At 39.0% G+C, this 72,089-nt stretch overlaps 2 protein-coding genes and 2 long non-coding RNA genes across 5 annotated transcripts; 2 read left to right on the top strand and 2 right to left on the bottom strand.

Annotated features, from left to right (window-relative positions):
- Positions 1–8,437: 8,437 nt before the first annotated feature.
- LOC145790320 (uncharacterized) lies at positions 8,438–11,923 on the bottom strand. The gene is made up of 5 exons (XR_014329003.1): positions 11,752–11,923; positions 11,573–11,650; positions 11,371–11,464; positions 8,798–8,829; positions 8,438–8,666 (listed from the first exon to the last, which is right to left on the bottom strand). It is a non-coding gene; the product is annotated as an uncharacterized LOC145790320 (long non-coding RNA).
- Positions 11,924–12,344: 421 nt separating this feature from the next.
- LOC145791111 (uncharacterized) lies at positions 12,345–19,016 on the bottom strand. 2 transcript variants are annotated; one of them, XR_014330778.1, is made up of 5 exons: positions 18,589–19,016; positions 18,258–18,296; positions 16,705–16,827; positions 15,527–15,673; positions 12,345–12,986 (listed from the first exon to the last, which is right to left on the bottom strand). It is a non-coding gene; the product is annotated as an uncharacterized LOC145791111 (long non-coding RNA). The 2 variants fall into 2 exon arrangements; XR_014330777.1 differs by lacking the exon at positions 12,345–12,986 and having other exon boundaries at positions 15,106–15,673; positions 18,589–18,949.
- Positions 19,017–23,421: 4,405 nt separating this feature from the next.
- On the top strand, positions 23,422–50,529 carry LOC145791994 (phosphate transporter PHO1 homolog 3-like). The gene is made up of 5 exons (XM_082872464.1): positions 23,422–23,425; positions 24,302–24,450; positions 35,078–35,220; positions 49,284–49,447; positions 50,309–50,529. Exons 1-5 carry the CDS (start codon positions 23,422–23,424, stop codon positions 50,527–50,529), a joined length of 681 nt encoding a protein of 226 aa, XP_082728590.1.
- Positions 26,118–34,036, top strand: LOC145790388 (uncharacterized). Its single transcript, XM_082868119.1, has 5 exons — positions 26,118–26,616; positions 27,332–27,444; positions 32,575–32,618; positions 33,790–33,861; positions 33,946–34,036. Exons 1-5 carry the CDS (start codon positions 26,475–26,477, stop codon positions 34,034–34,036), a joined length of 462 nt encoding a protein of 153 aa, XP_082724245.1. The 5' UTR covers positions 26,118–26,474.
- Positions 50,530–72,089: the final 21,560 nt, after the last annotated feature.

Genomic DNA, 72,089 nt, shown 5'->3' with positions numbered 1-72,089 from the left:
CGTCGTCGGTCAGATGGCGGGGGACTTCGACGCCAAGGAAGACACAATGCGAGCTTACAGGGATATGGCAGTCTCCCTTGTTCGCCTTTTCAATACCTTCCACATCAGGCACATACCTCGGGCAGAAAACTCCAAAGCAGATGAGATGGCTCAGCTGGCCTCTGCTGACCATCCTAATCTCAGCCATGATGTCCGTCTCGAATACCTACACCACCCGGCCATTTCACCCGACCTGCAAGCTGTACAGTTCATCCAAAACGAACCCATCCCTTGGGCATCCGACATTCTCCTATTCTTGACCACAGGGGCATTCCCAGATGACCAACAGCAGGCAGCCAAAGTCCGATCCCGAGCATCCAATTACATCATTGTCGATGGTATATTGTACAAGCGCGGTTTTTCCCGGTCATATCTACGGTGCCTCAATCCGGCTCAAGCAACTTATGTAATGCAGGAGATCCATGAGGGAATTTGTGGTAATCATTCAGGCGGCAGGTCCCTTGCCCACAAGATACTCCGTACTGGGTATTTTTGGCCAACTCTTAATCAGGATGCGACCGATTTCGTGCTCAAATGCGATAAATGTCAACGTTTCGCCAACATCCTCCATGCTCCTCCTACAGAGTTAATCACACTCTGCAGCCCTTATCCGTTTGCCAAATGGGGGATCGACTTGGTTGGTCCACTTCCCACCGGTCGAGGCCAGACCAAGTTCGCGATTGTCGCCATTGATTACTTCACCAAGTGGGTCGAGGCCGAACCCCTTGCCACAATCACCGAGCGGAACACCACCAGGTTTATCTGGCAATCGATCGTTTGCCGATTTGGCATCCCTCAAGCCATCATCTCCGACAACAGCAAACAATTCGATAACGCGAAGTACAAAAAAATTTATGCAGATCTCCAGATTCAACCATGCTTCTCTTCCCCCCGGTCATCCCCAAGAAAATGGCCAAGTTGAGGTCACCAACCATTCTCTTCTGAAAATCATCAAAACTAAGCTCGAAGCTGCTAAAGGCCTTTGGGTTGAGGAACTACCAAATGTACTCTGGGCTTACCGAACCACTGCTCGCACTCCCACTGGGGAAACCCCTTTTCGCTTAACATATGGCGCTGAGACGGTTATTCCGGTAAAAGTCAATCTGCCCACCCCCAGGGTTTTACATCCGGATCTCGCCTCAACCGAAGAGCTCCATCGAACAGACCTGGACCTCATCGAAGAGCTCAGAGAGATTGCTGCTGTCAGATTGGCTTCGTACCAGCAGAAAATGAGAACACACTACAACCACAGAGTTCGACCACGAGAGTTCTCTGTAGGGGACCTTGTCTTGAGAGAAGCGACTCTTGCCACAAAGAATCCAACCAAGGGCAAACTGGCAGCCAAATGGGAGGGACCCTACGTTGTGAAAGCCCGACCACGACCAGGCACTTACCGACTTCAAGACATGGACGGCCGAGACCTCCCCCATCCTTGGAATACGGAACATTTGAAGCGTTACTATCAATGAGTTCATACTTTTGTATTGTCCACATTGTTGTATTTTCCTCTTTAATACATAATGCAAATTCCGACCGAAGTTCTCAGCTTTTATAATTCAACTGTCTGTATGCCGCTCCCATGACACTTTCACTTGCAGCATTCAAAGCCTCATCCAGACCGAGCGCTAAAAGCCTCAGCCAGACTGAGCACTCAAAGCCTCAGCCAGACTGAGCACTCAAAGCCTCGGCTAGACCGAGCACTCAAAGCCTCAGCCAGACTGAGCACCCAAAGCCTCAGCCAGACTGAGCACTTCAAAGCCTCAGCCAGACTGAGCACTCAAAGCCTCAGCCAGACTGAGCACTCAAAGCCTCGGCCAGACCGAGCACTCAAAGCCTCGGCCAGACCGAGCACTCAAAGCCTCGGCCAGACCGAGCACTCAAAACCTCCGCCAGACTGAGCACTCAAAGCCTCGGCCAGACCGAGCACTCAAAGCCTCGGCCAGACTGAGCAATCAAAGCCTCGGCCAGACCGAGCACTAAAAGCCTCGGCTAGACCGAGCACTCAAAGCCTCAGCCAGACTGAGCACCCAAAGCCTCAGCCTCGGCCAGACTGAGCACTTCAAAGCTTCAGCCAAACTGAGCACTTCAGAAGCCTCAACCAGACTGAGCATTCAAAGCCTCAGCCAAACTGAGCACTCAAAGTCTCAGCCAGACTGAGCACGCAAAGCCTCGGCCAGACCGAGCACTTCAAAGCCTCAGCCAGACTGAGCACTCAAAGCCTCAGCCAGACTGAGCACTTAAAGCCTCGGCCAGACCGAGCACTCAAAGCCTCAGCCAGATTGAGCACTCAAAGCCTCAGCCAGACTGAGCACTTCAGAAGCCTCAGCCAGACCAAGCACTCAAAGCCTCAGCCAGACCGAGCACCCAAAGCCATAGCCAGATGGAGCACTTCAAAGCCTCAGCCAGACGGAGCACTCAAAGCCTCAGCCAGACTGAGCACTCAAAGCCTCGGCCAGACCGAGCACTCAAAGCCTCAGCCAGACTGAACACTCAAAGCCTCGGCCAGACCGAGCACTCAAGGCCTCGACCAGACTGAGCACTTCAAAGCTTTAGCCAGACTGAGCACTTCAGAAGCCTCAGCGAGCCTGAGCACTCAAAGCCTCAGCCAGACTGAGTACTTTAGAAGCCTCAGCCAGACTGAGCACTTCAAAGCCTCAGCCAGAACTGAGCACTCCATGCTGAGATCATCCTATCCACGAAATTTCGTAAAGCAGGACCACGTTTTTAACACTCAGTCATATTTTGAAACTTATTCACAATTCCAGGACCACGTTTTTACTTAGTTAGATTCCAAAGGTGTTCTCACGTATTTCATTTACTAATCAGATTATCTCCCACCCCACCCAGCTTGTTTCTCCAATCTCTTCTCTACAAGTTTACAATTAACCGTTTAGTTATGATTTGCAACCTACTTTTCTGTCCTCATCCATGGATTCTTCATCCGTACTTATTAAACTGGAAGTACTAACCCCATTCGAATATTATGTTCTACAATTTCATAATCCAATTTTTCAATAAACCACTATCATCCTTTCAATTTTCATACAAATCCAATCTCACTCTGTAGGGAGGAACTTTTAACTTAACTTTGCACGAAATTTTTATTGCACAATTTTTATGACCAGTTTTTATGACAAGACTTCATTCATTTTTGACAATACAGGCTAACACAGTCAACTGACAACATAAATGAAATTTTATTCATTTACAATGTGTACACAAGTTCATTACAATAAAACCAAAAAAAAAAAAAAAACAAAACAAACACAGAGAGGGGGCTCTTCATCTCCCTTGGTTATTCCTCCTCGCTGGATACAAGCTCTTCTTCTTCAATGCCCTTGTCCAGGGGGGTCTGGGCCACATCATCTTCACCAATCGTTACACTACTCAGGTCCAAGTCTGGGAACAACTCTTCAGTTCTACGTTTGAACATCTTCCAACCGTTGTCCCAGAACTCAGCCATTTCGTGCTTGTAGAAGTCTGACTGCTGGAAGCTCTCAATAACTTCTGCCTCCGTCCTACCTCCAACAGTCGTCCTTGATGGGCCCACTCCCCCAGATTCTTGCCCAGCCAAGTCCTTGGCGACTGCGGCATCTACTGCCATCTGAAATTCGAGAGACCCTTTGTATTGCTCCACTGCTGCGACGCACAGATCGGGGTAGGCCGCCCTCTCAGAAGCCGCCTTCGCCCTCTCTTCGTCCAGCTCTCTCTGCAGGGCCACCTTTCAGCAGCCGCCGTTGCCTTTTTCTCTTCCATTCCCTTCCTCAGACTCTCCATCTCCGCCATCGCCTTCGCCTTCTCTACTTCCAACTCCCTCACAAGCCTCTCCTTCTCCTCCTCTGCTTTAGCGCGCTCATCTTCCAACTCCTTCAACAGATCTCCAATTCTGGCATCTGCCTTATCTTTTTGCCTGACCAGCTCTTCATTGCTACTCATGGCCTCTTCATGCCGCTCGACCGCAACGACGCAGGCTCTTTCAGACTCCTCCAACTTTTTCTGTTCGCCAGCCAGTTGGAACTCGAGCGACACGACCTTACGGCATGTGTCCTCCAGCTCCAACCTGACTGCTTGCAGCTCAGCATGGGTAGTCTTCCAGTCGGCACTCTCCTTCTTCAACTTGGCCAACTGGGCCTTGGCCTCTTCAGCTTTTAGCTTGGCAGCCCCTGCTTTCCTTAAAAGGGCCCCTGCCAAGGTGGTTACCTCCATTTGGGCGGAGCATAACCCCCTTAGTAGGTCAGCCTCATTGAATCCGGATGCGGAGTGCATGGCTGTCTCCTCCACAATCTTCACCAAGCGGTCTGCCCCCGCCCTGGCTGGGCCTTCTTCTCCCTCCAACCTTCCAGCTACCGCGCGAGCGTGATAGATTGCCGTGGCCAGACGGACCCCTCCTTCCTGGGGTGCAGGGCCCCTTTGGGTCTGCTCCCTCCCGCTCGGCTCAGCCTCAGTCAACCTAACTCCTACTTGCATTGTTGGGGCAGTCTCCACAACCTCCAGTGTTGGGGTGACCCCCACCATCTCTGGGGTATCCTTGGCCACAGGGGCCTCCACCTCAGCTGGTGCTACCTTAGCCATATTGGCCCCAGACTCATCTGCAGCTCCCTCTGCGGCACTCCTCTTCTTTTTCTTCTTCTTCTTTAGAGCCTCTCCCTCATTTTCTGGCCTGCTCTTTTACAGGATCTACTGGGGGTGGTCGTGGCTCAAAACTGCTTAAGTCCTTCCCCCCTAGCAGCCTTGGGCGCGGTCGGATCCTCTCCCGCGTGATCGGTTGAGGCGGTCGGTCTCCTCGCGCTTCCTTCAACTTCGTGGCTTTGACAAGTATGGCCTGATCCTCTGCTTCCTGAACTTTTCTTCTCGCCTCCAATTCTGCTCGGTCGAGGTCCCCACCCCTCGGCTGCGGTCCCAACCCTGCCTCAAACAATGCGGACGGCTGAACAAGTTCGTCCCATTTGGCCTTCTCTCTCTCCCTCTACTCCTTCACCCTCTCTTCCGCCGCTGCCCCCAGTCTTGGCTCCATCGACCTAATGGGCACCTTCCAGATGGTGCGCACTCCCAGTCCCCCATTGGCAGACACGTAGAACCATTGTGGCCGCCACCCCTTGATCGATGTCGGCAGCCCCGCCACCAAGCCCCTCCCCATCACTGCCTGTAGGGTAACCCACGTCTCTTGCTGCCCCGAAGCCTTATAACAGGAAAAGAACTCGTCTACCGCCATGGCTTCCCCTCCATTCGCCTTGGGCCACGCGCTAGCACATGCTAGCAGAATCTTCCATGCATTGGGCATCAATTGCCCCGGTGCTACCTCCAGACGGTTCAGTACGTCAACCACCACTTGGGGCAGTGGTAACCTCAGCCCACCTTTTAGTGCCTCCTCGTAAAGGGAAAACTCCCCTGGCCTGGCATCAGACGGCCTTTCCCTTGATGCTGGCAGCAATAACTCCACCTCAGCCGGAATCTGGTATTTTTCCCTGATAGCCTCCAAATCTGCCGCAGTAATTGTGGATTTGTCAGCCTTAGTGTGCCACTGATCCGGCTCTACCTGGCTTATTGGCCTTGGAGCCACTATCAGGGCCGACGCCTGCGATTGTCCCACCGGTTCCCCCACCCCCACCATTCGTGTCTCCGTCCTATATCGCGCTGCTAGCTCCTCTGCATCATCGTCTCCTAGGGGGTCCACCCTCACATTCACCACTTCTTCTTGTGCCATTTCTAGGGTTTGCTTACGAATCACTTCTGACGCAGGAGCAAGGAAGTTGAGAAAATGTTGCAAAGGTGTGTCGTGCGCAATGTAGGAATTAACACTTGGGTATTTTGAGTTTTTGTAAAAAGGTGAAACAAATTATACCAAAAACCCACGGTTTACCCGTATTCCATGGATCCAAATTAATTTTTGCCCGTTTAAAAACCTTTCAAATCAACCGCCAAAACCGCCTTTTCAAAACCCCCCCTCGTGACCTATCGTTTCATTTCTGCTCCAACGCTTCACTTCCCCCACGATATTGCCACGTGTATGGCCACGATGCACTGTTCCCTCCCCTTACCCTGTCCTTTCCATTGCGCATCATCACATGGCACGCCCCCCTTTTTTGAGCCCCGCGCCGTCCTGGTCGGCACGCCCCCCGCTCGGCCCCCCTCACCCCCCCCGCTCGGCCACCCTTGCGGTTGGCACGCCTCACGGTCGACCCCTCCCGCTCGGCCACCCTCACGGTCAGCTCCCCCCGCTCGGCCACCCTTGCTGTCGGCACGCCTCATGGTCGACCCCTCCCGCTCGGCCACCCTTGTGGTCGGCACGCCTCGCGGTCGGTACGCCTAACGGTTGGCCTCTCCGTTCGGTTCGTACTTCTCTTCCTTATTACTATTCCCTTCGTTGGACTAAAGCTACACTCGAAAATGGGGGACTACTGACATGGATAGGCCCATAAGGCTTACAGTCCACAGCAAACAACCCCAAACCCATCGCTTGGGACCCATAGCATAACCCGACTGGCAAAGCCCAGGACAACTGGAGGCCATCTGGGCATGGAGGGCCAATGACATTCGGGCACATGGCAGGTGAAACACAGGCCACATCAGCAGACAAAGATCTGCAGAGTTATTGCCACAACACATCACCATTAATGCAGCCCATCACAGCATTTATTACGACAACACCTCCCCGTCGGAACAGAGCCCCCTCACCCTGAACAAGGTAAGCTACGGCACAGGCTTTCGGCGGAGGGGGGCACGTCGCAAGGGACAGTGAAATGATTACCAAAGGATATAAGCAAGAATCGAAGACAAGAGGAAAGTGAAGCTTTTCTATCTCTCTCTCTCTCTCTCTCTATATTTCCTTCTTCCTCTACTAATTTGCTCGCCGGAGGGTTCACTGGGGGACTACCCCGTTCCCCTTTGGACTTGCTTGCAGGTCATCTAGTGGAATCATCCGCCTGGATCGGAACTTGAAGAGCTTGGACCAGCCCGACCCATCCACCTAGGACGAACTGCATCATCACTATTAATTCATCCAAAAATGCTTCAAAGCTCGAATTTCAAGGCTCGAGTGGTTTGAATTTAAAATGACATCATTTTGAATTTTTTTTTTCCCTCTCTTTTATCTGTGAAACTGAAAGAGTGAGGAAGAAAGAAAGAGAGAGAAGAGAGAGGAAGAGAGAAGAGGAAGGGGAACAAAGAGACCCACTAACGCCATCCTCCACAGATGTGTATACACAAATAGATCTGTTCTATGTATTTCTCTCTCTCTCTCTCTCTCTCTCTCTCTCTCTTTGTTCTGTGTATCTCTCTCTTTGATTGGTTTTGATTTGTGGGTTTAATATTAATCTCTCTGAGTTTGATTTTTGGTTTTGATTTGTAGGTTTGCTTTTTGGTTTTCATTTTTGGGTTTGATTTGTATTGGTTTTGATTTTTAATTTTTGGATTTGAATCTCTCTTCTCTATCTCTTTCCTCTCCTCTCCTCTTCTTTCTTCTCCTTCTGCAATTTTTCCACGATATTAGTTAAAACCGTTCTTTGACCCACCGTAGATATCTTTATCAAATAAAATTCAGCAAAAACACGAAGGACATAAATCATCCACACTTATTTCTCATTATTATAGGACTAATATATTACAAATTCAGAACATACATTTAAAATTTTATTCAAAAATATTAATGCATAATTTAAATTCATTTTGTTCATAAATCTTATAAAATATCTATTAAATCTCCACCACACATTTAAAATCAATGTAAAAATTCTTGTTATTTTTTCTGGGATTATAGCTTTAGTTTCACTACAAGAATTAACACTTTTGGCAACAAAAAAATTGGTCGCTAAAAGTCAATTTTTGGTCGGCAAAAGTTATCCGCGACCAATTTTTTTGGTCGCTACTTTGGTCGCCAATTGAGGGTCGGCAAAAGTAATTCGCGACCAAAATTGTGGTTGGTCGGCAAAAGTTGGATTTCGCGACTAAATTTTTGGTCGCTAAATATTTAATTACCGCGACTAATTTATTTTGTCGCCAAAACACTTTGGTCGCGAAAAGTGATATTTTCCCGACCAAAAAGTTTGGTCGCCAATCGTGACATTCCGCGACCAAAAAGTTTGGTCGTCAATTGTGACATTCCACGACCAAAAAAGATTTTGGTCGCCATTTGTTACTTTTCGCGACCAAAACTTTTGGTCGGCAAAAGTGAGTTTCCACGACCAAGAACTGTTTTGGTCAGCAATAGATGTATTTTTTGCGACCAAAAATCTTGGTCGGCAATTGTCATTTTTTGCGAAAAAAAATAATTTATTTGTCGCGACTAATAAATTGGTCGCCAAAGCAGTAAAACAATACACCTGTAATTCCTAATAATTCATTCAATCCATAATAAACCTACAATTTTAAAGCATCCTTCAAATTAACTGAATCCTTAACATTCGACACAATACATAATTCAATAACATTCGACACAATACAACTATTCTAAGTTTTCATTCACAAGTCACATCCATCTAGCATAACAAATTGAAACAATACATAATTCAGATTTACAGCATCAGGAAAATTGCTTAATCCACTAAGTTGCCTTGATAGCCAATCAAAAAATCCTTGCGCCCTTCTGTGCCATGCTTCGCATCCATCAAAGCAGTAGTGATGTAAGGCACCTAATAAAGAAACAGAATTGGAAAATTTATCAGAGAAGCATGATAGTGGCAGCAACACTGGATTGCAAACCCGTATCTTTGCAAAAATCAATTAAATCCTATAAACATGTACATCGTATTGAGACAACTACCTGGCATAATAAAACTGTACCTATTGCTGTACCTACAAATTTCAGTACACGATGATTAATAAGCTAACAACCATAACAAATACAGGCATAGTTAACTATCAAAGCTCCATTGATTCAGTTCACTTTTATATATGATTTTTTAATAAAGTTGGTAAAGTTTATTTTAACGAATAATACCACAGATTAATTAAAACATGAATGATTCTGATGGTCTTAGCTTTAGATTAAACTTTGGGTTGTAGATGAGCAGCTTGAGCAGACATTCAATCAGCACTGATGATCAAGGCCCCTAATCTAAGTAATCACACACAAAAGATTAACGTGTACCAAAAAAAAATATAAATTTGCAATTCACATAAATAAGGTGGCATAACATTTGTGCCTCCTTTCCGTTCTCTTTCCCAAGACATCAAGGGAAAGCATATTCATCCATTCTGCTACCCTACCTACCAGATATGATATGAATGAATACATCTGACGAGTTTTCCTTAAAAATAATAATAGAGATAAAACAAACTTCTCTCTAGTGGATGCATATTTGTGGACAGGGAGTGAGTTTAGGTACTACAATGCAAAAGTGAAGTGGATGCATATTTGTGCACCAAAGGCTGAAGAGGGCTTGGGATTCAGAAATTTGAGAGAGTGGAATAAGGCCACTATGCTAAGACAACCTTTGTGGGCTTTAAGTAAGAAAGCTGATTCTTTGTCGGTTAAGTGGGTCCATACTTGTGTAATTAAGGGTAAGTGTCTTCCTACTGAGGCATCTTGGACTGTCAGGAAGTTTTTTGAACTAAGAGCTGTGGGGCAGCCTTTGATCAATATATCATTGGTGATGGGACTGTTACATTTCCGCGATTTGATAATTGGCATCCCTTGGGTCCTTTGAATAAGAAATATGGGGAAAGGGTTGCTTTTCATATGGGCATGGCTGTGAATAGCAGAGTTTCCTCTTATCATTAATTTTGGGAATTGGAAGTGGCCTAGAGGTAGAAGAGTGGTTATTACTGAGATTAAAGGTAATACCCCTGCTAGCTTCGTATCGAATCCTAATAGGCCTGACTCAGTGTTTTGGCTACCCTCTAGTAATGGTGAATATACTGTGGCTTCAGCTTGGCAAGCAATTCAAATGGTATTCCCTATCGTCCCTTGACATAAATTGGCATGGTTTCCTCAAAATGTTGCTAAGTGGAGCTTTGTGCAATTGGTTGCTGTTCTGAGATTGAGGCTAATACCCTGCTAGCTTTGTATTGAATCCTAATAGGCCTGACTCCGTGTTTTGGCTACCCTCTAGTAATGGTGAATAGCTTGGCAAGCAATTCAAACACAATACCCTATCGTCCCTTGACATAAATTGGCATGGTTGCCTCAAAATGTTCCTAAGTGGAGCTTTGTGTAATGGGTTGCTGTTCAGTGAGGACTGGCTACAATGGATAGAATGTTTAAGTGGGGGATTGTTTCTGAAAACAAGTGTATTGTGCAATGGGTTTGATCACGATCATTTATTTTTTTGTTAATATTTTTCAGCATATACTTGGACTGTTCTTTTGAGGAGAATTCTTCCTGGTAGAAGAAATGCCTGACTTTTGCTGAAGAGTGTGGAGGTAAGGCTATTACAGATTATGTTTACAGGTTGACCCTTGCTGGTACTATGTATCATGTTTGGAAGGGAAAGGAGTCAAGAAAATAGAAATGGGTGATATTAGAGCTAATCTTAGCTCATTAAGGAATGTAAAATTTTGTCCTAGTGCTAGAAACAGGAGTTGTGTCATGTGAAGTTTGTTTTATTTCAAACCATCCCCAGCCCTTCCCATCAATGTTACAGGAAAGTAAGCATTTTTTAGGTCACTAGATAGGAAAATACTGACATATATGCTTGCACAAAAATATATTTACCGGCATCCATGTACTTTTTGACAAAGTATACTTACCGACATATAAACTCTTTGCCTCTTTTGTTCGTTCCTTTCTTTTAACTTCATTTCTTTTTATTTCTGTTACCTCTCTCTATATATATATATTTTCTAAATATTCTTTTCCTATCAAAATCAATGGAGATAAAGCTTTAGTAGTAAATTTTAAATTAAGCATTAAACTAAATTAAAGATTGCTAATGCATTGTTAGTCTTATATCATTGAATTCCAAGTTATTTTATTCAAAACTTGTAATGTATTTCATGTGTCTAAGCGATATGCACATGTTCCCCAAGTGCTTAAAGCATGTTGTCTAAAATATTTTAAAAAATAGTAGAACATGTTTGGAGGTGTTTCTGGCAAAGGTCAAGAAGTTTCCCATGAGTGTCGTGTTGTGTCGGTGTCCGACACGACATGCCACCTTATAAACTTTTAATTTAAGCACACCTCACACTTTAAAAGCTTTAGTTATTTCAAAATGATTCCATCAATAACCCTACGACGTAAATATCCAATAATGCGGAGACATTCTGGCAACTGCAATACATAAGGGTTTATGCAAAATAAATAAATGAAACTTCAGAAATCATAGTTCTAGATGAATCGTGTCAAACCAGCTGCACATCATCAGCATATTATTTCATAAGATTTGGCCTAAGTACCTGAATGTTTGATTGCAGTTTTTGGAGAAGCTGAGAAAGAAGAGATTGGGTGGTCTGCTTAACTTCCGCAGCAAGTGCTTGAATAACAGGCAGCCTTGAAGGCAAACAAGATAGGAAGGGGGAGCAAAATGAAAAAAAAAAATAGAAAATCTCAGTAAGCTGCCTTTAGCCTAAACAGCAAAATAAGATGAGTAAAACTAACTTTGGATGCATTGTTGAAAGTTTGCAAACAAAGGCTTCTAAATCCAGAGCTTCATCGTAATTTCCATTTCTCACACATCTGCAGGGAGATGACAGTCAAGTGTTCTTTCTATATTAAGAAACACATCCAAAATACAAAATATAAACAGCATGGACTTTTAGCGCCAATAGGGTTCACACCTGGCCGGAAAGCATTTCCTTCAATATACCTGTGACAACATTTAATCAATTAGCATTTCACCTAGTGTTGGGTAATTGCAATTTGCTTGTACTGATTGAAGACAGAAACTCACATTTCTTTCAAGAAAGTGTGCTTATAGAAGGTCACAACTGCTTAAAAACAGCAGCCTTTTATGATATATCTCAAGATTTTATTACTGAAAAAATAAGGTCACAACTGACAATATAATATCAATTTTGAAAGATTAAAACTATTTTGTGAATATTAAATGCTTTCAATTTTTTATTTTTTTATTTTGCAGTTATCATCAAACTAGAGGAAAAGGCAAGCACTAAACCACCAAAAAACTAATAGAAATACATAAAGTTCAAAATCAATTCACTCCACTAAACCACCAAAAAATCATATAAAAATACATAAGAAAAGCAAATTCAACAGGAAAGTATGTAAATACATAAAAATGAATTATATCATACCTTTCAAGGTAGTCTTGGAAGAAGGGGAGAGAAGAATCGGAGAGGATTGAGGAATTGGACTTGCAATCATCGATGAATTGCTTTAACTGGTTCAAGTTTGGATCAGAGAGGAGATTGCAAAGAGGTCAAATCATTCAATATAGAGGAGCGTGTAGAGATCAGTTAGGGTTTGAGATCAACTTGATTAACAAAATCTATAATTGTGATCTATAGCCCCTGTTGGTTAAAGAGAAAATATTAGGTTAGATGAACCTAATACAACCAAGATATGCCTAGTTCTGGACAGTTCAGTGTTTTGGTAAACTCTGCATTACTCTTTTTTTTCTATTTTTTTTTTCTTTTCCCCTTTCCCTCCACTTTCCCGGTAACCAAATAGTAAGTATTTAAAGCATTTAGTAATTTATGAATAAGTAACTTCTTCCAAGCCCTTTCATAAAATTGATCTAAAAACTTTCCATTAATCCTTTTTTTGTTTTTTGTTTTTTTTGGTTAGTGAGATTTTATTACCAAAAACAGATAAGTACATCAACAAGGCAGGCATACCTTCCAAATACCTCTCAGGACATTGCACCACTGGAACCCCAAAAAGCTACTTCAAGTGATCCCTCCAATCAGCATCATTTGGACTAAAAGAGAACTGATTTCTCATAATTAATCAGCTAACCAGAGGCTTGTTCATATGCAGATATAATTTTTTTTGTTTTTAATTTTGAAATTAAGTCCCTCCATAGTATCCCTCCCAAAAACCAAGTTATCATCTGCATAAAAAAATATGATGAGATACACTACGATTTCCCTGAGCAACCTAAAGACCATGTATCACATCCTCTTCTACACCTCTGGAAAGCATAATAGATGAAAAGACGATCTCCCTACTTAACACATCTTGAGGGATGAATACAATCCTTTGTTTCACCATTAATAAGAACTAAGTATGCAAGGAGGAGAGTGTTGATAAGTTCTCTGAAACTCAATTTAGAGATCCATTCTTGCAATGATCTTACCTTTGGAATCTTCTATAACTCTTATCTATGCCAAAATTGAGAATTCTTCTATGAATTGGTCAATTGGAAGTTAAGAAGACACTAGTTACTCTCATTGCCTCAATTTTCCTATGCTCCCTAATTCAAATTTACAACCATTTAAGTCACAGGATGAGACAGTTGAGAAAATCTTCTATGTTCCATGTGAACAAACTCAAAAGTCACCACTATCACTTTCCAAAGGTGATGTTTGCTTACGGTTACATTTTAGGAGGGGTAACCTAACCTGGAAATGGTGAATTTTATGAATCAATTTAAAGTTTGGTATGTACCCCTGTCCAAATACATGATCCTATTATTTGTCACTGTGTAAACAAAGTAAGTTAATTATGAGCTGTGATTTCCTTTTATTTTCAGTTACACTTTCTAAGAAAGAGTTGTATTTAACAATAAATAAAGATAAATTACACTAGTTAGCATTGGCTTTTGTCAGAAAAGAAAAAAAGAAAAAATTACTCGTGTTCTCATTTTTGGGAACACAAGCAGCAGATAGATTAGGGCAGTGACAACGAAATATACTAGAATTTTTTTGTTCAATAGTTTTGACAAGCAAAGAGAGTCAGGAGAAATAGTGGATGAGGTTCTTAAAATTACATAAAGAGAACAAGGGAACATGACTTAACATATTCAAAATGCAACATAGAGGAATTTGATGGAGAATAATGATTGTTCAGGCTGAAGAGGTTCTTTGTCCAAGTGTTTTCTGAAACCAAACAATACACGGGGAAGCAAAATACTATAGTAGTCCCCCCAAAAAACAAAGAAAACAGAAAATTGCATTATAAGTAGAAGAGATTTCTGAAACTAATGAAGAAGATAAGACTTGTTTTATGCATTATAGTTTTACAATGCTAGTAAGTCGTCCTACTGCTAAATCGAACCAGGATATATAGCTCATTCCGGATCTCTGGTATTCAGCTCAAGTACTTTTCTATGGACAAACATAAGACAATTGCAATGAATATTTTGAACACTTCCACATTTCAGTGGCAGTCTCAAGAAGCTCTAAAAGTGTAATACAATATCTAATTTCTTTTATAGAATTGTACCAACTAACGATATATTGGATGATCTGTTGACTGCTGATAAAGAAGAAGAAAAAAAAGGAAAGAAAACAGGGTTTCCATGAATAGCATGCACTTTTTCACATCAAAACAAATAGAGTTGAGGATAATGCTACTAAGACCATAAATTTAATTTCTAACTATCATTGTTTCTGCAACTAAATAGAACAGGCTTGAAGATTTCATAGTTTGCACCACCACGACAGTTTAGATCTCATAACAGACCAGGAAATTCTTGTTGAAGGACCTGAGTCATTATATTGATTTCCAATTCTGCTGTGCTAAGTGATCTTGTCACTTCAAATATTGATGAAGGAATTTACTGCTTTATCAATTTATTTTATTTTGTGATGAAAGATACAAACTCACATTCAAAGTCCACTATTTGATGAACCACAAACCAAAATTTTTAAACATTTCTGTATATTGCAATTTTCTCAAACTATGATTCATATTCAATTTTCTCAGACCATTCCCACGGCTACCTATGTTTCAATTGATCTTAATGATGTTCAGATAAAGAAAGCACAATCACAAAAGATAAGTAATTGACTAAACCCGATACCTCCACATGCAAAGGCATGTATATCACCTGGGCACTCTGATTCTGATTACACTACGCAATACTCGAATGGTGGGGTACCATATATATAGGTAAATTGTATAATTTTATATTTTTTTGAATCCATAATTAAATATAATATGAGTCATATGTAAATATTTTATCAGTTATCATTAAAATAATATAAATAAAGTGCATATAATACACCCTTTTAAGGGTGTCTATATTAGAATTTTCCCACCCACAACAAATTCATCAATAAAAACTAAAATATACAGGAAGACTATAGTACTGTTTGCTACATGCCATGGAGAAAAATTATTTATTAAATTAAAATATGTGAAGAAACTGTAAATTTACTTTTCCTCTGTCCCTCTCTCTTTCTCTCTCAATATTGTCTTGTTTCCACCAACAACAAACCAACTAAAAAGCATTAAATTTTTTCCATACACTAAATAGAAGAGGCAATTCCCACAGAAAGCACTCAAGAGCAAATATAAAGATCAAAGTTCTATGGAGAGGATTCAGCATATTTATTCCAAACCAAACCAAACCAATTCGGCATATTTATGGCAAAAGAAAAAAGTAACTTAAAATATATAGCAAATTTAGCACAGAGTCTTGCTTACCTATGTGATCCAGTTGGAATGTTTGAGATAGAAAACTTATCTATGCTACTGTAAGTTAAATTAGAATGCTCCAAAGATCCATTGGTATAATTAACTGGCACCAAGACTGTGAAAGCAAGGAATGCAATAGGAACAAAAAATTTAAGTCTGCATTCGGAAAAAAGGAAACATGATCAGTCCAGAAAAGTAGAAAGAAACTAGCATTCTCAAACTCATGATGAACATAAGGTTAGACTATTTATTTATTATAAAGCTAAACAGTACCTGATGCAAGAAATATATATATATATATATATATATTGGGATAAAAAAATACCTGATGCACGAAACTTTAAAAAAGGAAATGATCATGCAAAAGTATAAGATGCACTACACTACTCTGCATTGACATTATCATGCCAAAATCACAATGTGTTTCTCACTTTTGATCAACTTTCAAGATTTTGATGAATTTCCTAACAATCTAAAAGTTGATATATTTTAACTTGTTTATAAAGTTTATATCTAAAAGTTTATAACATATATTTATATTTGTGTAAATCATGAATATTAAAGTAACTCAAAAATTCCAATGTAACTGCAATGAATGTAAGTCAATAAATATTATAGGAACTAAAGGAAGACATTGGCCATATAAATGACAAAAGAATGCAGCATATATAATACAAAATCATTCAAATCAACCTATGTGTTCCAATCACATATAGATTCTTCTACTCGTTCTATAGTCAATTTTTTGTTGTACTTATTTGAATTCAAATTTTTTAATTCTGAACAAATTAATAATAATAACAAATTCAACAAATTAATTCAAGAAAGTATATAATTATTTTTTTATACTAATGGAGTTCCTGTAGGATTTTCTAGTTTTAGATTCCATAAATTAATTTTTTTTATACAATCACAACTACAGGACCCTAATTTTCGTAATAGAACCCAATTTCTTTAGATTCAACAAATTTATAATAATAAAAAAAAATAAAAAAATTGTGTTCAACCCAAGAACCTAATTTCACATTTAGGTTTTAATTTTTCCAATTCAGATTCAAATATTTTCCCCAACTCGCATTCAAGAAATTTAAAAAAAATAATAATAATAATTTCACAACCCAAAACACAATTCTAATTTTTGATTTGCTCAATCAAAACCCTAATTTTTCAATAAGAGAGAGAGAGACCTGAAACAGAGTGGTAGCATAAATAATGTAGTTCCTCATCCTCTCCTGAGTGGTTATACAAATCTCATTCTCGTTAATCGGCGTCTCTGGCCTCGGTTTCTCTACCCTCTGATACCGATCCATCTAAACACAAAAAACCCAAAATCAAAAACAATTTTTTCTCCAAAAAATCAAAAACCCAACAAGAACCTTACAGCAATTGTTACTCAACTGTATAATACATTGTTCCTCCCAATGTACCCATGTTCATTGAATATGACAAGAATAAGAGTATGAGATATGTTTCCAAAACCTGTATAATATTTAGATGCATCTACATACCCATAATCAACTTTTGGATACATATCTCAATAACCAAATATTTAGATTTAGGAAGATTTGACAAACATTCATACCCAATACTCGTATCCTAGTACATGTAATATACATTAGATCTGCATTTTATTCATATTTGAGAGCCTAATCTTGTTTTGCAGAGATAGAGCCAATTTATAGGCTTCATCAAATCTAATCACCATATGAAAACCTTCTAAACCACTCACTCCTGCCCAATATCGTAACTTAATAGGACTCAAGTATCAAATCAGTAGGAGTCCAACAAGAACAATATGCACGTTGTCTTTTTCCAAGTCCTAGCCCACATCAACTATGCTGCATCAGCTTCCTGATGGATTGAAGACGAAGGGACTGCATATAAACTTTGTTCAAAAGGTATCATGAAGCCACTATTTGAATTAACAAACTTCATGGACCCAAAACACCACAATAAAAATTATCAAATCATACTTTTCCCCGGACATCAATTAACTTCATCAGCTGAAGATCCATGCATGCAATTTATTATTGCACTCTGAGAACTGAGCATGAAATGGAGACCAACTCTTAAACAAAATAATGAAAGATCAATGTCTGGTAAGAACTAGAAGTCCAAAGACCAATTCCTGATTACAGATACACATTTTGACAACAAATTATAAACCCACCACTACATCAAGCAGCTGCATTCCAATTCACACAAAAATTAGGGGATTAAAACAAGCCTAGGTATCAAAGTGGAGTAGTAGACAATTAAAAAAATACACAGAGAGTGGTAGAAACATAACATCCTCTACTCTTTAGCAGATTCAGGGTAAAATTGAAAATTAACTCTAGTTATATAATGATAGACATTCATTTTGGCATACAAGTAATCCATGAATGTTAGCCATAATATGGTAATAAGGTCTTGACATAGACGTGATGTTCCCATGATGAATCAATCGATTTAATGTGGGCATCACTCTTTCCTGCATCCTTCCAACTCCTGGCAGGGTTAGTGAGTTGTGTAATAGGCAACCATTTCGTGTGGTTGGGGTCAACATGTTAATATCTGATTCTATAAATAAAACAATTAATCCTCAAATATGTAAAAGTTCATTTTTTCCTTTTGGTGGAGTTGGGGGAAGAAAAAAGTAAATCATTTTAGAAGGCAACAAATAAATGAGATGTGCACTCTTAACTTGATAAAAAAATTGTACCGAAATGCTATGATAAGTCGATTTGTAGTGAAGTACCTTCCACTGAACCAAATGGGATATTGCCATCCTCAAGACCTGAGAAAGAGTACCAGGCAGGAAATCATTTAGCAGAACAAACACTGATGCCTTTGCAGGAGAGGCACAAAGCAATATACTTATAATAAATAAAAAATAAAAAAAACCCAAACCAAAGGCACCGCTTTTATAAAACTCTGGAACAGCTAAAAAACCCAAATGTTCATAACTAAGCCTCAATTACTTATGTGCATATACATATATGTTGGATTGAAATGTGTGTGTGGTTGTGTGTGTGTGTGTGTGTGTGTGTGTGTGTGAGAGAGAGAGAGAGAGAGAGAGAGAGGTTTACCTCAGTCGGCGTTGCCAGGTTTTCGTTTTGGGGCAAAACCCTAATAGCTCAATCGGAGGGACGGGTTGAATCGGTAAAGGTATCTGAGACGCCACACCACCGCTGCCGCTGCTAGCTATCGCCACTCGATGCTCACCGTCGTCGCTCGCTGCTCGCCATCGTCCCCCCTTGCTACTGCTGCCACTGCCGCTGCCGCTGCTTGCAAACGTGAGAGAGAGAGAGAGAGAGAGAGAGAGAGAGAGATGAAATTGGGGATTTGTTTGTTTAAGGGAGTTTTTTGAGTTGGTGAGAAACAAAAGGAAGGGGGGGAATTTAGATAGAAAGAGGGGGAAACGAAAAGAAAATAAGAAAAGAAGAGCAGAGGCGGTGTGACGTGGTTTTATTATTATTATTATTATTATTTTTTTTTTGTAGTTAATGATTTTTTTTTTTAAATTTCATTTGTTTTTTATTTTTAATTTTTTTTTTAGTTACTGAGGTTGAAAATTTATTTGTTTCATTTTTATTTTAATGAAAAAAATTATTATTATTTTTATTTGGTAGAAATTGGGGTAATATTTTAATGAAAAATATTTTCTATTAAAATAAAGTTAATTTTTTGTGGTCAATTAAAAACATTTTCTCGTGGCCCATTTTTTTTGGTTACCAAGAATTAGGAACTAATTTTCTATGGTGGAAGAGAGGGAGCGGCAACAGTAATGAAGGTGGTAGATAAGAGGTAATGGTGGTGGTGGTGGTGATGGTGAAGGAAATTAGTGGTGAAGTTGTGGTAGTGGTAGAGGAGATGGAGTGGCGGTGGTGGAGGAGAGGTAATGGTAGTAGTAGTAGTGGCAATAGTAGTGGTGGTGGTAGTGGAGCGGTGGCGATGGTGGTAATAATAGTAGTTATAGAGGTGGAGTGGCAACAGTGGTGGTAGTGGAATGACATTTACAGTAGTGGTGAAGGTGGTAGAGGAGATGGGTGGTAAGAGAGAGAGATGAGTGAAAGACAGATCGATGTGCCAGAGGTTATAGTAGTTTTGGCGAAGCTGCATCTTGTCCAGATGCTCTTGCGACGCCATTGACATCTTCGAAGAGCTCGAAAACTAGGAAACTCTAGCTGATGATGAAGATGAAGAAGATGAAGATTTTCAAAAACACTTTTGAAAAACATCCAAAGCACTTGGCCTATTCCTACAACTTTGGGTAATCTAAGCTGGTTCATGTTTTCTAAGCTATTTTTTGGACCAACTAGGCATCTGAGAGATCTGTTTGAAGTAGCAATTGAGCACGACTCCGACAATGCAAGCGCGTTTGGTTGATTTCATGGCAATTTGGGGCTCGAGAGGGGGTGAGAGGACTTCAATTGAGGGTCGAGATTGAGCGGTTAGGTTAGGGTTTAGCTTGTTTCAAGGGGTGTGGTAGAGAGAAGCTTGAGAGAGATCAGGAATCGAGACGATGACTCAAATTTGATTCAGATCTCGACGATCTTTCGGATCCGGCGGAGGCACCAGTGGAGGAGAAGGAGGATGAGCCCAGCTGGTGCAGTGGGTGTTTAGGAGAGAGAGAGAGAGAGGCACCAACAGTGAGGTGGTAGTCGTAGAGGTGAAGTGGCGACAGTGGTAGTAATAGTGGTAGTAGAATGGCGTTTGCAGTAGTGGTGAAGGTGGTAAAGGAGATGGGTGGTGAAAGAGAGAGAGAGAGAGATGAGTGAGAGACAAATAGAGAAGAGAAAGAGAGAGAGAGAGACAAAGACAGAGTGATGAACGAGAGAGAGACAAAGTGGTCGCTAAAAGTGCATTTTCTTGTAGTGGATAGATAAATCGAGAGGGAGCTCAGTAAATAGAGAAGACGGAATGGAAAGAGTGAGCAACGCCAACATAGTAGGAGAGAGAGAGAGAGAGAGAGAGAAGAGAGAGAGAGAGGGACAAAAAGATAAAGAGATAGAGAGTGAGAGACAGAAAAAGAGACAAAGAGAGAAGAGAGATGAACGAGAGAGACAGAAAGAGAGATAGAGAGAAGAGAGATGAGCGAGAGAGACATAGAGAGAAGAGGGATAAACAAGAGGGAGAGAGAGAGATAGAGAGAAGAGAGATGAGCGAGAGAGACAGAGAGAGATGAGAGAGATAGAAAGGAGAGAGATGAGCGAAGAGACAGGGAGAGAAAAGAGATGAGAGAAGAGATAGATGAGTGAGAGACACAGAGAGAGAGAGACAGATAGACAGAAAGAAAAGAGTGATGAGTAAGAGAGAGAAAGAGAAGAGAGAGAGGAAGATGAAAAAACGGGTGAAAAGATATAGACAAAGAGAGGAGAGAAAAAAAGAGCGAAAAGAGATAAACGAGAGAGAGACAAAGAGAGATGAGCGAGAGAGATAAAGAGAAGAGAGATAGAGAAGAGAGACAAAGAGAGATGAGAGATGAGAGAAATAGACAGAAGAGAGATGGACGAGAGACACAAAGAGAAAAATAGAGAGAGAGATAGATAGACAGACAGACAGAGAAGAGTGATGAGTGAGAGAGAGAAAAATAAGAGAGACAGAGACACAGAGAGAAAGAGACAGACAGACAGACAGACAAAGAAGAGTGATGAGAGAGAGATAGAAGAGAGACAGAGACAGAGAGATAGGAAGATGAAAAAATGGGTGAAAAAGTTCCGCGTCTAAAGTCTCCTTTTCTAGTAGTAAGTTGTCTCTATCATTCATGGGTAGAATAGAGGCGCGGATTTGGGAATTGTATATTTTATATAAAAATCAAATTGAAATATTTTATACAATCACACCTATTTAGGGAGTGTGATTAAATATATATATATATATATAATTACACATATTTAAAAAGCGTGATGAAAAAGTAGTAATGTATATATAATCACACTTTAATTAAAATGTGTGATTAAAAAATATATATATAATCACACTTATTTAAAAAGTATGATTAAAAAGTAGTAGTGTATATATAATCACACTTTAATTAGAATGTGTGATTAAAAAATATATAAATAATCACACTTTAATTAGAATGCGTGGGTAAAAAATATATATATAATCACACCTATTTAAAAAGTATGATTAAAAAGTAGTTGTGTATATATAATCACACTTTAATTAGAAGGTGTGGTTAAAAAATATATAAATAATCACACTTTAATTAGAATGTGTGATTAGAAAATATATATATAATCACACTTGTTTAAAAATTGTGATTAAAAAGTAGTAGTGTATATATAATCACACTTTAATTAGAAGGTGTGATTAAAAATATATATATATATATATATATATAATCACACTTAATTGAAAAGTGACATAAAAAATAAATATTATCACACTCAATCAAATTAAGTGTGATTAAAATATCAATCTAATTTTTTTTATCACACTTCCAATAAAAATGAGATCTTTTTTTTTTGTCAAAGTATGATCTTTAACTATTTTTTGTAGTAGTGGAGAAACAGAGAGAGCAAGAGACTGAACTTATTTGGGTCTATGTACATATTGATAGAAAATAAATTGGGTGGTAATGTAAGAGTGTATTCCCACCAAAAACATGAATCTGTGTTTTTGAAATTGTTTAACTTTATTGCCAACAAAATGTTTTTTGGTCCCTAAAAATAAGTATTTTGCCGACCACATTTTTGGTCGGCAAAGATCAAAAGTAAAAAAATTTCATTAATATTTGGCGACAAAAATATTAGTCGCAGAAAAGGTACCTTCGCCGACAAATCTTTTTAGTCGCCAAATCTCAATCAACGGCGACTAAAATATTTGTCGCTAAATGTATTAATTTGGCGACCAATTTTTTTGGTCGCTGAAAATAAGTTTTTGGCGACCAAATTTTTGGTCGCCAAAGAAAAAAATTATTTTTGGCGACCAAAAGACCATAGTAGTCGCAAAAAAAAATACCTTCGCCGACAAATATTTTTAGTCGCCAAATCTCAATCAACGGCGACTAAAATATTAGTCGCTAAAAGTACTAATTTGGCGACTAATTTTTTTTGGTTGCTGAAAATAAGTTTTTGGCGACCAAATTTTTGGTCGCCAAAAAAATGTGACATTCCGCGACCAAATTTGTAGTTGGTCGGCAAAAGCATACCACTTTCTGCGACCAACTCATTTTTTGGTCGCTAAAATATAACATTCTGCGACCAATAATATTTGGTCGTCAAAAATAATGATCATTCGCGACTAATTAATATTTGGTCGCCAAATGTCATTTTTTTGCGACCAAAATTTTTTTGATCGACAAAAGTGGTCGGCAATTGTGTAAATTCTTGTAGTGTTTTATCGACATTTGGTCAATTGGAATGACTCTAGAAATTTTTTTGGGGATTATATTCCCATTCCTCATGACTATTGTTGAAGACTTTTTTCTGATATCTCGCTTTTCTTTTCTTTTTTTTCTTCATTCTTTTATATTTTTCTTTTTTCCTTCATTCTTTTATATTATTAGATTAGCTGATGACATGTTATTTACTTTCATTAAATATTTGTCATTTTATTAATAACATTTACATAAACAAATTTAAGATATTATTTATCGTCAAATTTGTTCCACCTACATTTAAACATAGAAAAAGTTAGGAATCATGAAAATTTTGTCATGAAAATGATCATGAAAAATTTATGATCCTTAGATTACCTTGATTAGTGTGTGGTGCTTTATTCTAAGTATAATTCAAGGGTTACAAAACTTTCATGATTATTTTCATGTTTAAACATTTGTCATTCTTTTATATTTACATATGTATATATAAGATTCATCATATTTAGAAAATAGACAACTTTTCTTCAGTCAATTATATCATTTTATGAATGAATTGAAAAGTCCTGTTGGGCAGGCGGTGGGCCTACCCACTATGGGTATATCTTAGTAATTTAAATCGTTCAATTCATGAGATTAACATATTAGATCATTCACACAAAAATATTAAATTGATCGAACATAAATAATTAGATAATTTGATTACATTTGTATAAAAAAATAATGGAAGTTCTATTCTCAAAATCATAGTTACCATTCATTTTTTTAAAATATGTATAATCTAATCATGTAGTTACTTCCCCAATCAATTTAATTTTTTATAAAATAATCTATTCAACATGTTATAAATTGAACAGTTCTAATCACAAAAATAGAGCCCAAATAGGTCCGCAATTGGCCCAGCATGACCCTTCCAATCGAGAGAATCTACCTTCATTATAATAGGGAGATTCACCACGTATAAATTTTTTGTAAAATAATTCAGTAGTATATCATAATTTTCTAAACCAAAAATTGATTATGTAACGGTGACACTATTTGATGTTATGTCAATAATTAATAAAAAATTATTAAAGATTAAGTTTCTCTTAATTTTAAAATTTGAACTTGACCATCACAATAGGACACGGGAAATCCACCAAAATTCTGTTTTAATTATTCAAACCACTCCTCTTTTACAAACTCTTCAATCATACAGTTTTCACTATGAACCTTTTCCTTAGAGGCCATTTTTCAACCGGTGACTGTTTCATTTCATGTTCCTTAGAGGCCCTTCTTCTCACACAGTACTGTAAAAACAAAACAGTAAACTTTTTCAAACCTTCCAAAAAACCATGAAGTTTGGCAAAGAATTCATATCCCAAATGGTACCAGAATGGCAGGAAGCATACATGAACTACAACTACCTCAAACCCATTTAAAAGAAATCCAACGCTTCAAACTCTGACTCAAACCACCACCACCACCGCCCACAGGCCTCAAACGAAAACTCACCCTTTATAGAGCTTTCAGCGGCTTAACCCAAAGAATTGCTTATCCTAGAAGTCCTTCTACCTCCTCAGACTTTGAAAACCAGGCCATTTTAGTACAACCTGAGCGGTCTGATGGTGGCGAACGATACGAGATGACACTACAAGAATTTACACATTTGGCGACTACTTTTGCCGACCAAAAAATTTTTGGTCGCAAAAAAATGACATTTGCCGACTAAAATATAAATTAGTCGCGAATGATCAATATTTTTGGCGACCAAAATGAGTTAGTCGCAGAAGGTCACATTTTGGCGACCAAAAATGAGTTAGTCGCAGAAATTGGTATGCTTTTGGCGACCAACTTCAAATTTGGTTGCGGAAGGTTACGTTTTGGCGACCAAAAAAATTTAGTCGCCAAATTTGTACTTTTAGCGACCAATATTTTAGTTGCAATTGATTGAGATTTAGCGACTAAAAAAATTTGTTGCTGAAGGTAGCTTTTTTGCGACTAATATGGTGTTTTGGTCGCCAAAAGTGTTTGGGAGGGAAATTTCAAACAGGGAGGGGGGAAATGAAATTTTTTGGCGACAAAAAAAATTTTGTCGCCAAAGTGAAAACGACGTCGTTTTGTACCTGGAAAAAAAAAAAAAAAAATTAAAAGAAGGCCCTGATCTCCTCTGTCTCCTACTCTCCCTCTCTCTGTGTTCTCTCTCTCAATCGGCTTGCAACTGCTCAAGAATTGCAGCCAATTCCAGTCCAGATTCCAACATTTCTTCCTCAATCTTCTCTCTCGTCTACTGATCCTCGGCCCTGGCTAGACGAGTACACCACACAATCTTCAATCGGTTCTGCAACAAACACTTAACAAGGCTGAAATTATCGAATTGGAGATGACCCAAAATCTTGGTCTCAACTTTAAGATCATCATCATCAAAACCATTCTGTTCTTCTTCCTCGTCAAACACAACAGTAAAACCCATTCTCTTCCTCCTGTTCTTCTTCCTCGTCAAACACAACAGTAAAACCTACATTATCATCAATCATAACATTGTCTTCTTCTTCTTGGAAATCAGTGATTAGGTTCCCAAAGGAAACCATCTGATCGAAATCATGATTCGACATAGGGTTCAACAATTGCTCAATCTCCTCCCTCTTGTTGGGGTTATTGTTCTTCAAAACACCCAAAACCTCATCAGCGGCGGCGGCGACTGTTCCGGGAGGCTGACCACCGCCCAATTGCTGCTGTACGAGGCTAAGCATGGCCTCATAGGGAACCCTAGTTTTCTTCGTCTTGGGCTCGTAAAAAAAGGCCCAAATTTGATTCTACATAGCATAATCTGAAGGTGTTTTTTTGGTGGTGTTGTCTACATAGCATAACTTGGTGGCAAAGTAGTTGATCATTACGATGCCTTGGCCACCACTTTTGTTAAAGGTTACGACATGACTTATTTTCATTTTGTTTTGTTTTTCCTCAAATTTTCATTTTGTTTTTTTGTTTTCCCTCAGCAATCAAACAGAGGGTTATATTGTCTTAAGGTTCTTGGGAAATTCTTGATTTATCAATTGTTTATGTTGTTTTATTTTATTATTGTTGCTGGTGAACAACTTATTTCACTTGGTAAATTGTTTAGAAACAGTAGGTAGACTGTTGTTTTTGTATTTAATGGACAAATTCATGATAGAGCCTAGCCTTGGCAGATTATACATCTAGAAAGTAGAATTAGTGGGAAGGTGCTTAGTGCTCACAATTCGGTCATTAGCCAACTGCGATTTCTTTTTGTATGTTGTGTAGGTGCATAGAGATGAATTTTTTTACCTTGTTCTTTAGTGTAGTTAACAGTGTTGTTGGCTCCTCATATTGATGCACTTTATGGATGATTCATTAATTAAACAGGCTTATATAACAATCTTAACTCATGACATCACGAGCTTTGAGGAGAAGACTCCACCATGGGGATGTCGATGGGAAAAGGCATGAACATTTGGAGACATCGGGACTAGATGGCTTAAGGTGAGTTTTTTGGGAACCTTTACTTGGGAATCATGATTATGATGAGACATGCTCAGAGGTGAGTTTTTTGTTTCTGTCTTCCTTCTTTAGTCTTTTAATCCTTTTATCCCTCTGTATTTTCTACCTGGTTTTTGGTTAACTAGGATGGAAGTATTGTGAATAAAAATGTTGTTTTATATGATTGATAGCTATCTATATTATAGGGATCCACACTTGCAGATATTTCGGACGATGAACGAAAGAGGGAACACCACCATTGGACACTTATTGTTTTCCCAGTTAATTGCACAGTGGGCACAATGGTTAGGTATGTGATTGTTTTATAGTTTCTCAGCTAACACATTAATGTTTTTTTACCCTATCCATTGAAAAGGAGGCTAGATCAATTAGTTGAACTCTCCTGGAATTACACAATAGCATATAAATAGATCATAAATTTTATCAGCTAATCAGCTTCCCTTTTATTTTATATTATCTGGTTCGAGGATCATTACCATGCAACTCTGTTGCTAAACTATATTTTTATATGACATGCAAAGACATTGAATTGAAGGGGGATTAATAATTGTCTTTAGTGTGGAGTGATATTTATAGTGCCATTAAATGAAATGAAAAATATATATATTTGTAGTGTGCTATTCATTTTTCAAGTAGTTTGGGTATGGTTGCATCCTCAACAATTAAGGCGTAGAATTAAGTCTTTCGTCATTTTTTTCATATATATATATATATATTTATATAATTTTTTTTTTTTAAACTCTTGTTCATATAGATGTGTATGTATTTATTGGAAGAATCTTTATATAGGACATGTCATATGTAGTTATATATGACAAATTCTTTTCTGTTAGATAACTACATGTTTCATATCCTTTTCTGTTAGATAACTACATTGGAAGAATCTTCATATATGACATGAGTTGATTGACAAATTCTTATAGGTCTCAGATAACCTTTAGGTGGTGTGGGGTGTTTGAAGACCTGCAAATGTGTTGATTGACAATTTCATTTGATTTTAATAGCAAATCTTGTAGTTGGATCTGGAACGCTTATTGGACGACTTTTGTCCTTTCCTTCTGCCACTCAAAATGGACAAACCAAGAAGCTTCTTGTACCATCACTTAGTCCTTTACAGGTAAAACATAAAGACTACCACTGTTTCAGTTGACTGCAAATTTTTGTTTCATTGTGATTTCAAGTTATTGGAAATGAAATGAATGCTTAATACCATATATGTTTGTAATAATGCAACACCAGGTTTTGGTGAAGCTCCTTATTTTAAACTGTCACATTTTTTATACGTCAAAAATACTCCCTGAAAAAAAAATATGCAGCAACTAGACATCACTATACTATAGTTTCAGGCAATCAAGGTCATGTCAATCCAAAGTGCATGAATCACAACTGATAAGAATCCCTACATCTAGGATGTCACTTTGCTTTCCTTTCCTCATGACTATGGATTTCAAAATGTTCTATACAGTTAGCCTTAGTGGTGATGCCCTATACCAATAAAAGACTTCCTACTTTCTTTTTATATTATTCCCCTCCACTTCCCTCCCTTTTCTCATACATCCTTCTGTTTATGCACTACCTTATAGCTGTAAAATGCCTCTTCCCACAAAGATTTGAAAATGGTTGAACATGCTTTTTGTTATTCTTGCTCCTTTTAAACTAAAGTTGCTAGCAATACAATAATGAGATATTTAATATATATATTTTTTCTGCGTTTATTTTCTTATGCTGTTAGAATTGCATTCAAATTGCTAATGCTTCAGTCCCATACAAAAATAGGGGTGGTTTTACATGAACCAAGAAGACAAGAACTTTGGTTAGAAAATGGAGCCATAAGAAAGTAAAAATTGTTCACCAGCAATACAGAAACATAAATTGACTAGTAAAAATTGCAAGTGCACACATCTAGAAAGTAAAAATTGGCAGATTATACCTTTCGAAGAAAAATAACAGGAGCAATGAGGGAGCTGACTATTTGTTATGCGTTTTCTATGCATTAGTGGTCACATATCCAGATTATATCCATTAATGGTCACATATCCATATCCATACAGTTGTTATCTATGCATTTCTAGTTTTGAGAGCTGAATCTTGGCTAATTGATGTCCGGGGAAAAGTATGATTTGATAATTTTTATTGTGGTGTTTTGGGTCCATGAAGTTTGTTAATTCAAATAGTGGCTTCATGATACCTTTTGAACAAAGTTTATATGCAGTCCCTTCGTCTTCAATCCATCAGGAAGCTGATGCAGCATAGTTGATGTGGACTAGGACTTCGAAAAAGACAACGTGCATATTGTTCTTGTTGGACTCCTACTGATTTGATACTTGAGTCCTATTAAGTTACGATATTGGGCAGGAGTGAGTGGTTTAGAAGGTTTTCATATGGTGATTAGATTTGATGAAGCCTATAAATTGGCTCTATCTCTGCAAAACAAGATTAGGCTCTCAAATATGAATAAAATGCAGATCTAATGTATATTACATGTACTAGGATACGAGTATTGGGTATGAATGTTTGTCAAATCTTCCTAAATCTAAATATTTGGTTATTGAGATATGTATCCAAAAGTTGATTATGGGTATGTAGATACATCTAAATATTATACAGGTTTTGGAAACATATCTCATACTCTTATTCTTGTCATATTCAATGAACATGGGTACATTGGGAGGAACAATGTATTATACAGTTGAGTAACAATTGCTGTAAGTTTTTCCATAACAAACTTCAAATAGTTTAGATTTAATGCTTTATTGAGCCTAAAAACCCATTTGTAGCCAATAGCTTGTTTATCAGGAGGAAGTGAGACTAAAGACCAAGTACCCTATCTCTGAAGGGCTTGATATTCATCTAACACAGCAGTTTGCCAAGCTGGAGACTAAGCAGCTGTTTGATAAGTTTGTGGCTCACTGGAATCTGAAGAAGCTGCAGAAGCAAGAAGACAAAGAGAAGAAGAAGAAGTAGCAAGACACTTACTCTTAGACCTAGTGATCATAGAATGAGTATGATAAGAAGGTACTTGAGGAAGATCAATATAGATAGAAGAAATAGGCACCTGAGAAGAAGCACGAGTAAACAGGAGAGATGGAGTTGTTATAGATGTAGGAGGAGTTGCTATAGATGTAGAAGGAGCTACTATAGAGAGATGAGGAGAAAGAGCAATGGGAAAAGTTGTTAGAAAGGAAATATGTGATGGAGAAGAAGCATGAATAGAAACAGGAGAAGCAGCTGTAGTAAAAGCAGGCTGAGAAGAAGAAGAAAAGGAAGTAGACTGAGGAGAAGAAGACTAGAAAAAATGAACTAAAGTAGGAAGATCAGGTAAAGAATAAGAGCTAGATGAAGCCTTTTGAAAAGGAAAAAAAGATTCATCAAACACACACTTGTCTACACACACAGATTTTTTGAGTAAGAGGGTCAAGACACCTATAGCCCTTAGTAGATGGTTGATAGCCTAGAAATACACAAGGAATAGATCTAGGTTGGAGCTTATAAGAAGAATAAGGCCTAAGCCAAGGAAAACACCTGTAACCAAAAACTCTTAAGAACTGATAATCTGGTTTGTGATGAAAGAGGACTTCAAATGGAGTATGATTGTTCAGTTTAAGAGTAGGTAATCTATTGATGAAGAAGACTGTAGTAGCAAGAATATCAAACCAGTAAATCAATGGCAGTTAAGAATGATACATGAGAGCGATAGTGGTTTCAATTAAATGTCTGTGTTTTCTTTCTGCTACACCATTTTGAGCAAGTGTGTGAGGACATGTTAACTGATGAGTAATGCCTTTTTGTTTAAGGAAATTTTGAAAATGAAGATTGAGATATTCACCCCCATTATGACTTCTCAAAACCTGAAGATGATTAGTAAATTGTGTTTCAATAAATGCCTTAAATTCCAGAAATTTGGAAAAAAAACCTCACTTTTATAATGAAGACGAAAAATCCAAGTGAACTTGCTAAAATCATCAATGAATAGAACATAGTGTTTATAACCAGAACAAGAGGCAGAAAAGGCACCCTAAACATCAGTGTGAATAACGGCTAAAGGCTTGTTAACGGTAGAATTAGACAAGCAAAAAGGTGGCTTGTGACTCTTCGCTACACAGCAGTGTTCACACAAAGCAGAGTTATTATGACTATGTACAGAAGATAAATTCATGAATTTATTATGAGCCATGACGTGCTGAAATTCCTGAGAAGAATGATGTCCTGATCGAAAATGCCAGTTAAGAGCAGCAGGCTACCTGGGACAGGAGAGGCAAGCTGGTGAAGAAGAAGATGCAAAAGATGAGGAAGAAAGAGGATAGAGGCCATGAGCATAAGGACCTCTATGCAGCACTCTCTGAGTAGCTTTGTCTTGGATCAGAAAAGAATGGGCATCAAAAGTAACAGAACAGTTGTTGTCTTTAGCTAATTGATGGACTGAAGCTAAATTTGAAGAGATAGAAGAAACATGAAGAATGTTGTGAAGTTGAAAAGGAAATGTAGGTGTGAGAAGGAGACCATTACCAGTGTGAGTGATAGGTAAAATGGTGCCATCACCAATAGCAACTTGATCTTGACCAGAATAGGGTTGATAATAGGAGAAATTAGTGAGATCATTAGTCATATGACTAGTTGCAGCAGAGTCAAGAAACTAGTTGGAAGAGGATGAAGGTGCTGAGGCTACATATAAAGATGAGGTAGAAGCAACATAGGCTGTAGGATTGCTTTGAGTTGTAGTAGGAGATAGATAGGTAGAAGAGGATTGATGTGGACTATTCTGAAATGAGGAGTCCATTCTGTACCAGCAGTCTAGGGCAGTGTGGTTCAACTTTCCACAGATCTGACAAACCATGGCATTAGGATTAGAATTGGACCTACAGATGTGTAGATAGATGAAGACAATGTAGCAGTGATGCAACTCAACAGATGTGAATCAATGGTGATCCACTATGTGTAATCTGGATTCAAAACTTCTTGATTATTAGAATCAAGCATAATAGATGATGGACATACTGTGGTACCATCAACAAATCCAAGAAGCTTCGTAACTTTCAAGATGTTATGTAGCTGGCTCTTCCAGACAATGTAATTAGTTGAGTCAAGCTTTGTAGGCACAAAAGCATTCAAATTTGAAATCAATAGTGTAAGATTTGCAGGTAAAGAATAACTTGAAGGTATAACCATGAAGGTTAATGGAAATATAGGATTTGGAGTAGCCATAGAAGTATCTCCAAGGATCTCTGCTTGCAAAAGCTCAGAGCTCTGATACCATAAAGAGAATTTGATCTTGATATTCAATAATACTACAGATAGATTTATAATGACTATTTATAGAGATAAGACTATCTCTTAACTATAACTCCTAACTACTTAACCTAACCAAAATTACTATCTAACTCTAGTTCTAACAAACTAACAACCAAACTAAAAACCTCCAAGCTTTAGCTGAGCTGCGGGAAACTACAACTGAAGCTGTAGCTCATACGGCTGCTGTTTGTCCTGTATCTGGCTTAGGCTGCAACTGTGGTATGTGAGACTTGAGCTGCAACTGAGGAGATGACTAACCATCTTGACCATGATCAGTATGAGGCTTGGATGGATGAGATAGCTTATCATAAAATACATATTTTTATACTCATTGCAAATAAACGGTAAAAGAGAAAATTATTTATCTTAGTAATTCAGTTGAATAATGAAATTTACATTAATTTCATAAATTATTAATCCTGATCCGTAAGCCATATTTGGCGTGGTGGATCACAATCTCTCAAAGCATGTAGGGTAGTGAAGCAGACGGGCTCAGACTACGACGCATTTTCATGGCACGGCATGGGTTACAAGTCTATCACGACCGACCGCCAACCAAGTAAAGTGCTTCCATTGATTGGGGCTGGGGCATTTTCATATGAAAATTGACATATAAATCTATTTTTTTTAGATGTAGTAAAAAAATGATTGGATAATAATTAAAAAATATTTATTTATTGATTAATTATTTTTTCTGACACATTACTAAATTTAATTTTTTAATTTAAATAATTAGTGTATTTGGTTTCAGTTTTTTAAAATTAGTGTATAAATGATTATCAATGATTCTTTTGGAAACTATTTAGTGTATAAATCTATACTGATTCTTTTGGAAACTATTTCATTAGCATGTCCGTATGGTGTCATATCAATGATTCTTAGTTGATTATAAAGTACTTGTGTGATATGAATTGATATATATATTGGATTTGTTAATTAGTCTCAATGATCTATGCAGCTTTTCTTGGGCACAACGGCGTCAGGTTGCTGCCTTCCTTCCAGGTAACAACTCTCCACTAAGTCCATTTATTGAATTTCGGTTGGCTACACTGCGTCGGACATTCTTTATCTGAGATCACACACATTCCTATAGTTGCCTATTTTGACTTTATTGGTTTAAGAAACATAATGAATATATTACGTTGTTTCTTAACATTCATTCCCATATGAGGTTGCTTTTGATCATCATGGCCAATTGTTCTTTTGATTTCTGTGTCTTTTGTCCAAAGAATCATGTTTTGATGGTTGGTTCCTTTAGAGTGGTTCCATCATCGTTGGAATTGTGATTCTATCTTGACAAGAAATGTGATAATGATTCGGTTTTTTCTCTTGACCACGAAATCACGGTTTTGGAACAGGAAAGTCACCTCCAGTAGGTGATTCCACAAACTAGGTTGACTCATTGAATTGTGGCTTAATTTTGAGAATACTTTCGTTTTGAACCCATCAACAACAATTGGTAGTCTGGTGTCCCGGCAGGTGACAGCACAAGAAGCAATAAAATGGTGATGATGACATAATGAATGAACTATGTGGCAGTATTGTAGTGTTATGGTGGAAACAGTTATGCTTAATTGTGGCTTAATTGTGTGGCTTAATTGTGGCTTACATCTTATGCTTCCCAGACCCTGCTTTAGTGGAAACTTCGTGCATTGGGTCGTCCTCCTTTAAGATTAGTTGAATTGAGTTACAGATCATGACATGGGTATGATTTCGGATGCACAAAATGGTGTCAGGCTCTCAAGTCTCTACAAACACTGGTTTCTAATTTCACAAGTACTGCCATATCAATGTGGTTTTGGTTATCTACTTCCTGAAGATATTGTTTTGAAGTGTTCCCTCATAATTTGGAAAATTTTCTTTTGATTCTTTTATTGGCTTGAAGTAATTCTTTGATTCTTTAGTTTCAATAAATCTATCCTACTTCATTTGATCACTCAACCATGCCATGTCTCTTTTTATCCTTATTTTGCAAAACAAAGTATGGAGTTAGCTATTGATTTTGCCAAAATTGTTAATAATGCAATTTGAAAGCAGCCCGGTTCATAAACACAACACAGTAACTCCGTAACCAGCGTTTACATCTGCCAAAAATCTATATTTTGTGTATCTGGGACAACATCTTTTTTTTGGGTAGGCACGGGACAGCATCTTAAGCTTGCTTTCATTGCAGGTACCTGGATCATAATCAATTTACTGGGAGAATCCCAGATGCATTCTATAAGCACACTTTCTTGAAAGAAATGTGAGTTTCTGTCTTCAATCAGTACAAGCAAATTGCAATTACCCAACACTAGGTGAAATGCTAATTGATTAAATGTTGTCACAGGTATATTGAAGGAAATGCTTTCCAGCCAGGTGTGAACCCTATTGGCGTCCACAATGTCCTCGAAGTTTTTGACACAGAGTTCTTGTTTTAGTCAAAGCTTCCACATATTATTTACTTGTAGAATTGTTTCTTTTTGTTCTTGCTAAAACTAGGGTGTTTCAGTTTGAATTGGAATGTAGTTCTATAAATATGATGTATATAATGTACACTAGTGTTTTGGGAAATTTAAGAAATTTCGGAAGTAGGTTGTTTGACAGTTTAGAAAGGTGTTGTTAGATTCTTTGGTTGTCATTATTTTGTGTGAACAATGTCTGGTGGAACACCATGGTGGGGATGTCTGGTTGTTTCAGTTTGAATTGGAACAATGTCTGGTTGTTTGACAGAAATTTAATAAATTGAATGTTAATGAATTATATATTGTGTCGAATGTTAATGATTCAGTTAATTTGAGTGATGCTTTAAAATTATAGGTTTATTATGGATTGAATAAATTATTAGGAATTACAAGTGTATTGTTTTCCTGCTTTGGCGACCAATTTATTAGTCGCGACAAATAAATAATTTTTTTTCGCAAAAAATGACAATTGCCGACCAAGAGTTTTGGTCGCAAAAAATACATCTATTGCCGACCAAAATAGCTCTTGGTCGTGGAAACTGACTTTTGCCGACCAAAAGTTTTGGTCGCGAAAAGTAACAAATGGCGACCAAAACTTTTTTTGGTCGTGGAATGTCACAATTGGCGACCAAACTTTTTGGTCGCGGAATGTCACGATTGGCGACCAAAATTTTTGGTTGCGGAATGTCACAATTGGCGACCAAGCTTTTTGGTCGTTGAATGTGATAATTGGCGACCAAACTTTTTGGTCGGGAAAATATCACTTTTCGCGACCAAAGTGTTTTAGCGACTAAATGAATTAGTCGCGGTAATGATATATTTCGCGACCAAAAATTTAGTCGGCAAATCCGACTTTTGCCGACCAACCAAAATTTTGGTCGCGAATTACTTTTGCCGACCCTCAATTGGCGACCAAAGTAGCGACCAAAAAATTTGGTCGCGGATAACTTTTGCCGACCAAAAATAGACTTTTTAGCGACCAATTTTTTTGTTGCCAAAAGTGTTAATTCTTGTAGTGTGATGTTTATAAGGGCGGCAGATGAGGGAAGAGAGTATGAGTTGGTGTATTTTAGGAAACTTGATGACGAGTTTAATAAAGTGGTTAAGTTTTATAAGTTGAAAGTAGAGGAAGTTGTGAAGGAAGCTAATATGTTGAATAGGTAAGGAATTTGAAAAGGGTGTTAAGATGCTTGGAGTTAATGTTTGGATTGAGAATTAACTATTATAAAAGTGTAGTGTATGGGGTGGGGGTTTCAGATAATACCATGGACTGTTTTGCATCAGTCTTGAATTACAATGTAAAGTCTTTACCCCTTAGATACCCTGGGTTACCTTTAGAAGCCAACCCAAGGAAGAAAGCTACTTGGAAGCCTGTCATAGATAAAGTCAGATGTAGGTTGGCTGGTTGGAAGAGGAAGCTACTATCATTTGCTGGGAGATTAACTCTTGTGAATTCTGTGTTATTTGCACTACCAGTGTATTATTTGTCTCTGTTTAGGATGCCTGAAGGGGTTGCCAAAGAAATAGAGAGATTGTAAGCTACCTTTTTGTGGGGTGGGTCAGAACTAAGGAGGAAAATCCATATGGTCAGATGGGTGGATGTGTGTAAAAGTATGGATCAAGGATGATTTTGCATTAGGAGGGTGGGAGTGGTAAATATTTGTTTACTTGTAAAATGGTGGTGGAGGTTTAGTTATGAGAATGAAGCTCTGTGGAAGAAGGTTGTATGCAGCAGGTATAGGTTAAAGGTGGATAGCTAGTTGCCATTTGTTACATCTAGCAGTAACTCCTCAGTGTTATGGAAAGGAATCACAGTTTTTGCTGATCAGAGCAACAATCTACTAGAAGTCTTCCTGAACAATTTCCAATTGAAGGTTGGGGATGGTAGAAGAATTAGCTTTCTGAATGATAAGTCGTATCAGCAACTGTGCTTGAAAGATGTGTTTCCAAGCCTTTATAGGCAGTCTTTAGAGAAAATTGATATATTGAGAGATATCTATGATAGGAAACATGCAGTAGGGGTTTGGAATCTATCATTCAGAAGAGTGTTGTACGTGTGGAAAGAGGTAGAGCTGCAGAATCTATTAAACCTGCTGGCAGCAGGTCCTGCAATGAGTCTAGACCAAGTGGATAGACTTGTTTGGTGAGCATCTAATTCAGGTCAGTTGTCACGACCCCAAACCGCCCCTAGTAGTTTGGTGCCGTGATGGCCAGTAATCTGGGATCACCGAAGGCCAACTCTCAAAACTCAACACAATCAGAGTATAATAAACGGGGCTCACAAATGCGGAAGCAATAATCTAAAAAAAATACGAGTGGTCCATAAGAGCTTTGCATAGATCAAATACAATGTCATTCATCTTACAACTTGAATACAACAAAACAAAATACGTATTACATCTTGATCAAAAGGCTTCTTGAGCCGACATATACAAAATACAGCAATTACAAGCCAAGAAACATGATTTTCAAGATTCGCCGACATGAGATAAATGGCATCGCCGACATGAATAAAAAAAAACAAAGCCGACATGAATACAAAAAACAAAGCCGACATGATCATGAATCCAAATAAGCTTTCAAAAACAGTCTAGGCGTCGCCGACGTCCTGCTCATCACCTACATATATATAGAGAGGGTGAGCTTGGATACTCAGTGAATGGTACTAATAATAAAGGTTTGCATGAATATAGCCGGAGTCTTTCAAACAAATGCATCAAACTTTATCAAGACAAGGGATGAACCGTATTCATCAATCAAATATTACAAGTATCAAGGGATGCTTACTGACATCGGCGAAACAAGGGATGAACCGTATTCATCAATCAAATCATACGAGTCTCAAGCTTTCCGAACAAACAAAGGATGAACCGTATTCATCTGTCAAGTCATACAAGTCTCAAGGATGCTTACTGACAACGGCAAAACACGTCAAGCTCATCAAAACAAGGGCTGTACGATCTGTAATCGTTTAGTCAAAGGTACTGCGAAAGTTTATAGTCCTCCAGCACAAGGGACTTGTGTTACTTAGGCCCGTAGCCCGATTTAACAATATAGTCATTTCAAGAAAGGACCGTATCCTTTTATACTTAGGACTGCGAAAGTTTAGAGTCCTCCAGCACAAGGGACTTGTGTTGCTTAGGCCCGTAGCCCGATTTAACAACATAGTCATTTCAAGAAAGGACCGTATCCTTTTGTACTTAGTGCTGCGAAAGTTTAGAGTCCTCCAGCACAAGGGACTTTTCAAGGATGACATCAAAACAAGGCTTATACTTGATACAATCAAGACAGAGCTATTCATTCATGCTTAGCAAATACTTTCGTCAAAACAAAACAAAGCAAGATTCATCAAAACAAGTGTAACATAGCTTTACTAGAAATACCACTCACATAGTTTTCCACGGGTGTAGGCTCAAAGCAAATATCAAGGACCTACAATCACATGGCAAATCACATTCTCAAAACAAGCTCATATACACATGCGAATGATCTCGGCATTCTCGCCAGACCCAAGTCAATAACAAAGCAAAACATGCTGGGAGTTTACACACTGCTCCCGTCTCATGAAAACACACTGGGGTGCCAACCAGGTCTTTGCCGAGGTCCCACACATCCTTGCCGAGGTGCGGTCCCGATGGCCTCATTCAAAAGCAAAGTCGGGAAAACCTGGGTTTTCCCTTTGAAGAACATGTGAAGAACATGATGAACATGATCATGAGGAATATGAATGTAAGTTCAAAACTCGTTACAAAGATCTGAGGTTTCATGCCAAGAGTTCAAAACATGGACCTGGGTACCCATACAAGAAGGTCATGCAAGAACAAACATGAAAACATGGTTTTCGTTCCAAACTTTCGGATCAAAATGAGACTTTCCTGTAAGAACTCATGAAAACCATTTTCTCTTTCCAAAACCAACTTCAAAGCAATGCATGACATGCAAAACGAATCCGATCATGCAATGCAGTTAGATGATCAACAACAACAATAATCAAAGTAGATCAAGATTCTAACCTCAGAACTCGAATCCAACGGATCAAACCACGAAGATCAAGCTTGGAAGGCTAGCTCTCACTCAAGAACTTCTCCTCCTTCTCTCTAGAGCTTCTCTCTCTAAAAGGCAAGGATTTGAGACAAAAATGATTTGTTTCTAGGTCTGCCGGCTGTCTTAACAATCAGCTCGGACACGTGGCGCTGCCGGGTTGGTTCAACTCAAAAAGGTGATTGATAGATAAGACAAGTCTCTGACAAAGCGTATGCAGCAAGCTCGGGTAAGACACATCGGCAATAAATGACATCGGCTCAAATCAAGGACCCGGCAGCAGGGTAACAAAGACATCGGCTAGGGAGGTCGACACTTGACTAAGCTGTGCCACACCTTGGCCGGGGTGTGCCACATCTCGGCCTAGGCCATACCTGCCTGCGGACAAGGTTCACTAAATGCAAAACATCTCGGCAATAAATGCCCGAGGTGAAGGTGGGGGGGGGGGAATCGACCAAGGTCTCCAAACAGTTCCAAGTACAAGGGTTCAAAGGCGAACTAAGCTCAAGATGACCTCGGCCACACACACACCGAACAAGGAACAAAAATCATGCAAGTAACTTTAAGCAAATCAAGGCAAGACAAAACCTTCAAAACAATATAACAAGGCAAGATCATGCATGAATGTATGCAAGTATGACAAGAGTAAGGTGAGGGTTGTTACATCCTACCCCCTTAAAGAAGTTTGGTCCCCAAACTTAGATTACCTTGACCCTTGAACAACTCCGGATAACGGATTCTCATATCCTCTTCCTTTTCCCACGTGGCTTCTGTGCCATAATGTTCCTTCCATTTGACCTTTACCATCGGTATCGATTTGTTTCTCAACTGTCTCACTTGCCTATCAATAATCCTCATCGGCTTCTCCTCGTAGCCCAAATCCTCATTAACCGTAATCTCGGAATGATCAATTATATGCAGCGGATCTCGGATGTACTTTCTCAACATCGAAACATGAAACACATTGTGGACTTGGCTCAAATCTGGCGGCAAAGCAAGTCTGTAGGCAACGGGGTTAATTTTCTCGAGAATTTCAAACGATCCAATATATTGTGGTGCCAATTTACCTTTCTTTCCAAATCTGGAAACTCCTTTCATTGGTGAAACTTTCAGGAATACATGGTTTCCAACTTCGAATTCTAACTCATTCCTTCTCTGATCAGCGTAGCTCTTTTGTCGGCTCTGGGCAGTTTTAATCCTCTGTTGGATAAGTTTAATCTTCTCTGTTGTCACTTGAATCAATTCGGGACCAAGCAGAGCTCTGTCTCCAACTTCGGTCCAACATATCGGCGACCTACATTTTCTTCCGTACAAGGCCTCATACGGCGCCATGCCAATGCTAGCTTGATAACTGTTATTGTAAGCGAATTCCACTAAGGGCAAATGTGTTCCCCAACTCCCTAGGAAGTCCAATACACAAAGTCTAAGCATATCTTCAAGCGTCTGAATTGTCCTCTCAGTCTGCCCATCTGTCTGGGGATGAAAAGCTGTACTAAATCTCAGCTCGGCTCCAAAAGCCCTCTGTAAACTCCGCCAAAATCTAGAAACAAATTTAGGATCCCGGTCTGACACAATTGACATCGGCACTCCATGAAGTCTGACAATCTCGTTCACATATAACAAGGCAAGTTGATCGGCGTTGAATGTAGTCTTAACAGGTAGAAAGTGTGCTGACTTAGTTAATCTATCAATAACAACCCAAATTGAATCCATACCTTTCGGTGTCTTCGGCAAACCAGTCACAAAATCCGTGGAGATGTGCTCCCATTTCCACTCAGGAATCGGCAAAGGTTGAAGAAGTCCTGCTGGTCTTTGATGTTCTGCTTTCACTTGCTGACAATGTAAACACTGGGACACGAATTCGGCTATCTCTCTTTTCATATTTGGCCACCAGAAGGTCTGCTTCACATCTCGATACATTTTGGTGTTCCCTGGATGGACAGCAAACTTAGAACCGTGAGCTTCCTGCAAAATTTTCCTCTTCAACTCTGGGATGTCGGCCACACATAACCTTCCCTCAAACTTGAGTACTTGCTCTTCGATAGTATACCCTGATCTCGGCTTCGTGTCAATTTCCTCGGCTATTTTCTTGAAGAAGTTATCCTCCATCTGTCTTGTCTTTACTTCATCAACAATAGTTGGCTCCACTGTTATCATGGTCAAACACGCCAAATTTCCATCTGACTTTCTGCTCAAAGCGTCGGCTACATTGTTAGCTTTACCCAGGTGATATTGAATTTGCATATCATAGTCCTTCAACAACTCAAGCCACCTTCTCTGTCTTAAATTCAATTCCTTCTGTGTGAATAGGTACTTTAAACTCTTATGATCTGTAAAAACCTGACAAAAAGCTCCATACAAATAGTGACGCTAAATCTTCAAGGCAAACACCACGGCCGCTAATTCTAAATCATGGGTAGGATAGTTCTTTTCATGAGGTTTCAACTGGCGAGATGCATAAGCTATAACCTTACCCTTTTGCATTAACACACAACCCAAACCCTTATGCGATGCATCACTATAGACGTGAAACTCTTCATTACTTGATGGAAGTACGAGTACTGGTGCTGTAACTAACCTCGTCTTCAGTTCCTGGAAGGCTGACTCCCGATCTTTAGTCCATTCATACAGTGTCCCCTTCTTAGTCAGTTGCGTCAATGGAATTGCAATCCTTGAGAAATCTTTCACAAACTTTCTGTAATAACCTGCCAAACCCAGAAAACTACGAATCTCGGATACATTAGTCGGCCTCGGCCAATTTACTACGGCTTCAACTTTGCTAGGATCAACTGAGATACCCTCTTCATTAATCATATGACCCAAGAATGAGATAGTAGAAAGCCAAAACTCGCACTTGTTAAATTTAGCATACAATTTCCGATTTCTCAAAATCTGTAAGGCAAGTCTCAAATGATTTTCATGTTCAACTTCACTCTTGGAATAGATCAATATATCATCAATGAAAACAACTACAAATTCATCTAAACATGGCTTGAAGACTCTGTTCATTAAATCCATAAATGCAGCAGGGGCATTGGTCACTCCAAAAGGCATCACTAAAAACTCGTAGTGGCCATATCTTGTCCGAAAAGTAGTCTTCTCAACATCTTCGGCTTTAACTTTAAGCTGATGGTAACCAGACCTAAGGTCGATCTTAGAAAAGACTCGTGCTGCCTGTAATTGGTCAAGAAGATCATCAATCCTAGGTAATGGGTACTTATTCTTGATAGTGACTTTATTAAGTTCTCTATAATCGATGCAAAGGCGGAGTGTGCCATCCTTTTTCTTAACAAATAAAACAGGTGCTCTCCATGGTGAAGTGCTCGGCCTAATAAATCCCTTGTCCAACAATTCTTGTAACTGCAGTTTCAATTCTCTAAGTTCAGCTGGGGCCATCCTATAAGGTGTTTTGGAGATCGGCTGTGTTCCCGACATGATGTCAACAGTAAACTCTATTTCTCTATCGGTTAGGTGGCCAGGCAATTCGTTTGGAAAGACGTCGGGGAATTCGTTAACCACTGGGATGTCGGCTAGATTAACATTTCCATTCTGATCACTCAGTATACTACACAAGTAGCCTCGACACCCTTTCTGAATTAACTTATAGGCCTTAATGGACGAAATCAAGCAAGGTGAGGGCACTATCCCTTTACCCTAGAAAATAACCTCGGCTAGGTTTGAGGGTCTCAATGTGACACTTTTCGAAACACAATTAATAGATGCATCATTTGCTACTAACCAATCCATTCCCAGTATAACATCCAAATGAATCATGTTCAGAGGCATTAAATCTACCAACAGTTCAACATTCTCAACCACAACAACACACGCTCTATAAATGGACACAACAATCATAGGTCTCCCAGATGGAATAGACACAGATAATATGAAACCAAGGGGTTCTAGTTCTTTATCAATTTTCTCGGCAAACTTAGTAGATATAAACGAATGCGTAGAACCCGAATCAATCAACACATAAGCAACTTGGGAGCAAATTAGAAGTATACTTGACACTACTGTCTCAGCATTCTGAGTGTCTCCTGGTACTAACGTAAATACTCTGCCCTGTCTCATCTGTCCTTTCCCAGCATTTCCCTTCTGAACGGAACCCGAGGTATTCTCACCCTTCTTGTTGTTATCAGCCTTTGTCTTGGGGCAATCTCTCACATAATGGCCATCTCGCCACATTCATAGCAGGCTCCAGACGTCCGACGACAGATCCCGAAATGTTGCTTCCCACAGTCCGAACACGTCGGCTTAGCACTCCCTTCCTGTCTTAGGTCACTAGTACTGCCCATGTTCGTTCTCTTCTTGGTGCCCAGCTGTCCTCGGCGATTGTCATAGTTCTGCCTTTTTCGCTGGTTCTCTCCTGAGCTCTGGTATCGATTCAAATTAGCTTCGGCCTGAATGGCTTTGTCCAATACTTCGGCATAAGTCGGCATATCGAGCAAATTAACCCGGTCTTGAATCGGTCCACGAAGCCCACACTCGAACTTCATGGCCTTCATATATTCATCGTTGGCCATGTGAGGTACAAACCTCACCAATTCAGTAAAAGCGCGGTCATATTCCGCCACTGTTCTGTTGCCCCGCGTCAGAGTATGAAATTCGGTAGCCTTGCGGTTTCGAACACTTAGGGGAAAATGTTTCTTGTAGAACAACTCTAAAAATCGGGTCCAGGTCAAATCTAGATTTCTCTCTCTAACCATCATCCACCACCTGCGGGCGTCATTGTAGGAACCCACATTTTATGTTCTCATCATGTTCATGAGCATCTGTGTGATTATGATTTGTTAAGTTTGCATGTGTGTGTTGTGATTTGTTTCGCTTGAGTTAATGTGATCCGTGCCTTGTCTTGAAGCCTTGTGATTTGTCTAAGTGTAGTATGCTTGTCTTGTTCCTTCCTTGATGTGAAACTTAGGTCACGCCTTGCCGGAGTTATACTAGCCGATGTTATTCCAAGCCGAGGTCATCCTTAGTCTAGTAATAGTATCTTGGAACCCCTTGTCGACCTCAGTCCTTGCCTTGACCACATTAGCCGAGATGTTACCTTGCACCCAAGTGATCTCGTCCTGGAGTGGTATGACCTAGGCCGAGGTGTGGCGCATCTAGGCCAAGATGTGGCACAGCTTAGTCAAGTGTTGTCCTTCCTAGCCGAGGTCATTGTCACTTTAGTTGCCGAAGTCCTTTGCTAGCCGATGTCATTCCTTTGCCGGAGTGCCATTCCGTGTAGCGTGTTAGATACGCCTTGTTGTCAGCCGATGTCATTGCCTCGTCAGAGAGCCCATACCGCTTTGCTTGTTGAACACCCTTTCCACCATGCCTTGTCTGGTTTGTCAGCCACCTTTTCAGGTAGAACCCAACCAGCCGCCGCCACGTGTCTCAGCAGAGGGTTAACCCCAGAACCGGGTATAGAAAACTATCATTGGGTGTCATAACCTTGTCTTGTAGAGAGAGAAGCTCTAGGAGGAAGAAAGAGTTTTAGAGTGAGGAAGTAGATCTTCAAGCTTGATTCCTAGAGATCCGACCGTTAGATCCGCGTTCTAAGGTTAGATTCTTGATCTGCTCATGATGTTCTCTATGTTTACGTTATTGCATTACATGATTGAAAATGATTTGTAAGCCATGCATCGTTTTGAAGCTCGATTTTAGAAAGAGAAAATGACATTCATGTGTTCTTCAAGAAAAGTCTTGTTTTGATCCGAAAGCTTGCGTAAAGAATCATGTTTTTGTGTTTGTTTCCGCAAGAATTCCAAGTACGGGTACCCAGGTACATGTTTTCAAACTCATAGCACGAAAACCCCAGATTTTGATGGCAGATTATGATTGAACATTCATATTTTTTTCATGTTTCCACATTCATGCTCTTCATGTTCATCAACAGAGGGGAACCCAGAGTTTCCCGATCTCTTTTCCTTGCATGTGGCCCTCGGGAACACACCTCGGCGAGGAGGTGTGGAACCTCGGCCTAGACCTGGTTGATGCCCAGCATGTTTTCTGAAACCATTTGTGTACATACGAAACTTGTTGAAGGTGCATTCAATAGGCTTTGCCCTGTGTTTGTAGGACTTGGGCTTGTCTCGACCCCGACGTGTGAAGAAACTATGTGAGTGGTATTCTTAATAAAGCTATGTTACACTTGTTTTCATAAATCTCGTCTTGCCTTGTTTTGAAAAGTACTTGATCTGGCATGAATGACTATCCCTACTTGTATATTAAACGCTATCTTGTTTTGATGACATGTCTTGAAAGTCCTTAGCTGCAGGGGACTATAATGCAACTGCACTCTTGTCTTGAAAGTCCTTAGCTGCAGGGGACTATAATGCAACTGCACTCTTGTCTTGAAAGTCCTTAGCTGCAGGGGACTATAATGCAACTGCACTCTTGTCTTGAAAGTCCTTAGCTGCAGGGGACTATAATGCAACTACACTCTTGTCTTGAAAGTCCTTAGTTGCAGGGGACTATAATGCAACTGCACTCTCGTCTTGAAAGTCCTTAGTTGCAGGGGACTATAATGCAACTGCACTCTTGTCTTGATATGTCATCGCACTTGTAATATGTAGATGTAATAACATCCAAGAACTTGAAAGGCCGGCAATGAACTTGATTTCCCTCTTGATTGTAAAGTATGCTATGTATTGTTTTGAAAGAAATCTTGGATATCAGTCATGCAAAACCTTTATTTCTAATATCATTCACTGAGTATCCAAGCTCACCCTCTCTATATATATGTAGGTGACGAACAAGAAGGCATTGAGGCCTAGACGTGATGCCGATGTGTTTTGGGTGCATTGCCGACATGTTTTGGATTATCATTTTGTACCGTCTTGAAGATCATGCTTCTCGGCTTGTTTTCATTTGTACTTGTATACGTCGGCTTGAGAAGCCTTTTGGTCAAGATGTGTTTTGTATCTCATTTCCTTATTGTATTTAAGTTGTAAGACTTTGTAAAGATGTATGTCATTTCATTGGACTTAAGCATGGCTCTCATGGACTATTTAGATTCTGTAAATGTATATATATATATATTGCTTCCGCACTCGTAAGCCCCATATTTTATACTCTGATTGTGTGTGTTTTTGTAAGTCGGCTTTCGGTAATCTCGGATTACTGGCCATCACGGCACCCAAACTACTAGGGGCGGTTTGGGGGCGTAACAGTCATCATCTAATGTGAATGCTGCAAACGTCACTTTCTGAGCGTCGATGCTAGGGAAGATCTCGAACAACTTTTCCATTTCTAAAACCCATGCCTCAGCCTTCATCGGCTCTATACCTCCAGAGAATCTCGGTGGTCTCATTTTCTTGAACTCCCGAATCAAAGCTATCGTGCCATCCCCATATAAGGCAGGCTATGGGGGAACTTGCGGCACTGGAGGAGGTGGAGGCGGAACTACATTTCGGCCGTTGGTCTGCTCGGCCTGAGTCGACGTGGCACTGGCGAACTGCTGTCTTGTTTGCCTCAACTCGCGGGCCAAACCCTCAACTAATCTTTCCAGTCTATCCATTCTGTCTTCGGGCTGATTCCGGCCAATTGGAGGTCTACCTCTCCTCATGATGCTATGAGCGTGCAAGGTATGACTTTAAAACAAATAAGCAAATAACCCCGTAGGCAAGCAACAAATAAGCATATCAAGACAATGCACACCTCACTCAAACAACAAATACCATGATGCAACCCTAACATCTTTCTAAGGGAAATCCTCTGCTCTTTAGGACTCAAAGTGTGTGATTAACGTAGATCGAGGAACTTGTGCTCTGATACCATTCTGTCACGACCCCAAACCGCCCCTAGTAGTTTGGTGCCGTGATGGCCAGTAATCTGGGATCCCCAAAGGCCAACTTTCAAAACTCAACACAATCAGAGTATAATAAACGGGGCTCACAAATGCGGAAGCAATAATCTAAAAAAAATACGAGTGGTCCATAAGAGCTGTGCATAGATCAAATGCAATGTCATTCATCTTACAACTTGAATACAACAAAACAAAATACGTATTACATCTTGATCAAAAGGCTTCTTGAGCCGACATATACAAAATACAGCAATTACAAGCCAAGAAGCATGATTTTCAAGATTCGCCAACATGAGATAAATGGCATCGCTGACATGAATACAAGAAAAACAAAGCTGACATGAATACAAAAAACAAAGCCGACATGATCATGAATCCAAATAAGCTTTCAAAAACAGTCTAGGCGTCGCCGACGTCCTGCTCATCACCTACATATATATAGATAGGGTGAGCTTGGATACTCAGTGAATGGTACTAATAATAAAGGTTTGCATGAATATAGCCGGAGTCTTTCAAACAAACGCATCAAACTTTATCAAGACAAGGGATGAACCGTATTCATCAATCAAATATTACAAGTATCAAGGGATGCTTACTGACATCGGCGAAACAAGGGATGAACCGTATTCATCAATCAAATCTTACAAGTCTCAAGCTTTCCGAACAAACAAAGGATGAACCGTATTCATCTGTCAAGTCATACAAGTCTCAAGGATGCTTACTGACAACGACAAAACACGTCAAGCTCATCAAAACAAGGGCTGTACGATCCGTAATCGTTTAGTCAAAGGTACTGCGAAAGTTTATAGTCCTCCAGCACAAGGGACTTGTGTTACTTAGGCCCGTAGCCCGATTTAACAATATAGTCATTTCAAGAAAGGACCATATCCTTTTATACTTAGGGCTGCGAAAGTTTAGAGTCCTCCAGCACAAGGGACTTGTGTTGCTTAGGCTCGTAGCCCGATTTAACAACATAGTCATTTCAAGAAAGGACCGTATCCTTTTGTACTTAGTGCTGCGAAAGTTTAGAGTCCTCCAGCACAAGGGACTTTTCAAGGATGACATCAAAACAAGGCTTATACTTGATACAATCAAGACAGAGCTATTCATTCATGCTTAGCAAATAGTTTCGTCAAAACAAAACAAAGCAAGATTCATCAAAACAAGTGTAACATAGCTTTACTAGAAATACCACTCACATAGTTTTCCACGGGTGTAGGCTCAAAGCAAATATCAAGGACCTACAATCACATGGCAAATCACATTCTCAAAACAAGCTCATATACACATGCGAATGATCTCGGCATTCTCGCCAGACCCAAGTCAATAACAAAGCAAAACATGCTGGGAGTTTACACACTGCTCCCGTCTCATGAAAACACACTGGGGTGCCAACTAGGTCTTTGCCGAGGTCCCACACATCCTTGCCGAGGTGCGGTCCCGATGGCCTCATTCAAAAGCAAAGTCGGGAAAACCTGGGTTTTCCCTTTGAAGAACATGTGAAGAACATGATGAACATGATCATGAGGAATATGAATGTAAGTTCAAAACTCGTTACAAAGATCTGAGGTTTCATGCCAAGAGTTCAAAACATGGACCTGGGTACCCATACAAGAAGGTCATGCAAGAACAAACATGAAAACATGGTTTTCGTTCCAAACTTTCGGATCAAAATGAGACTTTCCTGTAAGAACTCATGAAAACCATTTTCTCTTTCCAAAACCAACTTCAAAGCAATGCATGACATGCAAAACGAATCCGATCATGCAATGCAGCTAGATGATCAACAACAACAATAATCAAAGTAGATCAAGATTCTAACCTCAGAACTCGAATCCAACGGATCAAACCACGAAGATCAAGCTTGGAAGGCTAGCTCTCACTCAAGAACTTCTCCTCCTTATCTCTAGAGCTTCTCTCTCTAAAAGGCAAGGATTTGAGACAAAAATGATTTGTTTCTAGGCCTGCCGGCTGCCTTAACAATCAGCTCGGACACGTGGCGCTGCCGGGTTGGTTCAACTCAAAAAGGTGATTGATAGATAAGACAAGTCTCTGACAAAGCGTATGCAGCAAGCTCGGGTAAGACACATCGGCAATAAATGACATCGGCTCAAATTAAGGACCCGGTAACAGGGTAACAAAGACATCGGCTAGGGAGGTCGACACTTGACTAAGCTGTGCCACACCTTGGCCGGGGTGTGCCACATCTCGGCCTAGGCCATACCTACCTGCGGACAAGGTTCACTAAATGCAAAACATCTCGGCAATAAATGCCCGAGGTGAAGGTGGGGGGGGGGGGGAATCGACCAAGGTCTCCAAACAGTTCCAAGTACAAGGGTTCAAAGGCGAACTAAGCTCAAGATGACCTCGGCCACACACACACCGAACAAGGAACAAAAATCATGCAAGTAACTTTAAGCAAATCAAGGCAAGACAAAACCTTCAAAACAATATAACAAGGCAAGATCATGCATGAATGTATGCAAGTATGACAAGAGTAAGGTGAGGGTTGTTACATCAGTTCTCTGTGGCTGCAATGTATAATGTTGCTGTACATAATTTAGGCCCAACTCTTAGAATTTGTAAATTGGTGTGGCTGAGATTTCTCCCTCCTAAGGTTCAAGTGTTTAGGTGGTTAGCTTGGAAAAAGAGAATCAAGACAGCTGAATTCTTACAAAGAGTTGGTGTGCTTCAGGTGTCTGGATCATCCCTGTGTATGTTGTATAAGGCTACCACTGAATCTGTGAATCATGTCTTATTTTGCTGTCCTTTTGTGTGGAGTGTATGGGCTGATTTGCTGAATTGGTGGGGGACTTAAGGGGCATTACCTGAATCTATGGAATCAACTGCTGTTGTAGTGGGCTGATGGGAGAATGAAGAGGTTGGGAAAAAAGATTTGGAATGCTATTCCATTGGCTATGCTGTGGTCAATTTGAATACTTAGAAATGAGTGTGTTTTTATGGCAGCTAACCCAAAACTGGTACGAGGTGTGTGAGCTGATCAAGACTAGGATTGCTATGTGGTTGAATCCACATATGAAGGATTTTAATTTCAAAATCAATGATTTCATTTTTAATATAAGGCAGATCAGATTGTGCCTTGGAGGAGCAATGATGCAATGAGTTTGGTTGAGCCCAGTAGTTTTAGACACAGCAACTCTATTTTTGCAGCAGTTTTGGTTGTTGTTTTTCTGTTTGTTGGTTGGTTTCTCTCCAACTTGGGGCTGTGTAGCATATGATCGGTTAGGCATTTGCTGTGATGGAGAATGGCCTGCTGTGATGCTCTTTGCTTTCCTTCTTCTTTGTTGATGTAATCCTTATGTTTGTACATTTTGATCTCATCAATGAAGTTTATTTGACTGATGGAAAAAAAAAAATGTTGAATAGGCAAATGGATGCTTTGATTGCTTTTAGGATTAAAGTGGAAGGAGCCAGGTCAGAGAGGTGGCCAGAGATTGAAGGGTTGGTGGAGATCAGTCGTCTCGCGGCGGAGGTTGAAGCTTCTACGACGGCGTTATATGTTTCTCTTCCTTCTGGGGTTAGAGCTAACAGTGAGTTTTCTTTTTTTCAAAAGCTAATTTAAATGCTTTGGTTGGTTTTCTATTTAATTTTAATTACATAATAAGTTCTATTTTTGTCCTAAAAAAATATTGAATTATATAAAAATGTTAGTATTTTTTATTTTTTATTATTTTTCACTACATTAGTTTTTAGTTTTTTTTATTTTTATTTTTTCAAAAAATGAATTCTAAGAATCAAACCAAATAATTTTTTTGAACAATGAATTCTCATACATCAAAATAAAATTAAAATAAAAAAAAAATCAAAATTATTGAATTCTCACATTTTGTTGGCATTTATAATTGTGATTAAAATATTTTACGTCGGTGCTTTCGGTATCAATTCATGCTGGCATGAGAATTATCGCTAAAAAATAATTTTAAAAAGTAAAAAAAAAAAATTTAGTAATAAGATTTTGAAAATATCGCGACTAAATAAAGAAAAACAATTTAGTTCAAAAAAAAATTACTTTTTGTAACAAAAAAATTTAGTCTAAAGGGATAATAATTCGTCACTAAATATCTAATTTTGTCACTAAATACAACAACACTTTTATAACTAAAATATTTTCCTTTAAAAATAATTTTATGTCAAAATTTTTGCCACTAAAACTTTAATTTGCTGCATACAACCACCACCATCATTTTTAAGATAGCAACTAAACACCGAAAAATATTTTTCACCAAACAATCCAGACATTAATGTTTTTTTGAAAAATATTTTCTATAGAGCTCAAGAAAATGTTTTCATCAAAACAATCCAAACATTACTAGAAATGTTAGGCAATTAAGAATTATAAACCAATCCCTAGCAACAAATTAAAGTTGTGGTTTTTCAAGATTAATTTGTAGAAAGAGCTGCAGTGGATGCAATAGAAGAAGAGGAATCAAGCAGCCATGGCCATTCAGATGAATCAGGAGATGATAAATTTTCCATTGAGTACAAATCCATCAACCAAAATGCCAAACAACACAAGCCAAGGAACTCCAAAGCCCACCCTAGGCCAGCGCCATTGGAAATACTTCACCAACTGAAAATGAACAATACTCTCTACAAGGAAAGACACTTTTAGCGACCACCTTTTTCATGTTGGTCGCAAATAGTTTACTTTCTGCGACCAAAATTTTCCCTGTCGTAGATGAGTTATGTTTCCACTACCAACAATTTTCTTGTCGCTGATAGGTATTTTTTTGCGACTAAATTTGAAATGTGATCGCAGAAGGTAATGGTGGTAGAGTGAAAAAAAAAAATGGCGTGATCTCAAAACTATTGGTGACCAGTATATTGTGGTCACAAAAAAGAAAAGGGACATTTTTGAAACAAAACTATGTAGTTTTGAATTTTCCTAAATCAATTCTTTTTTTAATTATGTAATTCCTAAATATATTTGAGCTTCATTTTTCATCTGAACTCCTCACTCTCTACATTCCCAATTGGTAACAAAGTCAAGCCCTAGCCACCATCTCCATTCACTTCGTTGTTTGCTACCAATCAGAGCAAGTTTTACTGCCTCTTCTCTCGCATTTCGTCCACCACTAGGTTTACTTCCTCCTCTCTCGCATTGCCTCCACCTTGAGGTGATTTTAATTTTGTTTTCCTTTATGAGTTTTGTGGTCCAATCAAGTATTCTCTCTCTCTCTCTCTCTCTCTATATATATATATATATATATATTATATGTTCCTCTATATTTTGATTTTGGCTTTGCTTTCTTAATATCATTTGATTAGTGGTCAGATTGAATGTATCAGTTTCATTGTCTTTCTAGATGTTCAAATGTCTCTGCTATTTTAGCTACTACTCCTAGATTTTGCTTTCCTTACAATCATTTATGAACACTGGTAGTGTTTCTTGAATTGGGTTTGAGAATGGTTGTTGTATTTGAAGGTTTTTGTAGTGTATTATATATCTGGTTCTCCCTCTATTTTTTAGTTTGTTATTGATTAGTGTATGGACTGAAAGGTTTTATGGGATGCTATTACCATTTACTATCATGATGGTAATAATTCGATTTATTGTTATGAAATCATTGTATTTCTATGTATTATTTCAGATTTTGATTGACTATAATTTCTTTGGTAAACCCTAAATTTTTTAGGTCTATTTTTGACATTCTTTTTTGTTTTGTGTTTATTTTTTTGAAATTAATTTGTAATTGTTGACTTTTAATTTTCATAAATAGTATAAAAGAACTGAACCAAATAGATACTCAAGACAAAAATTCAAAATAGCGTTGGTTAGTTCCAAATTTGAGTGAATTCTATAACCAATCGATAACTCATGTGACTCATCATAGCACCAAGTGAAATGGAGAGTTGCTCTTAGGGCCAAATCCAACCTTCCTAGCTTCTCTTACTCAATGCATGACATTGTCCACAATCTTAATTAGTTAGATCATGTTCTTTCTTTAGTGTATCTATGTTGCTGTCAGTGCTGCATTTTATCTGTGCAGTTGCTACTGTTGTTGTTTTTTTCTGTCTCAACCACTTGGCTGTTATCCCTCTACTGTTGGTCCCTCACCAACAGATGGTTTGGTGTTGTCATATGATTGTATGTGCGGCTCAATGCCAACTTACTTGGGATTGGGTTGTTATGCTATGATGGACTCTGCACCTTCTCCCTTTATTGATGTTTTTCTTTCTTTTTTGTAAGGTTTTCTTCATCAATAAAGTCTCTTTTTGTTAATAAAAAAAAATTGTGAAATGCACTAATATAGCAAACATAGGAAGAAAAAATACAACTCTCTTAACCTAAAACAGAAGCCCCTAGACCCCCCTCCCCCTTAGGGGGAGCCCCCCCTTCAAAACCCCCCAAACCCCCCATTGAACCTAATGTTTGAGTGAACAGCACTTATCAGGGTGGACCGACCCAACAAAAAAGTACTTAGGCAATTGAATGTGCCCCAATGAAGCAAAAACCTAACTTATAATAGAACCTATAACAGTATTTCAATTAGCAAAAATCTAAACAAGCCACGAGTACCACAAAATGAAAAACAAATCGAGAGTATTTCAATATTGTCCGCTGTTTTTCTGCTCACTCCATGTTGTATTTTTACCTTTTGTTGCTTTAGACACGCCTTTATTTTGCTATTTGCAACCTCTCCAAAGAGGTTAAACAGGGATGCTATCTTTGTTTGTGTTGATGCCTGTGTCATAGTGAATACATTAACTTTTTGTGTACATTTTTTACTTTTTGTGCTGATCTACCTGTGTGAAAATTAGATAGTTGGTTCTTGGTTTATTCACTTGTATATAATTTATTGTTTTTTCCATGCATATAACCACAACAAATAAATGATACGTTTATCTAACATAACCTTTACTTTATAGGTGACCAAATACGGACATGAGTTGGATGTTCATTAGAAATAGATTGAGTTCGGAGTATAGAGAAGGGGTTAAGCCATTTCTCCAATTTGCAATGACAAATGTTGGCCTAGATAATAGAATTCGTTGTCCGTGTATGGATTGCCCAAATTTTGAACGTCATACCATTAAGGATGTGGAATATCATTTGATCTGAAAATGGATGTCGCTTTCATACAAAACTTGGGTGCACCATGGGGAAACTGTTCCAGTCACTCAACCTCATGTGTGGAATAATGACAATGAGGTTGAAAGTGTTGGTGATGAAGGGACAGCCAATGAAAGCCTTGACCTTGAAGATGAATTGCGTGATATGTTAGAAGACCAACGCATGTTGAATATTTTTTATGATGATGAAGAAGATGAGTGGAATGATTATGAGCAAAGAGAGGATGCACAAAACTTTGAAAAATTGTTAGAGGATGCTCAACATCCATTATACCTTGGCTGCCAAAAGTTTACTTTGTTATCGTTTGTGATTAAGATGCTTCGTATGAAAGTGTTAAACAAGTGCAGCAATAAGTCTTTTGACATGTTGTTAGGTGTATTGAAAGACTTTTATCCAGAAAGTGGCCAAAAGGTTCCGTGGACCCTTTATAAAGCCAATAAATTTTTGCGTGACTTGGGTTTAGGATATGTGCCTATTCATGCATGTAAGTATGATTGTGCTATTTTTTGGAAAGAAAATGCAAATTTAGAAAATTATCCAATTGTAAGGAGCCTAGATACAAACTGAATGATGGCAATGGTAAGAAGATCCCTCATAAGATTTTGAGATATTTCCCATTAACACCAAGGTTGCAAAGACTATACATGTCGAGAAAAATTGTTGCAAATATGAGATGGCAGAAAGAAAAATGTATTGATGATGGCATATTAAGTCATCCATGGAAGGACTTTGATAGGCAACATACTGTGTTTGCTCAAGAACCTCGTAATGTGGGGCTAGGGTTGGCCACCGATGGTTTCAACCCTTTTGGAAATATGAGCAACTCATATAGTATGTGGCCTGTGGTAGTTATGCCTTATAATCTGCCACCGTGGAAGTCTATGAAACAACCATTTTCCATGATGTCATTGCTTATTCCTGGACCGCAAGCACCAAGGAGAGATATTGATGTTTACTTGAGACCATTAATTGACGAATTGAAGAAGTTGTGGGAAGATAGTGCAGTTACATATGATGCTTCAACTAAGGCAAGTTTTCGAATGCATGCAATTGTTATATGGACTATTAATGACTTTCTTGCTATTGGTAACTTGCCAGGGTAGAGTAAAAAAGGATATTTGGCTTGCCTCAATTGTAATAAGAATGCATCATCACAACGGTTAAGAAGTAAGATAGGATACACTGCTGCTTGCTGATACTTACCTTAAGACTATCCTTGGCAAAAAACTAAGCTCTTTAATGATAAGGCAAATGATCGAGCAAGACCGTTGGAGTTGTCAGGGGAACAAATATTAGATCAATCGGATTCAGGAACATTTAAACCATTTGGAAATCATCCAAACAACCAAAAACAAAAAGGGATGAAAATACAGTACTGAATTAGACAAAGAAAAGCATATTTTTTGAATTGCCATACTGGAAGACATTCAAGTTACGACATAATCTAGATGTTATGCATAGAGAGAAGAACATATGTGACAATTTGATTGGGACTTTGTTGAGCATTGATGGAAAGAACAAAGACACGGAAAAAGAACGCATGGATATAGAGGATATGAAAATTAGGAAAGATTTGCACTTAAAGAGGCGCACGGATGGGTCCTTTGAAAAGCCCCTTGAATTGTACACATTGTCTCCAAAGGAAAGACAAGGTTTTTGTGAGTTCTTAAAATCAATTAGGTATCCTAATGGATATGCAACAAACATCTCTAGGTGTGTGAGCACTAAGGGCGGCAAGTCGTCTAGTTTGAAAAGTCATGATTGCCATGTCCTCATACAACGACTTCTTCCTATTGGGATGCGTAGGTATCTTCACAAGGACATTTCTATTGCATTATTTGAGTTGGGAAATTACTTTCAAGAGTTATGTTCGAAAACAATGAGGGTGAATGATTTGGAGAAATTACAAGAAAGCATAGTACTCATACTTTGCAAGTTAGAAAAAAAATTTCCATATGCATTCTTTGATGTCATGGACCACTTAGCTATTCACTTGCCTCGCGAAGCCATTCTTGGAGGGCCATCATAAACATAATTTGCCGTTCCTAGATTGATATTAACATCACACATCCTTGTCACATGTTCATGTAAATAAATCAATTACGAGATCAAGGATCATTGAAAGCAACTGATGAGTTGTGGTCATTAGCTAATGGTCCTGGTGCAATGGTGAATATTTATTCAGGTTGTATTTGTAATGGCATTCGATTCCATACCAAAGATCGAGACAACCGTCGAAAAAATCAAAATAGTGGGTTGGTCATTCAAAGGGATCATCAGGGTATGTCAATTGATTTCTGTGGTCACTTGACTAAAGTTTGGGAAATGACATACATGTTCAGGCATCGAGTTGTTTTGTTTCAATGCAAATGGTTTAACACTGGTAGCAACAAAACATTTCGCACTAAAACACATTTAACAACCATTGATGTAAGAAGTCATTGGTATCAAAATGACCCATTTGTCTTGCCAAGTCAAATGCAGCAAGTTTTTTATGTCAATGATACCAAATTAGGTGAACATTGGAAAGTTGTAGAGCGACTTCAACGTCGAGGAATATGGAATGTGCCGAAGCTTGAGGATGCACATCCCAATGATAATGAATTATCTATTTCGAATGATGTGTTCTAGCAGGATGAGACCACTGAAATTGTCCAAATCACCATTGCAGACTCCATTAGCAACACTTTATGTAGGACTAATATTGCATCTGATATTATTTCAAGTCAAATGGTTCTGCAATCTAGCAGAGGTGTATATGTAGAGGGTGCAAGCATAGATGATTTTATCTATGATGATAATGATGATGATCAAAATTCAAGTAATCCTAGTGAAGATGAAGATGAATTTCAAAATCATAGTGACTCAGATACAAATCATGATAGAGCCCTGATTGTAGTGTCCTTTACTTTTTACATTATGAAGTCATTTTGATTGTAATGGCATGCACTTGTTAATGAAGTCAAATTGTTAATGCACTTGTTATTCATTATTTCATTACTTGTAATGTAGTTCTAATATTAGACTATTAGCTTATCTTATAATTTCATGAATTGTCATGCATTTTAAATCTTTATTAATGTATTGCTTATAAATTCATTTGTTACATACACAGACTACACATATGTCACCTAGACAAGCCAATAAGAGGAGGTCGATGACTTCAATGTCTGAGGCAACCCCGTCTGAGGTCTCAGCTTATGTGTCAACATCGCCATCTCTTGTGGATGCATCTACATCTCTATCTCCTATGAATGCATCTCCATTTTCGCAAACAACTGGCATTGGTAAGTGTTTCATCCTTTGTATAAAACAGTTTGATTCTTGCACCCATCATTGTAATCAATGTTGAGTACTTACTACATGCTTACTCTTTTTGGAGTGATTATGATTGATAATATTTAATTTGGTTTCCAAATCATGATTTGTAAATGGTATTTTAATTGTGAATTTTTCTAAACAACAACCATCAAAGTGTATAAACACCAACCATGAAAAAGTGTATAAACAATAACCATCAAAGTATATAAACAGCAGCAGCCTATAAACAATTCTTTTATTTTCCTTATTCTTATTGTGGACATTTCTTTGCATTGTTTATAACATATGTATTGAAAGAAATAATATGGTTTAATTTTGTGTTTATAATATAGGTTCAATAGTGAAGCGAGTATGAGGTCCGACAAGGGGTAAGAACACTAGTGGACTCATCACCCAACATGGTGGCAAGAAGCTTTTTGTTGGAGTTTCTAGTGAGCGGAGAACATTTGTGGGGCTTAATGCCACTAAGGAAGCTAATGAATTGGGGGCACAAATTCAATTGCAAGCCCCATTGTAAGGAACAGAAAATTAAGAGGATGTTCCACCAGCCATTTGAGCAGCTATCGTACAGTCCTTGCGGGTAATTTAATTTTTATTGTTGTTGATGTAAGTAGGTTAATATATATGATGTTTGATTACTTGTGTAATTATTTAATTGGGACAGGATAAGTTTGAGATTGAAGGATACGATGACGGCCCACTTGCACGAGAAGTTATTGACATAAAGTCCACAATTTTGTTCAAAGGCTGGCAATATCATATGAATCAACATTACAAAGAGTTGATGAAAGCAGGTACAGATCCTTATAGTAAGCCATTTGTTGGGGTAGGCCAAGAAGATTAGAGGTACATGATTGATCATGTGTTTCTTGGTGACACATATAAGGTAATTAACTTAACACTCATGGATGTTTCTTCTAATTGCTCTACAAATCACCATTATGCCTTCTTGTAATTGCACTACAAATCCATGGATGTTTAAATTTCTTATAACTCAAAACTTCCAAAGTTTCTTTGAAATTTAAAGAATGGTTGTTTGATATATACAATTATATATGTATGTATATATATAATTTTATATACATGTGTATATATAACGAATGAATGTATGTTAATAATTCTATTACATTGTAGGAATGGTAAAAAAGGAACATAGACAACAGAAAAAAGTTATCCTATAATCACACCATGGGTTCAAGATCATTTTCAACAGCAATCTCAAATTGAGGTAACATATTTTTTGTTTTAAGACTATTAGTTAACGCCGTATTTTTTTGCTTAATAGTATTGCTAAGCTTGCATTTTATATGTTTAATACAAGGAATTGAAAATGGCAAGGAGCCTCACATCGTAGATTTTTACAAGACCTCACATTGGAGTAAGAAAAAAAAATGATTGGATTGAACCAGTTTGTGGGGTGTTATCTGCAAGTATTCCTTCACTATATTTGTTATTCATATTCCTATATAATGGTTAACTAGTTAGTGTACTTGTAAAATATAGTAACTGCTAGCGTTTTTTTTTTTTAACTGACAGGAGAAGATGGACTGACTTCGTGAGGAAGCTTCACAGCCTGGAGTAACCCCGTTGACATAGGAGCAAAGTTCTGTTCAAGTCCTTGGGAAGAGGTCAGGGTGTTTGAAAGGTTTTGGGGATGGTCCAAAGCCGTCTTCCACTTTCAATTCTATAGCTAGGTCACAAGCACATGATGAAGAGGTTTGTAGACTGCCTGAACTCGCTCTGCGCGCGAGGACGCAAATTGGGTTCATAGCTACTACAGTTCAGACTCTTGTCACGGTTCTGAATCTAATCTCACAACGTGCAATGTAAGATTGATAAATCTCCAAAGAGTCCAAATCCGGCAAATCGTTTTGGAAAATCAATTTTAATTAAAAAGCACCAAACATGGATTACCTTGCCAGATTTCAGAGTCGCCACCTAAATATTTTATTTTGAAAAATTTAGGAAACCCTGACTCGCACCTAAGGCCACGTGTCCGTCATCACCAAAGTTGCCTCGGCTCGAGAACTTAGGTACGAGAGGGGAAGGTCCTCAAATAAGCAACCCCGCTCGCCCGATCAAAGGATCGGCCTCTACTAAACATGATATGTTGTTTTTGAAAACACATGTGTTCTTATTCTGATTATTAGCTAACTTACTAGATCGCCTAAATTGGAACAAAAAAAGTCAATGTTTGTTTTCGAAAATGGTTTGAATTTGCCACCCTCAAGTGGTCTTGGAAATGCGGATTTGCCACTAAACAAGGTGGGCTTAAAACATGATAATTTGCCACTCTAGGTGGGCTTAAAACTCACATTTTGATGAATTGTTCCAATTCAAGTAACAAAGCCTCCACCCACAGGCATTCAAACAGTTAATCACTAAAGCAAATAGCCTCATAGCAAGCATGCTGTTATGGCAACACTTACACTCATGCAAGGATGCTAAAGCATAAACACTTACAGTGTACTCCGAGCCAAAACAGAAAACTAGTTAGAAATCATGCATGATCCTAGCTATGTTAAGATGCCTAATGCAACACATGCAAAATGCAACTAAGTAGGCTCGACTATCTAAGATTGCATATGAATGCAACAACTGATACATGTATTCAAATAGGTATTGAAATACAATGCAGTTTGAATGATGAGCCGAGCCCTGTGCATGCAAGACAAAATGAATGATGTACGCATGCAAGCATAAGGTATGCTAATCGAAATATGTCCTAATCTAACTACTGAAAGTGGATAAATAGAAGGGAGAAAGACGTGGGGTTGGAAGACATTCACACACACACGCACACTTATTACAACATTTTCTCTTTCGACGGAGGGTCCGAATAAAAGCTAAACTAATCTAAGCTAAGCTAAGCTAAACTAACTAATCTAATTAAGCTAATTAGACTAATTATTACAAAACAATAAAGAAATAGCAAAACTAAGCTACTTAATTATTACATCACTCTTAACTAATTAACAAATTAATTAATTTATAAAACCAAATGCTAGCTAACAAGTAAAGCACTAAATCAAACTACTTCAGGTCTGTTTGAAGATGTTGAACATGCATGCTCGCATTCAGTTTCTCGCCCTGAAAAGCTCTTTGGTTTGCTCTTTAGAGGCTCTGTTTGCAGGGTGTCTTCAAGAACTTGCTGCTAGATCTCACCAAAATAGAGCTGGGAAGTGCACTAGTGGCCTGCCGGCCATGACAAGCATCTGCTGACCACCTGTCGGCCAAAGATGGGCCACTGCCGGCCAAGGATGCAAGGGTGCCATCCATCACTGTGGCATTGCCGGCCACTGGTGTGCTGTGACACCAAACTGCAACAGAGCACAAGACAGAGGAAATTGAGGGTCTCCCAAGGATATGTATGTACTATGCCACTCCTTATCATCTCAAAACATCAAGGGAGAGGCACCATTGGATCCAAGACCATCAATCAAGCATGCAATGCATGATGGCCAAAGATCCAACTTGCACACATTTCAATAAATGCAAGACAAACTAGACTCTAAGACCACTATCTTATCATGAGAGATCAAAGGCAATGAAGACAAAGGGAATTGGCTTATTTTCATCACTTTGAGTATGAAATGGACCAATTCACCTTGTGTTCAATATAACGTCCGATTGAACACAATGCAATGCACACATAACATGCTTATCTTGGCATGTTTTACTTGATTCGATTCTTATTTACACATTTTATATTACCGAGCCATTCATTAACAGGTTAAGTCCAATCTGAAAGTCTTCTAATGATAAGGGGTCAACCAAAGGGGGGGTTTAAGCCATGAGAGGGATGATGCCTTTGACTAGGAGGAACCCTCAAAAGAGGGTTAAAGCCATTTGAGCACCAACCTTACGTCATGTTTAAACACAACCTTAAGGCCAAACCACCCTCAAAGCAAATTGAAAAATGAAGAAATGAAGGAGGTGGCAGATATTCAATGCATGACAAGGCATGAAATACAAGACTCTAACATGCAAACAACGCATGCACAACATGCTAAGAGACTAAGACCTTGAAACTAGTGAAGGACACAACACTAGAACCATGCAATACAATGCTCAATGGACTAAGCCAGCCCTAAATAGACCTCATGCATGCCAAAACAATGGCCAAAATGAGCTGAAATGATAGAATGAAAAGCAAGAAAAAGCATGCTCAAATGATGGCTCGCAAGCAAGGCACAAAGATCAACTCTTAAACACATTGAAAGAGTGAAAAATGTGAAAGTGTGACTAAGCTATATGCTCTGAAATCATATGTGAAATGATGCTAAGGCATGCAAAAAACTCAAGCTTAGCATGCAAGAGGCCCTAAAACTCAAAGCTAGTCAAGGCATTCACACAAGAGGCATGTAATACATAGCCTAAATGACTAAACTAGCTTTGGACAAAGCTCAAACATGCCAATTTAAAGGCCAAAAATATGCTGAAATTGTAGCCCAAGAGCTTAGACAAGCATGCATGCAAATTGGCTCATGATCAAGACATAAGGCATAACTCTCTAAAGCATCGAAAGAGCGGAACATGTGAAAGTGTGACTATACTATATACACTGAAATCATGTGAGAAATGAGGATAAGGCATACAAACACCTCAAATAAAGCATGCAAGAGACTTTGAAACTCAAAGCTAGTCAAGGGCCTTTACACTACAACCATACAAAACAAGCCTCACATGGCCAAGACCACTTAAAAAAGAGTTTAAGCATGGAAAAACATGAGCAAAAACATGTTGGAGTATAGCCAAAACATGCTAGAATTATAGGCTAAAACATCAAGTATGTTAAGCTAGTAAGCAAGATTTACACTACAAGTGTAAGAAGCATGCAAGAAGTGGCCAAGCCAGCCACAAAAAGAGTTAGAGTAGGTCTAAAAAGTCACAAAAATGTGCTTGAACAAAGCCACAAAGAAGTAGAAATACATGCTTATTTGGTAAGCCAATAAGACGTGCAAGCAAGACAAAATGAAAAGGGACCACCCTCTCCCATTTTGGACCTCAAAATCACTTTCTCACCACTAAAATTCCTCTAAGTTTTGTTGGTAGAAAGGCTAAGCAAAGATTAAAACAAAAGCTTAGGAAGCTGGCTCAAAAGGCTTTACAAGCCAAAGAGCAAAGGGAGAGACAACCTCCTAACACAAAAAGGGCTTAAACTACCATTTTGAGGACTAAAAAACAAAGTTTTTTTTTTTAGTTTAAAACCACCCCAAAAATAGCCCCAAAGTAGTTGAAAAAGATGGCAAAGCAAGCATGCAAAACAAGCTAAAAAGGAGAGAGTTCTTACCCTTGAAGCACAACACAACTTTAGGCCACAAAAACAAGCAAAATGACCTTAAGGAGCTCCAAGAAAGCCTTCTAGAAAACCCAGCCCAAGGATCAACAACATTGATTAAGGGTTCAAAGGAAAAGGAGAAGTGTAGCCACACTTATGAACTCTTATGCACAAAGGTTCTTGAGAGAGAGAAATGTAGAGAGAGAGGGGTGTAGAGAGAGAGGCTCCCAAAATTTCACTCCCCAAATGTTCTAACCCTTGAATATGAGATATTTGGCCTTCATATATAGCAAAAACAAGAGCTTGGTTGAAAAGTAAAATATCTGCCAAAAACTGCTTTCTGGCATCAATGGCCGGCACATGACCATTGTTGGCCGGCACTTGATCATCTATGGCCAGCATGGGACACTCTTGGATGGCAGGGGGCCGGCATTGGCCATTCATGGCCGGTACATGGCCCAAAAATCCCATTCATGGTCAGAAACTTCCACCTCTGGTTGGACAGAAAAATCTATTTTTTGGGCCCGATTGCAAATGGGACTATCTCCTTCATCTAGACACCTTTGTAGGTCATTCTTGACCCTAAATTTAATCCGTGGAAGTCTTCTTCCCAATGGTGGAAGCCTCACTTCAAAATTCCAATTGTGCAAAAAGTTATGCTTGTTTGAGTAAAGACTGCCCAGTTTTGATCCTACCCAGATTCATGTCCAACTGCTTCTTAGCTTGGTTTTCTTTTTTCATCTCCCATTTTCTTCAACTCCAAACCCATAAAAAAAGGTGTTTTAAAATATTTTTCAAAAATTTCACCTCTCTTCCATTCATTTCCACTTTGTCCTCGCGCGGTTTACTGAAAAGCGCAACATTTAATGAAATGCGAGCCTCGGAACATTGTAGAATCAATTTTCAAAAACTATTTTGAAAGAGAGGGTTTTAATGTCTAAAATCCTTTATTCGAAAAGCTTTGGTCCAAAAAGGGGTTGTGGGGTCGGGATTTGACTATCTCATTGCCGAAGAAATCAAATCTTTGCATTGCACAACTTTCACCACCAAGTAAACCATCAGTGGTGTCCAAGTCTTAAGGGCAGTCAAAAATGGGGTGTCCACAAAGTTAAGGGCCTTAAAGAAAAGGTATCGTCATTGAAAGGGATATTTCAATCATATGAAAGACGCTTTGAGCAATTCGAACATTTTATGAGACAAATACAGGGCGATCATAGTGGATATGACTCTTTTGATGAGTACATAATTTAAATTTATTACGTATATTAGTGGTTTTAAAATAGTAATATTTTATAACTAACCAATTTCGCTTGTTCTCTTTATGCATGTTGTTAAAGTGACTATTAATATTTGTTCCATTAAAGATATCTAAATCTAGATTGATGGACTTTTTGTTTGAAGATGAGCAAAGAAAACACTTGTTAATTACCATTAAAACCCATTATTATCATCATCATTGAAAAATCTAGAAATTTCCTAGATATTGATTTGTGATTATGTATCAATTTTACGCAATAAATATCAATCCCAACAAACAATCAAGACAAATCGACACAACGATTTCAACGTGAAAAAACCACAATTGGAGCGCCTTCAATTGTGATAAAAAACCATTGGCCAAAGCCACAAAACAATCCACTATAAAGACATAAAGGAATTACACAGGAATACTCTCAATTACTTAGCGAATCGAGGCCCAAATTGAATCGACCCCTATATGCCTCTTCCACCACGATCTTTACCTCAAAACTGTCTTTCCCAACATTAAATCCATAACACCAATGTCAAATCATGATGATAAGCCACTCCAGAATCCACCAAAGCTTCAGGCTCGAATTCTCTAGAATTTACCGAAGAACAACTCTTTCTTTTGTATTGAATAAATGAATAATCCTTTGACGTATACCTCTTAAACCATGAGTTGAATACTCAATCAAACATCAAAGAAAACTAGCAAAATAGCCCCATATATACACCCTAATATCTAAGAAGAAGATCTGGAAGCATAACCTTAAAATCTAACTGAAACACATATTTATAGTAATATGTTCCGCGATCTCCGCTCGAGCGCCAGGATGGCGGCTCGAGCGAACTGACGCTTGAGCGCAGGAATTTTCGCTCGAGTGGAAAAATGCAATTGCTAGTATTTTTTGCAGGCGATCAAACTTCTAGAACCAAGGATTCTTTGCTCGAACGCCCAAACCGCCGCTCGAGCGGACCTGCACTTTGAATGCATTTTTGCATAGTCAGCAAAGTGGCAAACATGAAAGAATTATCTTCTGAAACTTCTCTACAAGGCGCAATTTGGATTGGATTCGCATCTAAGACTCATAGCCTCATTGAAATAAAAAGAGTGAATAAAAGTACAACTAAAAAGAGTTTTGTCAAACGGGATTGCCAACAATAAAAATCTAACAATCATAATATAAGGGGTGGGGTGTATAGTTTTGCCTTTGGTTGTAACATATGCAATATGAGAATCATTGAAAGAATGCTTAGAACCTACCTTTCTATGAATTACCTCAAAATAGAGAAAAAAAAATATAGGACTTCCCTATCAAAATCCATGATGTAAACACATCCTTAAAGCTTTGGAATAAATAGATTGATACTTGTAATTAAATATGTCATTGGTGATGAGTTAGACACTTTGTTGTGGATTGATAATTTTCATCTTCTTGAGACCTCTCCATAAGAAATTTGCTGATAGAAATAGCGAAACAGAAAAATTCAAGAATTTGAGACAAGCAATCCCACTAATTTCAAGCCTATGCCTAACATTGCTGAAACAGTGGTTTGGCTTTTTTGTGTTGATGGGACATATGTTCATCTACAACTGCCTGAGAAGCTATCTATATAATTCATTGGCCCCAAATGGTTTGGCTCCCTCAAAATATACATAAAAGTGCATTTTTCATAGGGGGAAATTTGTGGTAAAATTTACAAGTGGCAAATTTATGATGTGCACCATAAACTAAAAATGTGTAGACACCCCATTTTTTATCACCCTTAAGACTTAGGCACCACTGATTGTTTACTTGGTGATGAAAGTTGTGCAGTGCGAAGGCTCGATTTCTTCGGCAAGGAGAGCGTCAAATCCCAACCTTACACCCCATGTTGGACTAAAACTATTTTGACCAAAATGAATTTAGACCTTGAAACCCTCTCTTTCAAAATATTTTTGAAACAAAGTTCCGACGATGTTCCGAGGCTTGCATTTCGTTAAATGTAGCACTTTTCGGTAAACTGAGCAAGGACAAAGTGGAAATGAATGAAAGAGAGGTGAACTATTTGAAAAAAAAATCTTTAAAACATCTTGTTTAGAGGTTTGGAGTTGAATAAAATTGATGGAGTGGGAAGAAACCTAGTTAGGGAAGAAATTGGGCCTGAATCGTTAAGAGAGAGTCGAGCAGCCCTCACTAAATCAGGCCTATCCTTTTGTACACTTATATTTCAGCTATGAGGCCACCACCATTGGAAAGTGGACTTCTGGGGCTTCATTTTTCACTCAAGAATCTCTTCAAGAAGAGTCCGAATGAGGGAGATATGGCTAGTTGAAGTTAGGCATCAACTCGGTTGGACCGAAACTGAGCACTCTTCACTAAAAGAGGGATATCTCTTAGCACACTTGGAATTTTGATGAAAGGCTGCATAATTGGAAATAAGACTTTCGAGGCTTCAGTTTAGGCTCAAGAATGACCTGAAAAGGAGTCCTTATGAAGGAGTTATGCTTGTTTGAAGTCGGGGATAGGGACCAATTTTTGCTGTCGGCCACTGGGGGAGTGTGCCAGCCGCAAATGGAGTTTTCCAGCCATAGGTCATCTAGAAGTGACCCTTTTCGGCCACCATTAGTGGCCGGTCGACCACAAATGTTCAAAAAGTTCAAAATGTGCAGATATTTCTTCTCCAATTGTCCTACAATGCTCCAGCTGTCTCTAAATCAGATATTTCGACCAAGGCTTGTATTTTTCAACATATAGAGGCCATATCTCTCATATTGCAAGGGTTAGCAAATTCTAGGAGCCTCTCTCTCTAAAAATTCTCTCTCTAGATTTCTCTCTCTTGAGCATTTGTGCTTAGAAGCTTGCATACATCAAACTTTAACCTATCAACCCTTAACCAAGGTGGTTCATTCTTGTGCTGAGGTTGCTTGAAGCTCTCTTGGAGCCTCCTTTGAGCTCTAAAATGGTGGTTTGAGCTCAGATTTGTGCCTGTTATGTGCTTTGCTTCAAAGGTATAGAACTTACCCCATTTAAGCTTATTTTGCACACTTGTTTTGCCACCTTTGCAAACTGTTTTTGGCCTAGTTTTCAACTACAAAAACCTCTATTTTTAAGGTTTAAAAATGGTGGTTTATGCCCTTTTTGGAGTTTGGGGTGGTCCACCCTTCTTGTAGCTTGCTTTCTAAGTTGTTGTGCCATCTTTCAAAGTTGTTTTAAATCAAACTTTTTGGCCTTTCTAACCATTAAAAATCAGAGAATTTTCAGTGGTAAAAACTATGTTTTGAGATCCAAAATAGGAGGGGGTGGCCTCTCCTCCTTTTATCTTGTTTGCAAGTGTAGATAGCCTAACATGTGAGCATGTTTTTCTACCCTTTTGTGACTTGACTTCAGCATGTTTTAGGCTCTAATTGGGCCTACTTTAACCCTATTTTGAGCTGTCTTGGTCATATGAACCTTGTCTTGCATGGTTGTAGTGCATATGCCTTCACTAGCTCATTGCTTTAAGGCCTCTAACATGCTTTGCTTGAGATGATTGCATGATATAGCATCATTTAACATGTGATTTCAGTGCATATATCTCTGTCACACTCTCACATATTCCACTCTTTCATTGATTTTGAGAGTCGTGTTTTGAGCCTTGCTTTCGAGCCAACACATGAGCATGTTTTTCTTGCTTTTTGTGCTTCTATTTCAGCATGATTTAGCCACTGATTTGGCATGTTTAAACTCTATCCAGAGCTAGTTTGGTCATTTGAGCTGGATATTGCATGCCTCTAATGTAGTGCTCTTCACTAACTTTGATGATTTTGGCTTTTAACATGTTGTGCATGTGTTGCTTGCGTGATCTAGTGTTCTTTGCATGCCATTTCAGCACTAAAAAATTCTGCAACCTCCCTTATTTCTTCATTTTTCTATTTGTTTTGAGGATTGGTTAACCTTATGATTGTGTTTAAGCTTGAGATAGAGCTTGTGCTCAATGGCTTTAACCCTCTTTTGAGAGTTCCTCCTAGCCAAAGGCATGAACTCTGTCATGTCTTAAACTATCCTTTGGTTGACCCTCTCCCTCATTAGAGGATTCTCACTTTGGACTTATTTTGTTTACACATTTTACATTACCAATTAGTCCTTTAACTGATTAAGTCCAAAATGAGCAAAGTAAAACATGAACAAGATAAGCATTTGTATTGTATGGCATGTGTTTGGATCGGACTTTAATTCAAACACAAGAAAAGTGGGACGTTTCATACTCAAAGTAATGAAACGTGTCACGTTTCTTGGTCGTCGTCATCCTTGATCATGTATGATAGGGTGGTGGCCATTTGAGTCTTATATGTGCATTCATTAAGCTTGTACAAGCTTGGTTCTTTGGCCATCATGCATGAAAATGCTTGGTTGATGGCTTGAGATCCAAGTGTTTGTGGCTGATAGCCACTTTTTGTGGCCGACCGGCCACCAGTCCATTTTTGGTGCAAAAGTGTTCCTGTTTTGGAGCAGAAGCAGTCTAGAATATTGGTGCGATGTTCAGAGATCAAAGCAAAGTGCAAACAGATGCATCTACAAGCAAGGCGGTGGATTTTTGGAAGGAAGCCAACCGAGCATGCATGCGCCCCTCGCCCTCGAGGCCATTTAATTATTTCAATTAGTTAGTTAGCATAGCTATTGTTCGATTCATGTTTTGTAATATTTTAATTAGCTTAGCATAGCTAGTTATTCAATTGTGTTGTAATTAATTAGCTAGAATAGATAATTAGTTATTTTGTAATAATTAGCTTAGCTTAGTGTAGCATAGCTTATTCATTCAGACCCTCCTTCACGAGGGCACAATGTTGTAATAAGTGTGCATACGTGCGTGTGTACATGTCTTCCAACCCCACGTCTTTCTCCCTTTTCTTTAACCGCTTTCGATGGTTAGTTTAAGGACATTTTTTATTAGCATACCTTATGCTTACATGTTTGCATCATTCATTTGTCTTACATGCACCGAGGCTCGGCGCATCATTCAAACTACATTATAATTTTCAATACACTTATTTGAATACGTGTTTCAAAGCATGTTATCAAATTGTTGTATTCACATGCCATCTTAGATAACTGAGCCTATTTAGTTACATTATTGCATGTGTTGCATTAGGCATCTAGCATAGTTAGCATCATGCATATTTCTAACTAGCTTTTGTTTTGGCTCGGAGTACACTATAAGTTTTACGCTTTAGTATACTTGCATGAGTGTGGGTGTTGCCATGTTTCACATGCTCGCCATGAGACTATGTGCTTAAATGTTTAACTGCATGAATGCCTGTGGATGAAGGCTTTGTTGCTTGAATTGGGACAATTCGATAAATGTGTGTTTTAAGCCTACTTTGCGAAGTGGCAAATCATCATGTTTTAAGCCCACTTGAGGGTGGAAAATCCGCGTTTTAGCCCACTTGCGAGTGGCACCTTCAAACCATTTTTGAAAACAAACACGAGTTGTTTTGTCCCAATTCTTGCGATTTAGTCTATACTTATATGTGTGTGTCACATAGTAAAGCTAGATTAATAACCGGACAAGAACACATGTGTTTATAAAACAACATATCATGATTAGTAAAGGTCGATCTTTGATCGGGCGAGCGGGGGTGCTCATTTCAGGACCTTCCCCTCTCGTACCCAAGTTCCCGAGCCGAGGCAACTTTGGTGATGATAGACGTGTGGCCATTGGCACGAGTTAGGGTTTCCTAAATTTCCCAAAAATAAAATATTTAGGTGGCGACTCTGTAATCTAGCAAATCAGTCCAATTTTGGCATTATTTGATCTAAAATTAATTTTCCAAAATGATTTGTCAGATTGGACTCTTTGGTGTTTATCAATCTCACATTGCACTTTGTGAGATTAGATTCAGAACCGTGACAGAAGTTCGAACTGTAGGACCAATTCGAGCTCTTCGAAAAGGGGTGCGAAGAAAGTCGAGTCCACAGTTTCTGGCGACTCTGTTGGGAATTTAGAGAACTTGACTCGAACTCATGATAAATTGTTTTATTTACACTTATGTGTTTCTTTGCATTGCATTTGCATAGGTGCGCCTAAGTCACAGTGTTTTCCATCTGCTATTCCTGAATGGTTTGCCGGAGACTTGCTTGGAAAAACTTGCCAAAAGGTTGACCGGTCACGGGCTCTGCCTTGATGAGAACACAAACCTCGGATATGGACTACCGCTGTACAGTTTGATCCTCTTTTCACTTCTCGGTGTTAGAAGCGAGAGGTATATTAGGTAGTCTTGTTGAGGCACCCATTTTGACCAATTGACCTAGTTGCATATCAGAAGCCATAGAAACTGTTCCAAGCTAGGACAGGTTGCTCACCCCAATGCAGGATTGTTTGAAACTGCAAGCGTGCGTAGTGAATCCCTAGTTCCTAACGAAACTAGGACAGGGTAACCCTACCCCATCATAGGGGTGTTTTGGCTCTTGCTTGCTTGATATGTGCTTTTAGAGTGAAACTCTGCTGGAATGTATGTATCAGTTGCAAGTCTGGGTATCAGTATTGGCATATCTGTTTTGAGGCAAAAGTCAGTATGGAGTACAGTCATTCAGCTGTGATCCCGTTCTAGTGAAATTGGGCTGAGATGCTGTCTATTTTCTCTTTTGCAAGGTAGTCCTAGAACCATAGCTTCAGAAGGCTCCAACATCCCTTGGGTATGCTGGACTTGTATTGATAGACTTTGTCTAGTCGGAATTGGTTCAGAACCAACCTGTGTTTACCTCACCCCCACCGGTTACAAGACGAAGGAGGTTCAGGCAGAATTCACCAGTGTAGCTTCTACAGCTGTCACCCTTTAGTTCACCCGAGTCTAATCTGGTTTGGGAACAGTTGTCTGGATTCAGCTCAGCACGAGATCAATCACCCATTCCTGTGGCTCAGTATCCCCCAGCCAGTGTGGAAGAACAGATACAACACCTACAACAGACAATCGAGGCACTGCAGCAGGACGCAGTCTGTCAGCCTGAAGTCACGGCTCGTCAGGCCAAAGTGATAACCTGGCTGCAACAACAATAACCACAGCCAGCCACGGCTTCTATATCTCATGCACCTCCCATGGGTAACCCGACACTTAGAGCGACTACCGATACTGCTAATGTCTAAGAGATTTAGGGTAATCTGGCGGAGCCAATCCCAGCACAGGCCTCTAAAGCTCCTGCCTATCAAGCCCAAGCTCCGTTTGAATTTGAGGTTGACCCAACTGCACTTAAGGTAAAAAAACTGGAGAAGTTGTTCAAACGAGCACAATGCGTGAACTTCATCCCGGATTTAGAGGACGGGTGTATTGAATCTATAGTTACCTTACCAAAAAGGTTTAAAATGTCGCATATCGACTGCTTTGATGGCTTTGGAGACCCAATGGTGCACTTTCACCTGTTTTCTGATATCCTGAGGTCAATGGGTCTGACCCCAGCTCAGAAGTTATCTCTCTTTAGCCAAACCATGCCTGGGATAGCCGCAATCTGGTATGCGAAATTGGAGAACTCTGTGAAACAGAACTGGGAAGAGATGGCTGAGGCCTTTATTGCTTAATACTCCTATGACACACAGATCGAGGTCACAACTCGTGATCACCCTAGCCTATCTACCCAAGACTGAGGTGTTTATCTCAGAAAGCATGGGCTTGTACATGATGGATGTATTTGAACCCCAATCGTTTCAAACCCATGAACCCACTACTTTTGAGCTGATGAGAATGATTGAAGATTTTCAGAGAACAGTGGCAGATTTAGCCTTTAGGGCTTTGGCTCCGTCATCAACCACATCACATACCAGAAATTTTACACCAAAAGGCTCCCCAATCTTGGGACGCACTACACTGGAAGAAGGCCAATCCCTTAGCAAAGTGGAGGCAAATAGTAGGAACAAGGTAGAGGCTGGCATTGGTCCCTATGAACATCTTTAATGGGCTGTTGAGGCTTTGAAAGCTAAAGGACTGAACAAACAACAAGTGTTTGCAATTGTTGCAAAGACTGTGGATGGCACTTTTGCCACTTGGGATAAGAGCATTCTAAATCAATGGGCAAGCCGGGAAAAGGGAGGTCGTACCAGAAACACTCCTTTCAGCTCCAATCCTACACTCAAAAGAGATCAGCAAACCCAGTTAACACCTGCCAATCCCTTTGCTGGTACATCCAACACAACTCCAAAAACCTCAAAGTACCAACCCCGAGGCCAAAGGGTCTTCAATCCTCTCTGCATGACCTTGTCCAAAGCTCTCCAAATCCTTATAGGACAAGGCCATCTTAAACCCCTTGAGCCTCGGCCTCTCCCAGATCCCCTTCCAGCCAAGCATGATGCTACCAAGTATTGTGCCTTCCATCAACAAACCGGTCATGACACTGACCTTGGTTTTTGTCTTCGCTATGAAATGCAAGATCTGATTGATAAAGAGGTCATCGTCGCACCAGGTCCTGCAAAGTCTATCGACACTGGATCGATGAACTTGGGGGATAATGATTATGTGATTGGGGGATGAACCACCTGTTAATAGCGCTCATTTTACTCCACATATGGTGGATGGCATGCACTGTTTTGAGCAATGTGCAAATGCTGTTTATTGTACTTTTTGACTTGGGTATTGGGTCAGTCTTTTTGTGTTGTATTGAGTCAGTCTTTTTGTACTGAGTCAGTTAAGTTTGTCTTGTTGTATCGAGTCAGTCTTGTTGTGTTGGAGTCAAGTGATTTCGGTGTGTTACTTCGGTCATCACTATCTTGTTTTGTGTTTGTCTTTTTCACCTTTTTGCGTCTGTTTTGCCATGGAACCAGTTGTGCCAGAAGATCTGAATGAAATGACAGAGCTTTTCACCAACTTTTCTGTGCCTTGAAATTATTGCATTGACCAAAATTTTTCAAAACTTTTCTAACACTGTGGTGAAAACGAAGAGGAAGGAATTCCTCGGGATTTGTAAAAATTTGATCAATTGAGAGGAAGAAAGGTCTGCTAAGTTCTTAATAAATGAGATCATGTTTGTTAATATGAGTACTGAGAAGGATCATGGCTTGATCCAGATTGGTTCTACATTGTCTTCAGCACGAGCAACTAGTTGCTTTCTTAAAAGATTTCAAAAAATGTTTTGCGTGGTCCTGCGAAGACATGCGTGGAATCGATTTTAAGATTGTGCAGCATAGGATCACTCTCAGCCTCAAGATTTGACCCCTTTGCTTTCAAACCTTGAACCTTGACTCTGAATGTTCAACGATCAATCGCAACATAAGGCTTGTATGGCCGGATCGGAAGTAACCCTTGAAC

The sequence above is a fragment of the Camellia sinensis genome, chromosome 5, assembly GCF_055761805.1.
Source record: "Camellia sinensis isolate YWXY chromosome 5, ASM5576180v1, whole genome shotgun sequence".
Classification (NCBI taxonomy): domain Eukaryota; kingdom Viridiplantae; phylum Streptophyta; class Magnoliopsida; order Ericales; family Theaceae; genus Camellia; species Camellia sinensis.
This window is presented reverse-complemented; position numbering and strand designations above follow the sequence as displayed.

What these genes read in the sequence shown, in the direction of transcription:
- LOC145791994 (XM_082872464.1), top strand. An exon ending in ATGGTGGCGAACGATACGAG is followed by an intron (nt 24,451 to 35,077) that starts ATGACACTACAA and finishes AATTCTTGTAGT; the next exon opens with GTGATGTTTATAAGGGCGGC. An exon ending in GAAGCTAATATGTTGAATAG is followed by an intron (nt 35,221 to 49,283) that starts GTAAGGAATTTG and finishes AATGTTGAATAG; the next exon opens with GCAAATGGATGCTTTGATTG.
- LOC145790388 (XM_082868119.1), top strand. Translation starts at nt 26,475, where the DNA reads ATGTTGTTTTATATGATTGATAGCTATCTATATTATAGGGATCCACAC. An exon ending in ACAGTGGGCACAATGGTTAG is followed by an intron (nt 26,617 to 27,331) that starts GTATGTGATTGT and finishes TGATTTTAATAG; the next exon opens with CAAATCTTGTAGTTGGATCT. An exon ending in CATCACTTAGTCCTTTACAG is followed by an intron (nt 27,445 to 32,574) that starts GTAAAACATAAA and finishes TGATCTATGCAG; the next exon opens with CTTTTCTTGGGCACAACGGC.